At 42.6% G+C, this 71,149-nt stretch overlaps 5 protein-coding genes across 5 annotated transcripts in view; 3 read left to right on the forward strand and 2 right to left on the reverse strand.

Moving 5' to 3' along the window:
- The window catches only part of LOC145877530 (C-type lectin lectoxin-Thr1-like), a 4,366-nt gene extending 2,400 nt beyond the window's left edge, over positions 1-1,966 (forward strand). The window contains exons 4-6 of the mRNA XM_082973237.1: positions 1-20; positions 1,112-1,220; positions 1,465-1,966. The exon at positions 1-20 is cut by the window's left edge and continues 130 nt beyond it. Of these exons, the coding sequence (XP_082829363.1) occupies positions 1-20; positions 1,112-1,220; positions 1,465-1,610 (275 nt within the window). The 3' untranslated portion in view covers positions 1,611-1,966. The remainder of the gene's footprint in view (positions 21-1,111; positions 1,221-1,464) is intronic.
- An 8,260-nt stretch (positions 1,967-10,226) lies between these two features.
- LOC145877466 (E3 ubiquitin-protein ligase rnf213-alpha-like) lies at positions 10,227-17,393 on the reverse strand. The gene is made up of 14 exons (XM_082973041.1): positions 17,299-17,393; positions 16,988-17,167; positions 16,713-16,879; positions 16,446-16,548; positions 14,961-15,069; positions 14,608-14,815; positions 14,228-14,427; positions 13,892-14,014; positions 13,635-13,745; positions 11,506-11,748; positions 11,317-11,410; positions 11,040-11,074; positions 10,857-10,960; positions 10,227-10,461 (listed from the first exon to the last, which is right to left on the reverse strand). Exons 2-14 carry the CDS (start codon positions 17,140-17,142, stop codon positions 10,227-10,229), a joined length of 1,887 nt encoding a protein of 628 aa, XP_082829167.1. The 5' UTR covers positions 17,143-17,167; positions 17,299-17,393.
- A 12,823-nt stretch (positions 17,394-30,216) lies between these two features.
- On the forward strand, positions 30,217-34,583 carry LOC145877531 (C-type lectin lectoxin-Thr1-like). The gene is made up of 6 exons (XM_082973238.1): positions 30,217-30,280; positions 30,390-30,490; positions 31,887-32,014; positions 32,487-32,636; positions 33,729-33,837; positions 34,082-34,583. The coding sequence occupies exons 2-6, from the start codon at positions 30,418-30,420 to the stop codon at positions 34,225-34,227; spliced, it is 606 nt and encodes a 201-aa protein (XP_082829364.1). The 5' UTR covers positions 30,217-30,280; positions 30,390-30,417; the 3' UTR covers positions 34,228-34,583.
- An 8,268-nt stretch (positions 34,584-42,851) lies between these two features.
- LOC145877467 (E3 ubiquitin-protein ligase rnf213-alpha-like) lies at positions 42,852-50,099 on the reverse strand. The gene is made up of 14 exons (XM_082973042.1): positions 50,005-50,099; positions 49,694-49,873; positions 49,419-49,585; positions 49,152-49,254; positions 47,666-47,774; positions 47,313-47,520; positions 46,933-47,132; positions 46,597-46,719; positions 46,340-46,450; positions 44,146-44,388; positions 43,957-44,050; positions 43,680-43,714; positions 43,482-43,585; positions 42,852-43,086 (listed from the first exon to the last, which is right to left on the reverse strand). Exons 2-14 carry the CDS (start codon positions 49,846-49,848, stop codon positions 42,852-42,854), a joined length of 1,887 nt encoding a protein of 628 aa, XP_082829168.1. The 5' UTR covers positions 49,849-49,873; positions 50,005-50,099.
- Positions 50,100-62,778: 12,679 nt separating this feature from the next.
- LOC145877532 (C-type lectin lectoxin-Thr1-like) lies at positions 62,779-67,145 on the forward strand. The gene is made up of 6 exons (XM_082973239.1): positions 62,779-62,842; positions 62,952-63,052; positions 64,449-64,576; positions 65,049-65,198; positions 66,291-66,399; positions 66,644-67,145. Exons 2-6 carry the CDS (start codon positions 62,980-62,982, stop codon positions 66,787-66,789), a joined length of 606 nt encoding a protein of 201 aa, XP_082829365.1. The 5' UTR covers positions 62,779-62,842; positions 62,952-62,979; the 3' UTR covers positions 66,790-67,145.
- The last annotated feature ends 4,004 nt before the right edge of the window (positions 67,146-71,149 follow it).

Genomic DNA, 71,149 nt, shown 5'->3' on the forward strand with positions numbered 1-71,149 from the left:
CACTAACTGACCCTTCACAGGTGTTAATAATCATAAGAACTAGTGGTGGGCACCAAAATCCATGATATCGATATTGCTTGATGTATCAATATGAGCAAGGCATATCGTGATATTGGTTTATCCCTTCCTGTTAACATACACTTTTATGTAAAAGGGTATACATGATTGTGCCTCTTACAGACCTTCTCACAGGCTCTCAACTGAGCATACATAATTGCCTGCTATTGGGCCATCGACAATGGATGGAAACTGGTTGGGTGGGTTTAGGCTTCTAGAACATTCACACCTGGTCCAATGGGCAATCAGCAAGCCGTTGTCTAGACTTCATAGAACCGTGGAAGTCAACAGAAAAGTGAACATTCATGTGGTTGCAAGGTTGTCATGAAGCCAGTACATACACTGAGTGTATAAACATTAGGAACACCTTCCTAATATTGGTTTTGAAAGCATTCCACAGGGATGCTGGCAAGGGAAATGTTGACTCCAATGCTTCCCACAGTTGTGTCAAGTTGGCTGGATGTCCTTTGGGTGGTGGACCATTCTTGATACACACGGGAAACTGTTGAGCATGAAAAACCAAGCAGTGTTACTTTTATTCACACACTCAAACCAGTGCGCCTGCCACCTACTACCATACCTCGTTCAAAGGCACCTAAATATTTTGTCTTGTCCATTCACCCTCTGAATGGCACATATACACAATCCATGACTCAATTGTCTCAAGGCTTAAAAATCCTTCTTTAGCCTGTCTCCCTTCCTTCATCTATACAAATGTAAGTATATTTAACAAGTGACATCGATAAGGGATCATAGCTTTAACCTGGATTCACCTGGTCAGTCTATGTCATGGGAAGAGCAGGTGTTCCTAATGTTGTTTACACTCATTGTATATCAATATTGTTTGGGGAAAAAATGCAACTGTATTGACATCAACTTTTTGATATCGGTGCCCATCACTAATATGAACTGACTAAAATGAATCTCAAAACAAGTAGTGTTCACTGTTCAAATTGGCCATCATTAGCAAAAGCAGGTGGGCAACACCAGTTATACCCCCTTGCTTGCCCCTATGTTTTGGTCAGTTATATGTCCTGCTCTCTCTCTCTCACAGGCTAGCAACTTCCTCTGGGCCGATGGGTCTAATATGGATTTCTTTGCCTGGATTCAGGAACCCAAGCAACCATCCGGTGATGGACGTTGCATGGAGATGAACTGGCTCGGTAAGCAAGGGATAACTGGCTGTGGTTGGAATTGTGCTGGTGAAACCTTTACATTTCTACTGCTTGAGTACTGGCACTTCTTCTAGAATATTCTGGGACCTTTTTTTTTATTCCAAAAGGTGTTGTGGGGGTGGGAGGCAAGAAAATGTTTCATTTTATTTTTGTTTCTGACATATCATGACATATTCTAAGAATACTATACATTTCTTTCATTTAACGTCTCCATCTCTATTCATCTTCTCAGAAACCGGCAAATGGAATGATAAACCATGTAGCCAGAAGAACTTCTTTGTGTGTGCCTTTAAACCTGACGGAGGCTGCCCAAGAGTGGAAGATACCGATAGATTGGAGCCTGAGGTGTCTCAGTTGAATCCGATGACAGATGAGTAGTATATACCTGTCAGATATGCTTTGCCTTATATAGCTTTAGTCTCAGACATCACAACGACACCAGGACCCTGTAAAACGTTAGAGAAAACCCATGGCTCAAAGACAAAGCTTTTGTTGGATTAAAGATTTCCACATCACAGTCAGTTTCAATCCACCCAAAGTATGAATTTCTGATACTGGTTGTATTTGAATATTCTAAACACATTGCATTTGAGAATACTATATTTTGTCAGAAAACAATGTAACCCAATCTATTTTCTGGATGAATGGTGTTGATATTGCTTCAGTTGTTTGGAAGATGAGACATTACGCATTGCTTGGTTAGCAAATAAAAATGAATATTTTCATCCATCTTATCCATGACCTCCCTCTCTTTTCTAAACTGGCGATTCAACAAGTGTCTCCACAATTCCCTCTTGTGATTCCTCATGCAGCTGTAGGCCTATACATTTACCACAACTATTCACTTACTATGTAGACAGACAGTAAGTAATGCACTTCAAATGAGATGAACCCAATTCAATTCCCTAAATGGATATGTGCTGGTTGGGACAACATGCCACGAATAGATGATACTTTAGTTAACATCCACTATAAGATTAAAGGATGCTGCATCAGAGTGAGGGGCTGAAGCAGCCTTGACAGGTTAGAGATGGACAATAGGTTGAACCCATAGATTTAGAATGAAATCCCATACCTTCCCATTCATTGCCCTGTTGGAGTAGTGCACCCAAACAGAGAGCATGAGTGATTGGACTTCAATACATTTTCACGCAAGGCCACTTATTTTAAAAACAAGTAGACGCTATTGTAGCGTCGTTAGCTTAGCTCTGCTTTAGAAAGATTATACTCAAATCAGTCACATCGTTGGTTTAGAGCGCAGCTGTGCATTAGGTTAAACGTGATTGCTCTGTCCAAACAAGAATGAGTTCAGCTGAATTGCTGCAAAACTGTTAACAAGTCAAGTGTCTGTCCAATCAGCAACCTCTGATAAATAATGGGAAGGGGGCCGGTGCGGTTTTAGACACATGAACCAATGTGGCGTGCTTCTTTACATATGGCCAAAATATGTTTATCTTGTTATTAGAATTGCAGACTTCGCCCTCATTACAGGTAAACTGTCAAATTGTACAAATGCTGTGATTCCTTATAAACACGAGGGTTTCTCATGTGGAATTGCAAGGATTAATGTAGCCTAAATAAAGATGAGATTGTAGTTACATGAAAACATTTGTATTATTTGCCTTCCAGGTTTCTATTTTATGGAGCTCGATTGGTGAAATTAGGCTACAGAAATGATTGTAAATGAAGATGTTTCCATAATTGAATGATTTCTAATGAATAGCCTTGTTTTACATGGAAATGCTAAAGAAATATTGGACTTCCACTGTAGCCTAGGCTAACCTAGTCTTGTTTTCGATGGTGAGAGTTAATATATTACCCTGTTCAATTTAGAGTTGATCATTTAGGACATCTGTCTACAAAATTGCCCTGCATGGCACAGCCTAGTATTATAAGGGTGTACGACTTTCAAAATTGCTCAGTTGGTAGAGCAGGGTGCTTGTAACACCAGGGTAGTGGGTTTGATTCCTGGGACCACCCACATGTAAAATGTATTCACGCATGACTGTAAGACGCTTTGGATAAAAGTGTCTGCTAAATGGCACATTATATTATTATTATTATTATGTCAATGTGAAATAAATTGTAGTAAGATAATGTGTAGAGAATGAGTTTTACATTCCTTGATAAATGATGGTTTATTTGTCCTAAAACATGTTCATGAGGTTAGTTCAGCCACAAACCGCAGCTGAAACACAACTTGCTCTTCCACTAATGGTACAAGAGTAATTTTTGACTGTGCAATTGAAATCAAGGTGAGAGTGAGGTTGGCTCTAAAATGCAGGTGCTGGGGAATGCAGTGCAATCAGGTTTAGGCAACTGCCTTATCTAGCCTTATCTCCTAAAATGTGGGTCTGAACCACTTTTGAAGGCTAAAACGCAGCTAAACTAAAGACACTATAACAGCTGCTTGTGTTCACTATTCAAATTGATCATCATGATAAAATCCAGAAGAGTTGTCATGGCCCCCCAACTGCTTCTGTCCTCATGCTTGGTCTCTGTCTGTCTGTTCTCCCATAGCCTCACCAGTACCTCTGCACTGTCAGATACCTTTCACCTTATAGCTTAGTCTCAGACATCACAACCACACCAAAACTCTACAAAATGTTAGAGAAAGCCCATGGTTCAAAGACAAAGCCTTTGTCAGTTCAAGATTTCCATCACAGTCAAGATTTTACAAAAAGGACTGTGATTAAAAAGGCTAAACACAGTGTACTTGAGACTTCTGTACATCGATTTCTTGCTCTTTGTGAATCTATTTTCATAATGAATGATGTTGATATTGCTTCAGTTATTTTAATTTGAGACATCATGCATTGCTACAAATATCTTCATTCACCAATAATCTTTGCCTGACATTTTTTGGACCTGGCATCATACCAATATTTAGCAGGCTGATGGGGACAAATACCAATACACCCTAATGTCTATTGGTGTAATGTGTGGGAGGAGTAGCCGACCAGGAGGATGAAGATAATGATTACAGTATATTATGAAGGGGCTGAAATCGGAGGACATAACGTTTCAGAATGTTCAGATAGAAGTGCAACATGTAGAACAGATATGATTGACACGCACGACTCAGCCCGTACTCTACACAGACTGGTGAGGCATAACCAATCAGAGCTGCAGTAGGCCTATATGCAAATAGACCATTGCCATATATGGATTTGTGCCATTTACTTTGATCTGGACTGTGTTTACAGCTGTGGTCGTGAGTAGATGTGCTTGTTTAGAGATCACAGTGAGAGCTGCATGTAGCCACATGTGCACATTTTGTTCATATCCTTTGCCAGTTAGTGAGTTATTAGCCAAGTTATAGATCATTTGTAGTCAGCAATATGGGAGGGATTGCTTCCTACAAGAGCTCAAAACGTTTACATTTCTTTTCATCTTTGAAAAGCAAGTCAAGTAAAGAGCATTTTTATGTCTTAAAGGGGCAGTGTTGTATTTTGAGACAGGCTTGAATAAGTTAAGTAGCCAATAGGCAGAGTGTAGCATAATTTGTCTGACTCTCTGTAATAATGCATTCTATTTTGTAAAGTGGTTTCTTGCATCAAACAACAACACAATTTTCAGTCACCTCCTTGTCTGAAGGACAAGTGGTTAAACAGGTTAATGTCAACAACTGGGGTACTGATCTCCCTCCATCTGATGGTTTCACCACTATTATGGTTGTTGTGGACAGATTGTCTAAATCCTGTTGTTTTATCCCTCTCTGTGGTCTCCCTACCACTCTCCAGGTCGCTGAGGTACTGTTCCAGCAGGTCTTCCGGAACTATGGCCTTCCGGAGGACATCGTCTCTGACCGTGGTGCCCAATTCACATCACGGGTATGGAAAGCCTTCATGGAGAAGCTGGGGGTCACGGTCAGCCTCACTTCCGGGTACCGGCCTCAGTCTGACGGGCAGGTGGAGAGGATGAACCAGGAGCTGGGGAGGTTCCTGAAGAGTCACTGCTAGGAGAGGCAGGGGGAGCGGGCACGATTCCTTCGGAGTACGCCCAGAATTCATTGCGTCACTCCTCCACCGGGCTGACTCCCTTCCAGTGTGTTCTGGGTTATCAGCCAGCCATGGCTAAATAGACCCCGAGCCAGACCGAAGCTCCTGCGGTTGACGAGTGGTTCAGGCACGCAGAAAATGTTTGGAACGATGCCCAAGTGAGGCTCCAGCGCATCGTCCGCCGCCAGAAGGAGCAGGTGGATCGCCACCGTAGTGAGGCTCCCGTGTTCCATCCTGGTGATCGCGTCTGGCTCTCCACCAGGAACCTCCCACTCCGCCTGTCCTGTATGAAGCTGAGCCCCCGGTTTATGGGGCCGTTCAAGGTCCTCCAGAGGGTCAACAAGGTGACATATAGATTACAGCTCCCCACCAACTACCGGATCTTACCCTTTTTTCATGTTTCCCTCCTCAGGCCGGTGGTTCCTGGACCCCTGGCTGATGCCATCCCCACGACACCCCTCCGGAGGCCTCCCCTGGACATCGAGGGAAGCCCCGCCTATGCCGTCACATCCCTCTTGGATGTTGTGGGGGTCGGCTTCAGTATGTGGTGGACTGGGAGGGGTAAGGTTCAGAGGAGCAGTGTTGGATTCCGATGGATGACATTCTAGATCCCAACGTCATCTGAGATTTCCAACTTCGCAATCCACACTGGCCCGCTCCTCACCCTCGAGCTGTCCCCCTGACCGGTGTCAATCTTCAGCTGGAGCTGGGCGTCAATGGGGGGGGTATCGTCACGTCTACTCCCGCTTTGGCGCTTGATGTCGCCGGTTTACTAACCACCGGTCCTGGTAACCGATCATTATGCACACCTGTGCCCCATCATTAGTCTCACCTGGACTTCATCACTACCCTGATTACTTACCCTTTATCTAGCCCACTGTAGCATTACTCATCAGGCAGTATTGGTTTTGGTTACATTCAGTACGCTTCTCCTGTTTTGTATATTATTCATGTTTATTATTATTAAACTCACCTTCTGCACTTGTTTCCTGACTCCCTGCGTATACATTACAGTTATGATCAAATAGCTACAGTAACCTACTTGGCTGTAACTTAAAGCAGATACAGCCTCAGTGTTCACAGTAAACGTGCACTGGAAGTTACTGAATATTCAATTTTGTGCTCAGCAGAGCTGAAATTTGCTCAGTGCCGGAAAAAAATTGAGGGAACATTGGTGGCCACGCATGACGCCAACTCCATCAAGTTTGCTGACAACACAACAATGGTAGGCCTGGTCACCAACGGCAATGAGACAGCCTACAGGAAGAAGGTCAGAGAACTGGCAGTGTAGTTCCAGGACACCAGAGGTTTGGAGAGGGTCAAGAGCTGAAAGTTCCTCGGTATCCACATCACTGAGGACTTAACATGGTCCTCTCACACCAGAACAGTCGTGAAGAAGGCACGGCAATGCCTCTTTTCCCTCAGGAGGCTGAAACAATAAATGTGAGGAGCTCTAAATTAAAACAACTTAACTTCCTGATGAGCCAGGTCACATGACAGAGGTCAAGGTAACATTAACTGGGCATATCTAAAACAACCAGCAGGGGGAGACAAACACACCCAAATGGTAAATGAATACTCACGTAACAGAACGACTATTGATTTGATGCATTACTCCATTACGCTGCTGTGTACTGATTATTGGTTGCCATTACCATTAGAATGTTATCTATTTCTAATCTATTTATCCTGCTACTGGTCACTATTACTCCTGTTTACATGTATATATTACCATCAGTATATTACCATAAGTATTTACACTGAGTATACCAAACAGGAACAATTTCCTAATATTCAGTTGTGTCAAGTTGGCTGGATGTCCTTGGTGGACCATCCTTGATACACATGGGAGACTGTTGAGTGTGAAAAACCCAGCAGAGTTGTAGTTCTTGATACAAACAGGTGTGCCTGGCACCTACTACCATACCCCGTTCAAAGGCCCTTAAATCAGTTGTCTTGTCCATTCACCCACTGAATGGCACACATACACAATCCATGTCTCATTTGTCTCAAGGCTTAAAAATCCTTCTTTTACCTGTCTCCCTTCCTTCATCTATATGGATTAAAGTGGATTCAACAAGTGACATCAACAAGAGATCATAGCTTTAACCTGGATTCCCCTGGTCAGTTGATGTCACGGAAAGAGCAGGTGGTCCTAATGATATGTGCACTCACTGTATATCAATAGTGTGTGTATAGTCCCATGTGGCTCAGTTGGTAGAGCATGGTGTTTGCAACGCCAGGGTTGTGGGTTCGATTCCCACAGGGGACCAGTACAAAGAAAAAAAAAGAAATGAAATGTATGCATTCACTACCGTAAGTCGCTCTGGATAAGAGCGTCTGCTAAATGACAAAAATGTATGGGGAAAGAATGCAACTGTATTAATTGACTAAAATGAATCTCAAAACAAGTAGTGTTCACTGTTCAAATTGGCCAGCAAAAGCAGGTGGGCAAAACCAGTTATACCCCCTCGCTTGCCCCTATGTTTTGGTCAGTTATATGTCCTGCTCTCTCTCTCTCACAGGCTAGCAACTTCCTCTGGGCCGATGGGTCTAATATGGATTTCTCTGCCTGGATTCAGGAACCCAAGCAACCATCCGGTGATGGACGTTGCATGGAGATGAACTGGCTCAATAAGCAAGAGAGGGGAGGGATAACTGGCTGTGGTTTGAATTGTGCTGGTGAAACCCCTACATTTCTACTGCTTGAGTACTGGCACTTCTTCTAGAATATTCTGGGACCTTTTTTTTTATTCCAGGTGGTGTTGTGGGGATGAGAGGAAAGAAAATGTTTCATTTTATTTTTGTTGATGACATATCATGACATATTCTAAGAATACTAATCATTTCTTTCATTTAATATCTCCATCTCTATTCATCTTCTCAAAAACCGGCAAATGGAATGATAAACCATGTAGCCAGAAGAACTTCTTTGTGTGTGCCTTTAAACCTGACGGAGGCTGCCCAAGAGTGGAAGATACCGATAGATTGGAGCCTGAGGTGTCTCAGTTGAATCTGATGACAGATGAGTAGTACAGTGGGGGGAAAAAGTATATGATCCCCTGCTGATTTTGTACGTTTGCTCACTTACAAAGAAATGATCATTCTATAATTTTAATAGTAGGTTTATTTGAACAGTGAGAGACAGAATAACAACAAAATAATCCAGAAAAACGCATGTCAAAAATGTTATAAAATGATTTGCATTTTAATGAGGGAAATAAGTATTTGACCCCTCTGCAAAACATGACTTAGTACTTGGTGGCAAAACACTTCTTGGCAATCACAGAGGGCAGACGTTTTTTGTAGTTGGCCACCAGGTTTGCACACATCTCAGGAGGGATTTTGTCCCACTCCTCTTTGCAGATCTTCGCCAAGTCATTAAGGTTTCGAGGCTGACATTTGGCAACTCGAACCTTCAGCTCCCTCCACAGATTTTCTATGGGATTAAGATCTGGAGACTCCCTTGGCCACTCCAGGACCTTAATGTGCTTCTTCTTGAGCCACTCCTTTGTTGCCTTGGCCGTGTGTTTTGGGTCATTGTCATGCTGGAATACCCAGCCACGACCCATTTTCAATGCCCTGGCTGAGGGAAGGAGGTTCTCACCCAAGATTTGACGGTACATGGCCCCGTCCATCGTCCCTTTGATGCGGTGAAGTTGTCCTGTCCCCTTAGATGAAAAACACCCCCAAAGCATAATGTTTCCACCTCCATGTTTGACAGTGGAGATGGTGTTCTTGGGGTCATAGGCAGCATTCCTTCTCCTCCAAACACAGCGAGTTGAGTTGATGTCAAAGAGCTCCATTTTGGTCTCATCTGACCACAACACTTTCACCAGTTGTCCTCTGAGTCATTCAGATGTTCATTGGCAAACTTCAGACGGGCATGTATATGTATTCTTGAGCAGGGGGACCTTGCGGGCGCTGCAGGATTTCAGTCCTTCACGGCGTAGTGTGTTACCAATTGTTTTCTTGGTGACTATGGTCCCAGCTGCCTTGAGATCATTGACAAGATCCTCCCGTGTAGTTCTGGGCTGATTCCTCACCGTTCTCATGATCATTGCAACTCCACGAGGTGAGATCTTGCATGGAGCCCCAGGCCAAGGGATATTGGCAGTTCTTTTGTGTTTCTTCCATTTGAGAATAATCGCACCAAATGCTGACACCCTCTCACCAAGTTGCTTGGCGATGGTCTTATAGCCCATTCCAGCCTTGTGTAGGTCTACAATCTTGTCCCTGACATCCTTGGAGAGCTCTTTGGTCTTGGCCATGGTGGAGAGTTTGGAATCTGATTGATTGCTTCTGTGGACAGGTGTCTTTTTTACAGGTAACAAGCTGCGGTTAGGAGCACTCCCTTTAAGAGTGAGCTCCTAATCTCAGCTCGTTACCTGTATAAAAGACACCTGGGAGCAGGAAATCTTTCTGATTGAGAGGGGGTCGAATACTTATTTCCCTCATTAAAATGCAAATCAATTTATAACGTTTTTTACATGCGTTTTTCTGGGTATTTTTTTGTTATTCTGTCTCTCACTGTTCAAATAAACCTACCATTAAAATTATAGACTGATCCTTTCTTTGTCAGTGGGCAAACGTACAAAATCAGCAGGGGATCAAATACTTTTTCCCCCACTGTATACCAAGCTTTTTATATACAAAGCCTTTTACATTTAAATTTAGCTCGTCATGCATATTTTGCTTTTAGCGACCCGCAGAAATAACTTTGAAGGTGAATAACCCCAAAATATAAAATCCTCAAAAATTGTTACTAGAAACCTGCACCTCTGTCAATAGAGCTCGATGCTTATGAATCAGATTTATAATGTTATGTAATCCGACTTTAATGTTGATGATATGTTCAAGAAAGAACCCACTGAACAATTAATAACATGAATTATCATATTTCTATTGGTAAAATGTATTTTATAATACAAGGAAGTGGAACTTCATCACCAAAGCAATCCCTCTTGGCAGCGTGGGTGGACTCCCTACTTAATTAAGGCACTGTTCTTTCACACACCGGACCCATAAAGCCAGAAAGAGTTGGCAGCCTTTGGCAGACAAGATGGCCTACCTGTGGCTGCTCTGAGGCCCCTCTCAGCATGGCCAGGTGGGTGAGCAGTCTGACCAGGATGAAGGGGGTGAGGGACATGTTTTTGGTGTCCAGGGTGTCTGGGTTGTCCCTCCTCTGAGGGTCTCCCAGGATGTGGCCAGTCCTTGTGAGATCTCCCCTAAGAGGACACGTTCAGTTATTGGTCATGACATGAGATCTGGAGCCATGTATAAAACGGATCAGAAAACACTCTAAGAAAAAAAGGGTTCCAAAAGGGTTCTTGTCTTCGTAGGAACCCTTTTTGGTTCCAGGTTGGACCCTTTGGGGTTCCATGTAGAACCCTCTGTGGAAAGAGTTGTACATGGAACCAAAAGGGTTCTTCAAAGACTTATCCTATGGGGATAGATGAAGAACCCTTTTTCTAAGAGTGGTGGGAGTGCTGGTCTAGGATCAGGTCCCTCCTGTCCATATACTTTAGTATTATTTTAAAGGCCAAACTGATCTTACATCAGCACTCCTACTCTGATGCTTTGGCAGTAATATCACTGTTGGGCCCTTAGAGAGCTGACTTACTGCTGTAGCTCCATCTTCTGGAAACCAGTCAAGGGAACATGGTTCTCCCCTCCAATCTCCACCCTACACTCTAGACATTGTGCCTTATGGGTGGGTTGACCACACTGCAATAGAGTGAGTAAATCAGTTGGCTGTTTGCTTAGCTAATGAACATAAAATATTTACATGAAGAACTTTGCTTACCTTATCCACAACACAGGGGTGACCATTCGGACAAGCTGTTGAGATTTGAGTCAAAACTGAGCTTATTATTACAGAAATGTCATTGTTTTTAACCCAAAATTGTATTAGCTGAATCTGAAAATAACAATTAATTTATATGTCTATACTGTCTATATGCTTCCTGTAGCACGATGTTAACAAATACAATTTCACAGAGGTGTAACTCGGATGATTTACTCAAAGTTCAAGTTACAGTACATGCATTTATCAGGTTAGGATTCAAAATGTCTGTACTTACAGTACCAGGAGAGTCCATAATCCACTTCACTCTGTGTTATAAGCCTTTGAGCGACAGCCAGCATGTCCTCAGGCATTGTGGGTAGAAAGGCACTCTGTTGGGATAGACATAAGCAGATAAAGACAACTCTCACAGTCAACAAGGAGAAAGTCAATGTAAGATATTGACAGGTGCTGATGAGAATCATACCAGCATATTGTTGGGAGACAGGCCAAGCTGCTGAAGAGGTGTGAGCAGCCCTTCTGTCCCAGTGAGCAGCACAGCAGACATGTGGACAACCAGCTCTATAAGGGTGTGCTCCACACTGGACCGGTCTGCCAGGACACTCAGTCCTCCCATCCTGTTGTGAACCAATTCTTTGGCAAAGTCCCTCACTTCCCTGCAATTTAGGTACCTTGATCCCTCGATGAAGTCCTCAAGTGCTTTGCATTGCTGGAGGAATAAAACAAAGTCAGCCATTTTGGATAAATGTAATTGGGATTTTCTGAAGTCTACAAAAAGTCAATATAATTCAAAGTATAACTATTATAACATAAAAATCAGAATAGTTTGCCAACTCTATCGTTAGTTGTGGGCTAACAGTTTTCCCTCTGATGTGGAGTTGAAGGAGATGGTCTAACGTGTATAGCTTAGGGGTGGGGTAGAGGCCTGTCTTCCTACCTTAGGGGAAGGGGTAGAGGCCTGTGTTCCTACATTAGGGGTGGGGTGGAGGCCTGTCTTCCTACCTTAGGGGTGGGGTGGAGGCCTGTATTCCTACCTTAGGGGCGGGGTAGAGTCCGGTCTTCCTACCTTAGGGGCGGGGTAGAGCCCTGTCTTCCTACCTTAGGGGCGGGGTGGAGGCCTGTCTTCCTACCTTAGGGGCGGGGTGGAGGCCTGTCTTCCTACCTTAGGGGCGGGGTGGAGGCCTGTCTTCCTACCTTAGGGGCGGGGTGGAGGCCTGTCTTCCTACCTTAGGGGCGGGGTGGAGGCCTGTCTTCCTACCTTAGGGGTGGGGTGGAGGCCTGTCTTCCTACCTTAGGGGCGGGGTGGAGGCCTGTCTTCCTATCTTAGGGGTGGGGTAGAGCCCTGTCTTCCTACCTTAGGGGTGGGGTAGAGGCCTGTGTTCCTACCTTAGGGGTGGGGTAGAGCCCTGTCTTCCTACCTTAGGGGTGGGGTGGAGGCCTGTGTTCCTACCTTAGGGGAAGGGGTGGAGGCCTGTCTTCCTACCTTAGGGGTGGAGGCCTGTCTTCCTACCTTAGGGGTGGGGTGGAGGCCTGTGTTCCTACCTTAGGGGTGGGGTAGAGGCCTGTATTCCTACCTTAGGGGTGGGGTAGAGGCCTGTGTTCCTACCTTAGGGGTGGAGGCCTGTCTTCCTACCTTAGGGGCGGGGTAGAGGCCTGTGTTCCTACCTTAGGGGCGGGGTAGAGGCCTGTCTTCCTATCTTAGGGGTGGGGTAGGGGCCTGTCTTCCTACCTTAGGGGTAGAGGCCTGTCTTCCTACCTTAGGGGTAGAGGCCTGTCTTCCTATCTTAGGGGTGGGGTGGAGGCCTGTCTTCCTACCTTAGGGGCGGGGTAGAGGCCTGTATTACTACCTTATGGGCGGGGTAGAGGCCTGTCTTCCTACCTTAGGGGTAGAGGCCTGTCTTCCTACCTTAGGGGCGGGGTAGAGGCCTGTATTCCTACCTTAGGGGCGGGGTAGAGGCCTGTATTACTACCTTATGGGCGGGGTAGAGGCCTGTCTTCCTACCTTAGGGGTAGAGGCCTGTCTTCCTATCTTAGGGGTGGGGTAGGGGCCTGTCTTCCTATCTTAGGGGCGGGGTAGAGGCCTGTCTTCCTATCTTAGGGGTGGGGTAGGGGCCTGTCTTCCTACCTTAGGGGCGGGGTAGAGGCCTGTATTACTACCTTATGGGCGGGGTAGAGGCCTGTCTTCCTACCTTAGGGGTAGAGGCCTGTCTTCCTACCTTAGGGGCGGGGTAGAGGCCTGTATTCCTACCTTAGGGGCGGGGTAGAGGCCTGTATTACTACCTTATGGGCGGGGTAGAGGCCTGTCTTCCTACCTTAGGGGTAGAGGCCTGTCTTCCTATCTTAGGGGTGGGGTAGGGGCCTGTCTTCCTATCTTAGGGGCGGGGTAGAGGCCTGTCTTCCTATCTTAGGGGTGGGGTAGGGGCCTGTCTTCCTACCTTAGGTGCGGGGTAGAGGCCTGTATTACTACCTTAGGGGTGGGGTAGAGGCCTGTATTCCTACCTTAGGGGTGGGGTGGAGGCCTGTATTACTACCTTAGGGGTGGGGTAGAGGCCTGTGTTCCTACCTTAGGGGTGGGGTAGAGGCCTGTATTACTACCTTAGGGGTGGGGTGGAGGCCTGTGTTGGCTGCTCGGTACAGACTGGTGACTTCTCTGAAAAGAGACAGCAGGACATACAAGGTCCGCCTCCTTGCAGGTGCAGTACATCTCTACAACAAAACAACACACAAAGATGAGGACAAATTCACCAAACATCCATAAACTCTTAGGTTAGAAATAGTTTTAATAAAACTAATACACACACACACACACATTACATACAGTGGTATTGAGTTTAGTGGAGTTAAACTAATACCTGACAGGTATCCTCAATCTCCTGCACACTGTCCTCTAGTACTGCTTTGGCAACAGCCTCGCGGATATCCTGGTAGTCGTCTCCATAGACGAGATACTGGTCCATCTGGCCAACATCTTCATTCTGCATACAAGACGATGGAAGACCCTGATATCTAGAACATCGTCCTTCACAGTACTAGCTAGGAAATACACATCATTGTATCTAACCCGCTCAGGTCCTCTTTAGAAACATGTTTGTAAACAATAGAGAACAGGAAACAGGACCGATGGGTAATTTCAACAGTTTAAAACAAATGGAGTTGTATGAAACGTTTCATGAAACCCTGTGATGTACCTGCTGCTGCAACTCTTCAGGAAAAAGCCACCTGTACTTCTCTGTATCCTTCAGCATTCTCTGGACATACTCTACACCGTGCTGGCTGCTGACGTTGCGGATCAGGTAAACCCGGTACCAGTCGTTCTTACTCTCCTTACACAGGCTCCTAACAGCACACAGGAACTCCTCGACAACATCCTGAGGATTTTCACATTCCCCTGCACACAATGTGAGGAACCGAGGACAGATCTTGGATCAGTCAGTCAAAGTGATTGCAAGCATTCTTTATAAAACATTCCGTATAAAAAAACAACTATAATTCATTTACACCAACATGCACAATTTTTAAAGCAACAAGGATCAGAATTCATGACGCCATATTGACTGAGTGTTTTTACCAGACTGTATGCTATGGAGCAGGTGTGCAGCCATGTCCAGGCATAGACGGACCCTCGCGATCTGTTGCAGGTACTCTATTGTGACGGTCTCAGCCGACGCAGTGACAAAGTCCAGGAAGTGACGCAAGAACTCAGTCTCATTCTGCAGGTAGGCCTGCTGATCTGCAGGCTTCTGGCATTCATGTGGCTTTCTGTCGAACATGGAGTCCTGCAGAAAAACAGTTATAAACATCTATTCTATTTATTTAACCTTTATTTATCCATAAAGTCCCGTTGAGGTTAGAAGACCTCTTTTACAAATAGAATAGTGATAGCACTCCATTGATTTAGGGTGAAATCCTGTCAGATCCTACCTCAAGGCAGTTGATGTAGAGCGCATAAAGTTCATTTTTATCCTCTAGAATGTTGCTCTCTTCTATCAATGTCAAATACTGCTGCAGATATTCTTTGACGTCATCAAAGCTAAAAAAAAAATTAAAAATTAAAAAAGAGTTAATTTTCAGTCAAATGTTTGATAACATCTGAAACCAACTGAATTGCGTTGCTGGTTACAGCAGCATTGCAGTGATACACTACATGACGAAAAGTATGTGGACACCAGCTCGTCAAACATCTCATTCCAAAATCATGGGCATTAATATGGAGTTGGTCCCCCCCCCCCCTTGCTGCTATAACAGCCTCCACTCTTCTGGGAAGGCTTTCCACTAGATGTTGGAACATTGCTGCGAAACTTGCTTCCATTCAGCCACAAGAGCATTAGTGAGATTGGGTACTAATGTTGGGCGATTAGGCCTGGCTTGCAGTTGGCATTCAAATTCATCCCAAAGGTGTTCGATGGGGTTGAGGTCAGGTCTCTGTGTAGGCCAATCAAGTTCTTCCACACCGATCTTGACAAACCATTTCTGTATGGACCTCGCTTTGTGCACGGGGGGCATTGTCATGCTGAAACAGGAAAGGGCCTTCCCCAAACTGTTGCCACAAAGTTGGAAGCACAGAATCGTCTATAATGTCATTGTATGCTGTAGCGTTACGATTTCCCTTCACTGGAACTAAGGGGCCGAGCCCGAACCATGAAAAACAGCCCCAGACCATTATTCCGCTTCCACCAAACTTTACAGTTGGCACTAAACATTGGGGCAGGTAGCATTCTCCTGGCATCCGCCAAACCCAGATTCGTCCGTCAGACTGCCAGATGGTGAAGCGTGAGTCATCACGCCAGAGAACACGTTTCCACTGCTCCAGAGTCCAATGGCGGCAAGCTTTACACCACTCCAGCCGACGCTTGGCATTGCGCATGGTGATCTTAGGCTTGTGTACGGCTGCTCGGCCATGGAAACCCATTTCATGAAGCTCCCGACAAACAGTCCTTGTGCTGACGTTGCTTCCAGAGGCAGTTTGGAACTCGGTAGTGGAGTGTTGCAAACAAGGAAAGACAGTTTTTACGCAGTAAACGCTTCAGCACTCAATGGTCCCGTTCTGTGAGCTTTTGTGGCCTACCACTTCGCAGCTGAGCCATTGTTGCTCCTAGACGTTTCCACTTCACAATAACAGCACTTACAGTTGACCGGGGCAGGTCCAGCAAGGCAAACATTTTACGAACTGACTTTCTGGAAAGGTGGCATCCTATGACGGTGCCATGTTGAAAGTCACAGAGCTCTTCAGTAAGGCCATTCTACAGCCAATGTTTGTCTATGGAGATCGCATTGCTGTGTGCTCGATTTTATACACCTGTCAGCAACGGGTGTGGCTGAAATAGCTGAATCCACTCATTTGAAGGGGTGTCCACATACTTTTGTATATATAGTGTATAAACAACATTTATTTCCTGGTTCACTCACGTGTACTTGAGCAGAAGCTTGAGTATCACTGATCGCACCACAGGATTCTTGTCCATAGACTCATCAAATGGTGAGAAATCTTTGGTGTGTATCTGACTTTGTGCTGGTACAAATATAATACATATCAGAACACAGATAAAAACATTTTACTGAGCCACAATCTTCCCTCTGGTCTGTTTAATGCTTAAAATGTCAAAAAGAATACAGGAACAAATGGAATCTAAACTCTATAATTTTGGCTAGTGTGTGTGTGTGTGTTGAGGGTACCTCTGATGAGTGGGATGGGTTCTGTCTCAACCATGAGGAAGGACAACAGGTGCAGGATGACACCTTTTGATGGGGGGATGTTGTCCTTGAAGCACACAGTAGTGACCAGGTCTATGAAAAACGCATTGCAACTCTGCCTGAACTGAGCGTTTAGTGTGATGCAAGCTCTGCAAAACCATAGTAGACAGATTAGACAGATAAGACGGTTAACAGGGAAAGACATGTCCTTTATCATTGGTTATCCAGATTTAAAAAAAAGGGTAAAACACACCCACCTTATGTCCTCAGTCACTTTGACCTCGAAGTCATCTGGGAGTTCGTGTTTGCACGTGGGGCAGTACATTTGGCCTGTGTTGAGACATCCTCTGACACAGGTCAGACAGAACATGTGGTGGCAGGGCAGGTCCACGGGGTCTTGTGGTTCCCCCATGCACACACGGCACTGGAAACCAAACCTAAAGAGAAAAAAATAGCTGCCGTTATTAAACATCAAATTCTGTATACAGCTTATCAACCACAGCGAATAATGTAGACATATAATATGAATAGACTTTTACACTAAATAAATTATATCATATAGACTTACTTGCAAATCAGATCACTTGCTTTTTGCTTGCAAGTCTTCAGTACTGTAATGATGGCCGCAAATGGTTCCTCCGATTTTACGTCTGAGTTTTTTGCCAGAATCTGCCACACGAGATAATTAGCAGTCACATAGATTAGTTAAAATGACATCCAACCAATTGAGTTGATTTCAGTTGAATGTTTTTTTTTTAAATGACATAGTTGTCGCCCATTACTCCCATTGGTTTTTAGCTAGTGGTGTCAAAAGTTAGCTGAAGTTCCAGGGTTAGGAACCGTTTAAACATTCACTTGTAAAATACTGAATTTATCCTTTACGCACAAAGTTCAATGCAATGAGAAAATTGCAATACGTTAACATAGTTCAAGAGCTCAGGTTGACATTTACATTCATTTCCATCCCATATTTCAGGTTTAGCAACCATCAGACTTAAACTATGTAGAAGTATAAACAAAGCACAAATGTAATTGGTGGCATGTTGACTTAAAGAACAAAAATATATGATATAAACTCACTTTGCCTATGGTACGAGTGTGATCAAGGACCAGAGACTTGAGCTCCCTCTCCTCAGACTCAAAGCCTATCAGCATGTGTTCCACAAACAGAAAGACGATGCAGATACGGTTCCAATGATTACTAAAAACACAAAACAAACAAGGACAAATCTTTACTTATTCTGGAAGAATTAACCATATCTGGGAGAAAGTTAATTCAGACAAACAATTACTTAGCTTTTATTTATTTATATATAAGTTTTACTATGTTCTACATTGTATCAAAACACAAACACAGACATCAAAACTATGAAATAACACATATGGAATCATGTAGTAACCAAAAAAAGTGTTAATTCAAAATATATTTGATATTTGATATTCTTCAAAGTAGCCACCCTTTGCCTTGATGACAGCTTCGCACACACTTGGCATTCTCTCAACCAGCTTCATGAGGTAGTCACCTTGAATACATTTCAATTAACAGGTGTGCCTTGTTCAAAGTTAATTTGTGGAATTTCTTTCTGTCGTAACGCGTTTGAGCCAACCAGTTGTGTTGTGACGAGGTTGGGGTGGTATACAGAAGATAGGGCTATTTGGTAAAAGACCAAGTCCATATTATGGAAAGAACAGCTCAAAGAAGCAAAGAGAAGCGAGAGTCCAGCATTAGTTTTAGACATTAAGGTTTCTTCAAGTGCAGTCGCAAAAACCATCAAGCGCTATGATGAAACTGGCTCTCGTGAGGACCGCCACAGGAAAGGAAGACCCAGAGTTACCTCGCTACAGAGGATACGTTCATTAGAGTTAGCGGCACTTCAGATTGCAGCCCAAATAAATGCTTCACAGAGTTCAAGAGACACATCTCAACATCAACTGTTCAGAGGAGACTGCGTGAATCAGGCCTTTATGGTCGAATTGCTGCAAAGAAACCACGACTAGAGGACACCAACAAGAAGAAGAGACTTTCTTGGATCAAGAAACATGAGCAATGTTCATTAGACCGGTGGAAATCTGTCCTTGTCTTTGTTTGACGCAGAGTAGGTGAACAGATGATCTCCGGGTGTATGGTTCCCACCGTGAAGCATGGAGGAGGAGGTGTGAAGGTGTGGGGGTGCATTGATGGTAACACTGTCAGTGATTTATTTAGAATTCAAGGCACACTTAACCAGCATGGCTACCATAGCATTCTGCAGCAATATGCCATCCCATCTGGTTTGTGCTTAGTGGGACTATCCTTTGTTTTTCAACATGACAATGAACCAACACACCTCCAGGCTGTGTAAAGGTTATTTGACCAAGAATGAGAGTGACGGAGTACTGCATCAAATGACCTGGCCTCCACAATCACCCGACCTCAACCCAATTGAGATGGTTTGGGATGAGTTGGACCGCAGAATGAAGGAAAAGCAGCCAACAAGTGCTCAGCATATATCGGAACTCATTCAAGACTATCGGAAAAGCATTCCAGGTGAAGCTGGTTGAGGGAATGCCAAGAGTGTACAAAGCTGTCATCAAGGCAAAGGGTGGCTACTTTCAAGAATCTAAAATATATTTTGATTTGTTTAACACTCATTTGGTTACTACATGATTCCTTATGTGTTATTTCATAGTTTTTATTCTACAATGTAGAAAATAGTAAAAATAAAGAAAAACCCTTCAATGAGTAAGTGTCTAGATTTTTGACTGATACTATATATTTTTGTTCTTGCTTTTTGAATATCATGGATATGCTTGCTTTATTACTTCATTCCAACATGTGTGGATGGACTAGCACCTTGAATTCAGAACTTTATACAGTGAAGGTCTTCACCTCTTTCACAACGCATATTGACTTTCTTAAAAAATAAAATGAATAAAGAAAGTCAAATGGCCCTCTGTAGTCTTTCAAAGGGACATTTCCCTCACCAGATGTAGTCAAACAGTTCCCGGCTCCTCTCTCCATACTGCTTCAGGCTTCTCTGGGAGCAGACCAGCTCCATAGACCCCTTCAGTCTTTTCACCTGCTTCAGCCAGTCCTGGCACTGGGCATCAGAGTCCAATGCATGGGGTTCCAGGAGCTCAACACAGGAAACAGATGCATAGACATCCAGAACCTGGCAGAGGAGTGAGACAGAAACATAGTATAGTTACTGGCATGTTTACTATGACATTTCTATCAGCATGTTGGCAGCCTCATTTCAATACAGTATATACTGTACATAACCTGGTAAAAGTTCAACTACCATATATACTGATGTGATACTACTATCATACATTCATATATACTGTATCTTCAACTACTATCATACATTCATATATACTCTATACAAACATTTGGCACATAAAAAAACTGATTTCTCATAACTAAATGCGTCAGTGTGTGGAAAATATATGCACTTAACATCTCTGGGCTGTTCTTCACTAGTGTGATTCTTACCATCTCTGGGCTGTCCTTCACTAGTGTGATTCTTACCATCTCTGGGCTGTCCTTCACTAGTGTGATTCTTACCATCTCTGGGCTGTGCTTCACTAGTGTGATTCTTACCATCTCTGGGCTGTCCTTCACTAGTGTGATTCTTACCATCTCTGGGCTGTCCTTCACTAGTGTGATTCTTACCATCTCTGGGCTGTCCTTCACTAGTGTGATTCTTACCATCTATGGGCTGGCCTTCACTAGTGTGATTCTTACCATCTCTGGGCTGTCCTTCACTAGTGTGATTCTTACCATCTCTGGGCTGTTCTTCACTAGTGTGATTCTTACCATCTATGGGCTGGCCTTCACTAGTGTGATTCTTACCATCTCTGGGCTGTCCTTCACTAGTGTGATTCTTACCATCTCTGGGCTGTCCTTCACTAGTGTGATTCTTACAATCTATGGGCTGTCCTTCACTAGTTTGATTCTTACCATTCTTACCAGGTAAACTGTCAAATTGTACAAATGCTGTGATTCCTTATAAACACGAGGGTTTCTCATGTGGAATTGCAAGGATTAATGTAGCCTAAATAAATATGAGATTGTAGTTACATGAAAACATTTGTATTATTTGCCTTCCAGGTTTCTATTTTATGGAGCTCGATTGGTGAAATTAGGCTACAGAAATGATTGTAAATGAAGATGTTTCCATAATTGAATGATTTCTAATGAATAGCCTTGTTTTACATGGAAATGCTAAAGAAATATTGGACTTCCACTGTAGCCTAGGCTAACCTAGCCTAGTTTTCGATAGGTTAGAATTAACATATTACCCTATTTAATTTAGAGTTGATCATTTAGGACATCTGTCTACAAAATTGCCCTGCATGGCACAGCCTAGTATCATAAGGGTGTACGACTTTCAAAATTGCTCAGTTGGTAGAGCAGGGTGCTTGTAACGCCAGGGTAGTGGGTTTGATTCCTGGGACCACCCACATGTAAAATGTATTCACGCATGACTGTAAGGCGCTTTGGATAAAAGTGTCTGCTAAATGGCACATTATTATATGCAGAGCATGTGTTGTGTATCTATTGACCTAGTGATTGCAAACTAGAGGAACTGATAGTGAACTCCTACTGATGTCTCTATTTGCTGAATTGAGAGGATGGAGTGGGTGCAGGGACAAAACAAGGTCAAGTAAAGTAAACAGACAATGTTTGGAATGGGAGAAGGCTGGCACAGGAGACAGGCTTTACTGGCAGAGTCATTGGGTTGATGACGTGTCCATTTGATATCTAAGATTAAGACAGAGTTGAGTTGGCATATTAATGAATAGTTTCACAGACCAAATCAATCTGTAATATTGTGCATTTATCCCTGTTCTTTTCAAACCCCACACACATCTGTTGTGAACTACTCAGGTCAAGGCCTAGGGTTACCAGGTGCCATAGGCCTATGCAGAGCATAAAGATAAAAACCAAAAAAACAGGACAGTCCAATGATGCCATGAGTGAGTAAATATCCCAACTCAACTCTGTCTTAATGGGATAGTTCACTCAAATCACAAAATGTAATATTGGTTTCCTTACCCTGTAAGCAGTCTAAGACTGCAATCCATGCTTTTGTTGACCTGCCCACTGTCTCCAAACGCTAACGTTGGTGTAAATAAAGTTTGATTTGAAAATGTCATTCAAAATAGCAATGCAAAACAATTAGCTTATTTGTCAAATCCTTCAGAATCTATGTGTTCTATTTGGCCTACAATGTGGTTAATAAAATCCGATTTGGATATATTTGGCTGTTTTCACAAAACAGTGTGAAATATACACATAAACATCCTGAATGTAGGCTAAACTTATTGTGCTGTAAAAAGATGAACTAATTGATTAATCTGTTCTACAGCACATGTCATGTTTCTATTGGCCACAGACAACGATTGTGTAGAATCTCCCTTGTAGAGGTATTCACACAGCACGAAATGTGCAGATCTATGACAGATAATTCTGACATGCTAGTCTTTTGTTCGGGACGATTTTGTGTTGTCCGGAGCTCGCAAGTGCAGTAAATTGCGACACGTGAATGGTATCATTATCATTCCAAACTCGCACATTGAGAGCTTGACATTAGGAAAGCAATATATAATGTTGTAATTTGGGTGAACTATCCCTTTAATCGTAGGTTTAAAAATGGGAACGTGCTAATTAAAACACTTGTATGTGACAAATAAAATGTTGATTTGATTATGTTGTTGTTTTTGCGCTGTTGCCAGTGTCGTCTGTCTGTGTTGTCCGTTTTGTCTTATATTGTGTTTTCATTTTTAATTCTAGCCCTTGTCCACACAGGCGACGTTTTGTCTCTTCCAAGGTCGTCATTGCACAATTCAGTTGCCTGGTTAAATGAAGGTTACATAAAAAATACATTAAATGTTGACATGATCCCAGTTAAAGCCAGTGAACCTGTCTTCTACTGTCGGTCAACAACCTAACATCAAGCAAATACACTGGTTCAAAAGTTTGGGGTCACTTTGAAAGAAAAACAATTTTTTGGGCCATTAAAATAACATCAAATCGATCAGAAATACAGTGTAGACATTGTTAATGTTGTAAATGACTATTGTAGCTGGAAACTGCAGATTTTTTATGGAATATCTACATAGGCGTACAGAGGCCCATTATCAGCAACCATCACTCCTGTGTTCCAATGGCACGTTGTGTTAGCTAATCCAAGTTTATCATTTTAAAAGGATAATTGATCATTAGAAAACCCTTTTCCAATTACGTTAGCATAGCTGAAAACTGTTGTTCTGATTAAAGAAGCAATACAACTGGCCTTCTTTAGACTAGTTGAGTATCTGGAGCATCAAACACATGGTTAGCAGATGTTAATGCGAGTGTAGCGAAATGCTTGTGCTTCTAGTTCCGACCGTGCAGTAATATCTAACAAGTAATCTAACAATTTCACAACATCTACCTTATACACACACAAGTGTAAAGGAATGAATAAGAATATGTACATATAAATATATAGATGAGCGATGGCCGTGCTGCGTTGGCAAGATGCAGCAGATGGTATAGAGTACAGTATATACATATGAGATGAGTAATGTAGGGTATGTAAACATTATATAAAGTGGCATTGTTTAAGTGACTAGTGAAACATTTATTACATCCAATTTTTTATTATTAAAGTGGCTAGAGATTGAGTCAGTATGTTGGCAGCAGCTACTCAATGTTAGTCATGGTTGTTTAACAGTCTGATGTCCTTGAGATAGAAGCTGTTTTTCAGTCTCTCGGTCCCAGCTTTGATGCACCTGTACTGACCTCGCCTTCTGGATGATAGCGGGGTGAACAGGCAGTGGCTCAGGTGGTTGTTGTCCTTGGTGATCTTTTTGGCCTTCCTGTGACATCGGGTGGTGTAAGTGTCCTGGAGGGCAGGTAGTTTGCCCCCGGTGATGCGTTGTGCAGACCTCACTACCCTCTGGAAAGCCTTACGGTTGTGGGCGGAGCAGTTGCCATACCAGGCGGTGATACAGCCCGACAGGATGCTCTCGATTGTGCATCTGTAAAAGTTTGTGAGTGTTTTCGGTGACAGGACAGGTTTGTGAGTGTTTTCGGTGACAGGCGCTGTTGCGCCTTCTTCACTACACTGTCTATGTGGGTTGACCATTTCAGTTTGTCCGTGATGTGTATGCCGAGGAACTTAAACAACTTCCCACCTTCTCCACTACTGTCCCGTCGATGTGGATGGGGGGTGCTCCCTCTGCTGTTTCCTGAAGTTTCCAGTGTGATTGCAATTGCATCGTCTGTGGACCTATTGGGGCGGTAAGCAAATTGGAGTGGGTCTAGGGTGTCAGGTAGGGTGGAGGTAGGGTGGATTTGTGGGTTCGATTACAGGCTCAAAATGGCCAGAAACAAATAACCTCTCTGGGAAAGACAACATCCGGTGAAATTGCAGAGCGCCAAATTCAAATGACAGAAATAGTAATAATAAACATTCATAATGATACAAGTGTTATACATCGGCTTAAAGATTTACTTCTTGTTAATCCAGCCGCTGTGTCAGATTTCAAAAAGGCTTTACGGCGAAAGCATACCATGCGATTATCTTTGGACAGTGCCCCGCTTACAAAAGCATACAAACATTTTCCAGCCAAGTAGAGGAGTCAGAAAGTCAGAAATATCGATAAAATGAATCACTTACCTTTGATAATCTTCATCTGGTTGCCCTCACAAGACTCCCTGTTACACAATAAATGTTTGTTTTGTTCGATAAAGTCCCTCTTTATATCCAAAAAACTCAGTTTTGTTGGTGCGTTTTGTTCAGTAATCCACTGGCTCAAAGGCGGTCACAACAGGCAGACGAATACATCCTAATAGTACCGGTAAAGTTCGTCGAAAGATGTCAAACAATGTTTATAATTAATCCTCAGGTTGTCTATTGTCTAAATAATCAATAATATTTCAACCAGACAATATCATTTTCAATAGAAAGGAAAAACAACGAACGGCGCGCCCACAGTCACGCGCCCAATCCAGCTCTGCCTACTTCCCCTGTCCACTGACCAAAAGGTCTTTTTACTCATCGTTTTTCAAAATAAAAGCCTGAAAGCATGTCTAAAGACTGTTGACATCTAGTGGAAGCCATAGGAACTGCAATCTGGGTCCTAACCCATTACATTCTGTATAGGCATTGAATTGAAAAACAGCCACATCAAAATATTTCCACTTCCTGGATGGATTTGTCTCAGGTTTTCGCCTGCCATATCAGTTCTGTTGTACTCACAGACATTATTTTAACTGTTTTGGAAACGTTAGAGTGTTTTCTATCCAATACTACCAATTATATGCATATCTTAGCTTCTGGGCCTGAGTAACAGGCAGTTTACATTGGGCACCTCCTTCATCCAAGCTTCCCAATGCTGCCCCCTGTCCCTAACAAGATAACTTTCTTCTGAAAGTCGTCAGTCTATTCTTGTTCGGAGAAATTATGTCTATTCCATGCAAAAAATTGCCAAGAAACTGAAGATCTGGTACAACGCTGTGAACCTCTCCCTTCACAGAACAGCGCAAACTGGCTCTAATCAGAATAGAAAGAGGAGTGGGAGGCCTCGGTACACAACTGAGCAAGAGGACAAGTACATTAGAGTGTCTAGTTTGAGAAACAGATGCCTCACAAGTCCTCAACTGGCAGCTTCATTAAATAGTACCTGTAAAACACCAGTCTCAACATCAACAGTGAAGAGGCGACTCCGGGATGCTGGCCTTCTAGGCAGAGTTCCTCTGTCCAGTGTCTGTGTTATTTTGCCCATCTTAATCTTATATTTTTATTGGCCAGTCTGAGATATGGCTTTTCACTTTAATGTTGAGCTATTTTTTACATTCAGCATCACTATGTCAGGGGAAATATAGTATTCTTTCTAACAAAAATATCTACATATATCTCAAGATGTTGTGTATCCCTGGAAATAATCAGAATTCATGTAAACATAACAGTTTTGAAAACATAGCTTGTCCAAAAAAAGAGGTCTCAGGGTATGGGGTAATAGAGAATGGGTAAGTTGAGCCGCCAGTTGTCTTGAACGGGGATGTTGTGCCAATTCATAGGCAAGTTCTCTACATTTGAGTCTACTAAGCCCATGAAAATGTCTGCCGGATTCTTGATATGTTTAATAAGATCAGACTCCATGTCATGACTCTATCAGACTCTATCAAAGCCTCTCTTTCTCACAGGAACATGTTTGTTTTCTTGTTTGTTAATGTACTGAGCTATTTATTGGCTTAACTTGCCCCTGGCCAAATCACACAATTACCCCAAAGCAACCATTTTGACTGTATTAGCTCGCACAGCTACAGGGATGCACTTTTATGCTAGGTTCAGGTCCTCATATTGTAGCTTATAGAGACCCCAACTAATGTATGAAACAGTCTTTAAATTATCTACTTTGGTTTGGATACAAGCACCATGAAACCTACAACACAATACATTTATTTGACTTTGTGAAAATCTGTTTTTTGGAACTAACAACACTTTTTCCATGTGGTTTCTTCCTTCACAGACTCCATGAAATGATGACCTCTTCCTAAATATCACTTATTTTCTTTCTCCTATCTCCCTTGTTCTCACTCTTTTAGATCAGGCAACAGTTGACCCAAGCAAAGATTTTGTATTTGAGCAATGCCCTGGCCATGTTACTTGGTACAAACTGGGGTCCTACTGTGCTGAGCTACAAGCCTTCCCTGTAGCTCAGTTGGTAGAGCATGGTGTTTGCAACGTCAGGGTTGTGGGTTCGATTCCCACGGGGGGCCAGTACGAAAAAAAAAAATGTATGAAATGTATGCATTCACTACTGTAAGTCGCTCTGGATAAGAGCGTCTGCTAAATGACTAAAATGTAAATGTAAAATGTTAAGCACTTCAACCAGAGGTTGGACTATACGTCAGCTGAGGTAAATTCAGACTTATTTCAGGTTTTATCCCACATACCCATGATGTCTCAGTTAAAGGTAGACATACAGTAGCGTACCTCACCACTGGGCACAGACGTCAGTTCAACATCTAGTTTTGATTTAACATTTGACTGAGTTGTCAAATAACATCACCGACAACGATGAGATAGCCTACAGGGACGAGGTCAGAGACCTGGCAGGGTGGTGCCAGGACAACAACCTCTCCCTCAACGTGAGCAAGACAAAGGAGACGATCGTGGACTACAGGAAAAGGAGGACCGAACACGCCCCCATTCACATCGACAGGGCTGTAGTGGAGCAGCTGGAGAGTTTCAAGTTCCTTGGTGTCCACATCACCAACAAACTATCATGTTCTAAACACACCAAGACAGTCTTGAAGAGGGCACGACAACACCTTTTCCCCCTCAGGAGACTGAAAAGATTTAGCATGGGTCCCTAGATCCTCAAAAAAATCTACAGCTGCACCATCGAGAGCATCCTGACCGGTTGCATCAACGCCTGGTACTGCAACTGCTCGACATTCGACCGTAATGCGCTGCAGAGGGTATGCGTAAAGCCCAGTACATCACTGGGACCAAGCTTCCTGCCATCCAGGACCTATATACTAAGCGGTGTCAAAGGAAAGCCCAAAAAATTGTCAAAGACTCCAGTCACCCAAGTCATAGACTGTTCTCTCTGCTACCGCACGGCAAGCGGTACCGGAGCGCCAAGTCTAGGTCCAAAAGGCTCCTTAACAGCTTCTACCCCTAAGCCATAAGACTGCTGAACAATTAATCAAATGGCCACCCGAACGATTTGTTTTTACACTGCTGCTACTCGTTGTTATTATCTATGCATAGCCAATTTACCCCTACCTACGTGTACAAATGACCTCAACTAACCTGAACCCCCGCACATTGACTGGGTACCGGTACCCCCTGTATATAGCCTCTATATTGTTATTTTATTGTGTTACTTTTTATTGTATTTTTTAATTGAGTTTATTTAGTAAATATTTTCTTAACTCTATTTCTTGAACTGCATTGTTGGCTTAGTAAGCAAGCATTTCACGCTAAGGTCTACCTACACCTGTTGTATTCGGCGCATGTGACAAATCAATTTTGATTTGATTTGATATGTGCTGGTTGGGACAACATGCCACGAATAGATGATACTTTAGTTAACATCCACTATAAGATTAAAGGATGCTGCATCAGAGTGAGGGGCTGAAGCAGCCTTGACAGGTTAGAGATGGACAATAGGTTGAACCCATAGATTTAGAATGAAATCCCATACCTTCCCATTCATTGCCCTGTTGGAGTAGTGCACCCAAACAGAGACTGGCATGGCACAGCCTAGTATTATAAGGGTGCACGTCTTTCAAAATTGCTCGGTTGGTAGATCAGGGCGCTTGTAATGCCAGGGTAGTGGGTTTGATTCCTGGGACCACCATTACTTAAAATGTATTCACGCATGACTGGGAAATGCTTTGGATAAAAATGTCTGCTAAATGGCACATTATATTATATTATTATTACGTCAAGGTGAAATGAATAAATGTTGAATCTAAATAACATAATGTGTAGAGAATGAGTCTTACATTCCTTGATAAAATATATTTATCGTTCCAAAACCTGCTCATGACAATAGTTCAGGCACAAACCGCAGCTGAAACACAAATTGCTCAAAAACGAATGGTACGTAAGTGGTTTCTGACTGTGCAATTGAAATCAAGGTGAGAGTGAGGTTGGCTCTAAAATGCAGGTGCTGGGGAATGCAGTGCAATCAGGTTTAGGCAACTGCCTTATCTAGCCTTATCTCCTAAAATGTGGGTCTGAACCACTTTTGAAGGCTAAAACACAGCTAAACTAAAGACACTATAACAGCTGCTTGTCTTCACTATTCAAATTGATCATCATGATAAAATCCAGAAGAGTTGTCATGGCCCCCCAACTGCTTCTGTCCTCATGCTTGGTCTCTGTCTGTCTGTTCTCCCATAGCCTCACCAGTACCTCTGCACTGTCAGATACCTTTCGCCTTATAGCTTAGTCTCAGACATCACAACCACACCAAAACTCTACAAAATGTTAGAGAAAGCCCATGGTTCAAAGACAAAGCCTTTGTCAGTTCAAGATTTCCATCACAGTCAAGATTTTACAAAAAGGACTGTGTTTAAAAAGGCTAAACACAGTGTACTTGAGACTTCTGTACATCGATTTCTTGCTCTTTGTGAATCTATTTTCATAATGAATGATGTTGATATTGCTTCAGTTATTTTAATTTGAGACATCATGCATTGCTACAAATATCTTCATTCATCAATAATCTTTGCCCGACTTTTTTGGACCTGGCCTTATACCAATATTTAGGAATCCGATGGGGACAAATACCAATACACCCTAATGTCTATTGGTGTAATGTGTGGGAGGAGTAGCTGACCAGGAGGGTGAAGTTAATGATTACAGTATATTATGAAATGTTCAGATAGAAATGCGTTGTGTAGAACAGATTATTATTAATATTTTTGTTATTTTTATTTAACTAGGCAAGTCAGTTTTAAGAACAAATTCTTATGTACAATGATGGCCTACCCCAGCCAAACTCGGACGATGCTGGGCCAATTGTGCACCGCCCTATGGGACTCCCAACCACGGCCGGATGTGATGCAGCCACAAACGTGTCCATTTGATATCTAAGATTAAAACAGAGTTGAGTTTGCATATTAATGAATAGTTTCACAGACCAAATCAATCTGTAATATTGTGCATTTATCCCTGTTCTTTTCAAACCCCACACACATCTGTTGTGAACTACTCAGGTCAAGGCCTAGGGTTACCAGGTGCCATAGGCCTATGCAGAGCATAAAGATAAAAACCAAAAAAACAGGACAGTCCAATGATGCCATGAGTGAGTAAATATCCCAACTCAACTCTGTCTTAATGGGATAGTTCACTCAAATCACAAAATGTAATATTGGTTTCCTTACCTTGTAAGCAGTCTAAGACTGCGATCCATGCTTTTGTTGACCTGCCCATTGTCTCCAAATGCTAACGTTGTGTAAATAAAGTTTGATTTGAAAATGTCATTCAAAATAGCAATGCAAAACACTTTGCTTATTTGTCAAATCCTTCAGAATCTATGTGTTCTATTTGGCCTGGTTAAATGAAGGTTACATAAAAAATACATTAAATGTTGACATGAACCCAGTTAAAGCCAGTGAACATGTCTTCTATTCAACAATCTAACGTCAAATAAATATACCAACATAAAATTATAATTGACACATCTCTTCTCTCTAGCGGGCCAATATTGTGTTGGAATGCACAACTCCACTTCATGATAAGCCTAACTTCAAATATGCTCAATAGGCTACTACATTTTAAGATGATAAAATATGATGAACTTTCTTCGTTGTTATGACATTTTGTCATATCTTCTGAAATGCTTTTAAATGGTTAATTGTACTCATAAGGTACTGAATTAAAAACAAACCAAAACAACAGACCTTATAAGGATAGAGACAAACAAGGAAGCATGCAGAGGTGAAGAGGAGATAGAGGAGGGGTATGAGACAGATACACTATAAAAGCAGAGAGCGGTGAGTGAAAGAATTAGAAAGTCAAAAGAATAGAAAAGAAAGAGTTCACACTTTGGTAAGACAATTGTTTTACTTCTTGTATCCATTTTTTGCATCAATCTTTTATTTTTCTCCTTTAGCTAACTTATGCTCTTTTACCTGTGTTAATCAATACAAACAAACAGATAGAGAGACAGACAGACAGAAGACAAGATGAAGGTCCTACTCGTTCTGGCGATGATGTTCCTCGGGGCCTCTGCCCACCCCTGCCCCCATACCTTTGCAGGTGAGCATCAATGCTATCATGATCATGTCAAACCCAGAGTGGCTACTGTATACTTTGAGTTTGGAAGTGGTGTTGTTTTCAGTTTTAATTGTCTTTAGGGGTAAAATAACCAAATTATGAAAGAGGTTGGTTAAACATTTCCAGTTAAGATAGTCTGTTTATAAGGAATTGACTTAAGTCACAGAGTAACATATTTCTAATGTAAACTACTCAGAAGTGGTAGGGGGTATGTTGAGTCATTTTTTACATTCAGCATCACTACATCATAGTATTATTTCTAACAAATATATCTACATATATCTCAAGATGTTGTGTATCCCTGGAAATAATCAGAATTCATGTAAACATAACAGTTTTGAAAACATAGCTTGTCCAAAAAAAGAGGTCTCAGGGTATGGGGTAATAGAGAATGGGTAAGTTGAGCCGCCAGCTGTCTTGAACGGGGATGTTGTGCCAATTCATAGGCAAGTTCTCTACATTTGAGTCTACTAAGCTCATGAAAATGTCTGCCGGATTCTTGATATGTTTAATAAGATCAGACTCCATGTCATGACTCTATCAGACTCTATCAAAGCCTCTCTTTCTCACAGGAACATGTTTGTTTTCTTGTTTGTCAATGTTCCTCTTCAGTGTCACTCTGTCAATTTTTCCTCCCTAACTGCTGCTTGAATGGACTTTTTCCCTTCTCTCACTTCCTTGGCTGCTCTTTCAAGAACCTCAAGGGAGGCTAGACCCCTGCTTGTTTTGCATTTGTATACACGGGGCATGATCGTGCATTTTTATTGCTACAGAGCAGACACTACCTTGAGTTCATATGCATGACAAATGGAAAAAATACTATGCATATTATGTATAAAACTGACTAAATGTAATTAGCATTTGTATGGGGTGTGTTGAGCTATTGGCTTAACTTGTCCCTGGCCAAATGACACAATTTACCCCAAAGCAACCATTTTGACTGTATTAGCTCATGCAGCTACAGGGATGCACTTTCATGCTAGGTTTAGGACCTCATTTTGTTGCTTATAGAGACCCCAACTGATATATGAAAGAGTCTTAAAACAACCTATTTTGTTTTAGATACAAGCACCATGAAATCTATAACACAATACATTTATTTGACTTTGTGGAATTCCGTTTTTTGGAACTAGCAACACTTTCTCCATGTTTCTTCCTTCATGAAATGATGACCACTTCCTAAATGTTTGGTCACATTCATTTAATTAATGTCGTGTATGGTTTCCTAGAAACAAGGGGTTGCTCAACTAACCCGTTGGCACAACGTACCCCACTCTCCCCTACAGCCTTACCTCTGTTTTACTTGCTATATTATTAGCTCTGTCTGTTTGTATCACTTGTTTTCTCTCTCCTATCTCTCTTGTTCTCCCTCTTTTAGATAATTCAACAGTTAAACTACTAGAGAATTATGTCATTGAGCAATGCACTGGTCATGCTGCTTGGTACAAACTGGGGTCCTACTGTATTAAGCACTTCAACCAGATGTTGGACTATACGTCAGCTGAGGTAAATTCAGACTTCTCTCAGGTTTTATCCCACGTATCCATGATGTCTCAGTTAAAGGTAGACATACAGTAGTGTACCTCACCACTGGGCACAGATGTCACATCTAGTTTTGATGGATTGAGTTGTCAAGTATCGTGAATTCAAAGTGAAATAAACAACAATTTGAACCATGTCATTGGATTTAGGTTAAACTTTGGGTGAAAAAAAATCCTAAATTCCTGTACTGTACGCTAATGACTTTTTCCTAATCCAACCAGTTTTCCACATTGATTCAATGTCATCAGAAGGAAAAACATAGATTTTTTGATTGAAACGACATGGTAACAACTTTGATTTGATTTAACAAGTTTGTGCCCACTGGGTCTATATCTGCTGTGTGATTTTACCTCCATAAGTAACTCTCAAAGCATCATCAATATTAATCCAACTCTAAATATGTTTTCTCTGTTTCCTTAATGTCTACATCACACAGAATCACTGCAAATCTGTGAAGACTGGTGCTCATCTGGTATCAACCCACAATGCTGAGGAAAACAATGCCCTGGATGAATTCACTCAGTGGAGCAGCCGACCAAACCCTCGCATCTGGCTCGGTGGTTATGCACTAACTGACCCTTCACAGGTGTTAATAATCATAAGAACTAGTGGTGGGCACCAAAATCCATGATATCGATATTGCTTGATGTATCAATATGAGCAAGGCATATCGTGATATTGGTTTATCCCTTCCTGTTAACATACACTTTTATGTAAAAGGGTATACATGATTGTGCCTCTTACAGACCTTCTCACAGGCTCTCAACTGAGCATACATAATTGCCTGCTATTGGGCCATCGACAATGGATGGAAACTGGTTGGGTGGGTTTAGGCTTCTAGAACATTCACACCTGGTCCAATGGGCAATCAGCAAGCCGTTGTCTAGACTTCATAGAACCGTGGAAGTCAACAGAAAAGTGAACATTCATGTGGTTGCAAGGTTGTCATGAAGCCAGTACATACACTGAGCGTATAAAACATTAGGAACACCTTCCTAATATTGGTTTTGAAAGCATTCCACAGGGATGCTGGCAAGGGAAATGTTGACTCCAATGCTTCCCACAGTTGTGTCAAGTTGGCTGGATGTCCTTTGGGTGGTGGACCATTCTTGATACACACGGGAAACTGTTGAGCATGAAAAACCAAGCAGTGTTACTTTTATTCACACACTCAAACCAGTGCGCCTGCCACCTACTACCATACCTCGTTCAAAGGCACCTAAATATTTTGTCTTGTCCATTCACCCTCTGAATGGCACATATACACAATCCATGACTCAATTGTCTCAAGGCTTAAAAATCCTTCTTTAGCCTGTCTCCCTTCCTTCATCTATACAAATGTAAGTATATTTAACAAGTGACATCGATAAGGGATCATAGCTTTAACCTGGATTCACCTGGTCAGTCTATGTCATGGGAAGAGCAGGTGTTCCTAATGTTGTTTACACTCATTGTATATCAATATTGTTTGGGGAAAAAATGCAACTGTATTGACATCAACTTTTTGATATCGGTGCCCATCACTAATATGAACTGACTAAAATGAATCTCAAAACAAGTAGTGTTCACTGTTCAAATTGGCCATCATTAGCAAAAGCAGGTGGGCAACACCAGTTATACCCCCTTGCTTGCCCCTATGTTTTGGTCAGTTATATGTCCTGCTCTCTCTCTCTCACAGGCTAGCAACTTCCTCTGGGCCGATGGGTCTAATATGGATTTCTTTGCCTGGATTCAGGAACCCAAGCAACCATCCGGTGATGGACGTTGCATGGAGATGAACTGGCTCGGTAAGCAAGGGATAACTGGCTGTGGTTGGAATTGTGCTGGTGAAACCTTTACATTTCTACTGCTTGAGTACTGGCACTTCTTCTAGAATATTCTGGGACCTTTTTTTTTATTCCAAAAGGTGTTGTGGGGGTGGGAGGCAAGAAAATGTTTCATTTTATTTTTGTTTCTGACATATCATGACATATTCTAAGAATACTATACATTTCTTTCATTTAACGTCTCCATCTCTATTCATCTTCTCAGAAACCGGCAAATGGAATGATAAACCATGTACCCAGAAGAACTTCTTTGTGTGTGCCTTTAAACCTGACGGAGTCTGCCCAAGAGTGGAAGATACCGATAGATTGGAGCCTGAGGTGTCTCAGTTGAATCCGATGACAGATGAGTAGTATATACCTGTCAGATATGCTTTGCCTTATATAGCTTTAGTCTCAGACATCACAACGACACCAGGACCCTGTAAAACGTTAGAGAAAACCCATGGCTCAAAGACAAAGCTTTTGTTGGATTAAAGATTTCCACATCACAGTCAGTTTCAATCCACCCAAAGTATGAATTTCTGATACTGGTTGTATTTGAATATTCTAAACACATTGCATTTGAGAATACTATATTTTGTCAGAAAACAATGTAACCCAATCTATTTTCTGGATGAATGGTGTTGATATTGCTTCAGTTGTTTGGAAGATGAGACATTACGCATTGCTTGGTTAGCAAATAAAAATGAATATTTTCATCCATCTTATCCATGACCTCCCTCTCTTTTCTAAACTGGCGATTCAACAAGTGTCTCCACAATTCCCTCTTGTGATTCCTCATGCAGCTGTAGGCCTATACATTTACCACAACTATTCACTTACTATGTAGACAGACAGTAAGTAATGCACTTCAAATGAGATGAACCCAATTCAATTCCCTAAATGGATATGTGCTGGTTGGGACAACATGCCACGAATAGATGATACTTTAGTTAACATCCACTATAAGATTAAAGGATGCTGCATCAGAGTGAGGGGCTGAAGCAGCCTTGACAGGTTAGAGATGGACAATAGGTTGAACCCATAGATTTAGAATGAAATCCCATACCTTCCCATTCATTGCCCTGTTGGAGTAGTGCACCCAAACAGAGAGCATGAGTGATTGGACTTCAATACATTTTCACGCAAGGCCACTTATTTTAAAAACAAGTAGACGCTATTGTAGCGTCGTTAGCTTAGCTCTGCTTTAGAAAGATTATACTCAAATCAGTCACATCGTTGGTTTAGAGCGCAGCTGTGCATTAGGTTAAACGTGATTGCTCTGTCCAAACAAGAATGAGTTCAGCTGAATTGCTGCAAAACTGTTAACAAGTCAAGTGTCTGTCCAATCAGCAACCTCTGATAAATAATGGGAAGGGGGCCGGTGCGGTTTTAGACACATGAACCAATGTGGCGTGCTTCTTTACATATGGCCAAAATATGTTTATCTTGTTATTAGAATTGCAGACTTCGCCCTCATTACAGGTAAACTGTCAAATTGTACAAATGCTGTGATTCCTTATAAACACGAGGGTTTCTCATGTGGAATTGCAAGGATTAATGTAGCCTAAATAAAGATGAGATTGTAGTTACATGAAAACATTTGTATTATTTGCCTTCCAGGTTTCTATTTTATGGAGCTCGATTGGTGAAATTAGGCTACAGAAATGATTGTAAATGAAGATGTTTCCATAATTGAATGATTTCTAATGAATAGCCTTGTTTTACATGGAAATGCTAAAGAAATATTGGACTTCCACTGTAGCCTAGGCTAACCTAGTCTTGTTTTCGATGGTGAGAGTTAATATATTACCCTGTTCAATTTAGAGTTGATCATTTAGGACATCTGTCTACAAAATTGCCCTGCATGGCACAGCCTAGTATTATAAGGGTGTACGACTTTCAAAATTGCTCAGTTGGTAGAGCAGGGTGCTTGTAACACCAGGGTAGTGGGTTTGATTCCTGGGACCACCCACATGTAAAATGTATTCACGCATGACTGTAAGACGCTTTGGATAAAAGTGTCTGCTAAATGGCACATTATATTATTATTATTATTATGTCAATGTGAAATAAATTGTAGTAAGATAATGTGTAGAGAATGAGTTTTACATTCCTTGATAAATGATGGTTTATTTGTCCTAAAACATGTTCATGAGGTTAGTTCAGCCACAAACCGCAGCTGAAACACAACTTGCTCTTCCACTAATGGTACAAGAGTAATTTTTGACTGTGCAATTGAAATCAAGGTGAGAGTGAGGTTGGCTCTAAAATGCAGGTGCTGGGGAATGCAGTGCAATCAGGTTTAGGCAACTGCCTTATCTAGCCTTATCTCCTAAAATGTGGGTCTGAACCACTTTTGAAGGCTAAAACACAGCTAAACTAAAGACACTATAACAGCTGCTTGTGTTCACTATTCAAATTGATCATCATGATAAAATCCAGAAGAGTTGTCATGGCCCCCCAACTGCTTCTGTCCTCATGCTTGGTCTCTGTCTGTCTGTTCTCCCATAGCCTCACCAGTACCTCTGCACTGTCAGATACCTTTCGCCTTATAGCTTAGTCTCAGACATCACAACCACACCAAAACTCTACAAAATGTTAGAGAAAGCCCATGGTTCAAAGACAAAGCCTTTGTCAGTTCAAGATTTCCATCACAGTCAAGATTTTACAAAAAGGACTGTGATTAAAAAGGCTAAACACAGTGTACTTGAGACTTCTGTACATCGATTTCTTGCTCTTTGTGAATCTATTTTCATAATGAATGATGTTGATATTGCTTCAGTTATTTTAATTTGAGACATCATGCATTGCTACAAATATCTTCATTCACCAATAATCTTTGCCTGACATTTTTTGGACCTGGCCTCATACCAATATTTAGCAGGCTGATGGGGACAAATACCAATACACCCTAATGTCTATTGGTGTAATGTGTGGGAGGAGTAGCCGACCAGGAGGATGAAGATAATGATTACAGTATATTATGAAGGGGCTGAAATCGGAGGACATAACGTTTCAGAATGTTCAGATAGAAGTGCAACATGTAGAACAGATATGATTGACACGCACGACTCAGCCCGTACTCTACACAGACTGGTGAGGCATAACCAATCAGAGCTGCAGTAGGCCTATATGCAAATAGACCATTGCCATATATGGATTTGTGCCATTTACTTTGATCTGGACTGTGTTTACAGCTGTGGTCGTGAGTAGATGTGCTTGTTTAGAGATCACAGTGAGAGCTGCATGTAGCCACATGTGCACATTTTGTTCATATCCTTTGCCAGTTAGTGAGTTATTAGCCAAGTTATAGATCATTTGTAGTCAGCAATATGGGAGGGATTGCTTCCTACAAGAGCTCAAAACGTTTACATTTCTTTTCATCTTTGAAAAGCAAGTCAAGTAAAGAGCATTTTTATGTCTTAAAGGGGCAGTGTTGTATTTTGAGACAGGCTTGAATAAGTTAAGTAGCCAATAGGCAGAGTGTAGCATAATTTGTCTGACTCTCTGTAATAATGCATTCTATTTTGTAAAGTGGTTTCTTGCATCAAACAACAACACAATTTTCAGTCACCTCCTTGTCTGAAGGACAAGTGGTTAAACAGGTTAATGTCAACAACTGGGGTACTGATCTCCCTCCATCTGATGGTTTCACCACTATTATGGTTGTTGTGGACAGATTGTCTAAATCCTGTTGTTTTATCCCTCTCTGTGGTCTCCCTACCACTCTCCAGGTCGCTGAGGTACTGTTCCAGCAGGTCTTCCGGAACTATGGCCTTCCGGAGGACATCGTCTCTGACCGTGGTGCCCAATTCACATCACGGGTATGGAAAGCCTTCATGGAGAAGCTGGGGGTCACGGTCAGCCTCACTTCCGGGTACCGGCCTCAGTCTGACGGGCAGGTGGAGAGGATGAACCAGGAGCTGGGGAGGTTCCTGAAGAGTCACTGCTAGGAGAGGCAGGGGGAGCGGGCACGATTCCTTCGGAGTACGCCCAGAATTCATTGCGTCACTCCTCCACCGGGCTGACTCCCTTCCAGTGTGTTCTGGGTTATCAGCCAGCCATGGCTAAATAGACCCCGAGCCAGACCGAAGCTCCTGCGGTGGACGAGTGGTTCAGGCACGCAGAAAATGTTTGGAACGATGCCCAAGTGAGGCTCCAGCGCATCGTCCGCCGCCAGAAGGAGCAGGTGGATCGCCACCGTAGTGAGGCTCCCGTGTTCCATCCTGGTGATCGCGTCTGGCTCTCCACCAGGAACCTCCCACTCCGCCTGTCCTGTATGAAGCTGAGCCCCCGGTTTATGGGGCCGTTCAAGGTCCTCCAGAGGGTCAACAAGGTGACATATAGATTACAGCTCCCCACCAACTACCGGATCTTACCCTTTTTTCATGTTTCCCTCCTCAGGCCGGTGGTTCCTGGACCCCTGGCTGATGCCATCCCCACGACACCCCTCCGGAGGCCTCCCCTGGACATCGAGGGAAGCCCCGCCTATGCCGTCAGATCCCTCTTGGATGTTGTGGGGGTCGGCTTCAGTATGTGGTGGACTGGGAGGGGTAAGGTTCAGAGGAGCAGTGTTGGATTCCGATGGATGACATTCTAGATCCCAACGTCATCTGAGATTTCCAACTTCGCAATCCACACTGGCCCGCTCCTCACCCTCGAGCTGTCCCCCTGACCGGTGTCAATCTTCAGCTGGAGCTGGGCGTCAATGGGGGGGGTATCGTCACGTCTACTCCCGCTTTGGCGCTTGATGTCGCCGGTTTACTAACCACCGGTCCTGGTAACCGATCATTATGCACACCTGTGCCCCATCATTAGTCTCACCTGGACTTCATCACTACCCTGATTACTTACCCTTTATCTAGCCCACTGTAGCATTACTCATCAGGCAGTATTGGTTTTGGTTACATTCAGTACGCTTCTCCTGTTTTGTATATTATTCATGTTTATTATTATTAAACTCACCTTCTGCACTTGTTTCCTGACTCCCTGCGTATACATTACAGTTATGATCAAATAGCTACAGTAACCTACTTGGCTGTAACTTAAAGCAGATACAGCCTCAGTGTTCACAGTAAACGTGCACTGGAAGTTACTGAATATTCAATTTTGTGCTCAGCAGAGCTGAAATTTGCTCAGTGCCGGAAAAAAATTGAGGGAACATTGGTGGCCACGCATGACGCCAACTCCATCAAGTTTGCTGACAACACAACAATGGTAGGCCTGGTCACCAACGGCAATGAGACAGCCTACAGGAAGAAGGTCAGAGAACTGGCAGTGTAGTTCCAGGACACCAGAGGTTTGGAGAGGGTCAAGAGCTGAAAGTTCCTCGGTATCCACATCACTGAGGACTTAACATGGTCCTCTCACACCAGAACAGTCGTGAAGAAGGCACGGCAATGCCTCTTTTCCCTCAGGAGGCTGAAACAATAAATGTGAGGAGCTCTAAATTAAAACAACTTAACTTCCTGATGAGCCAGGTCACATGACAGAGGTCAAGGTAACATTAACTGGGCATATCTAAAACAACCAGCAGGGGGAGACAAACACACCCAAATGGTAAATGAATACTCACGTAACAGAACGACTATTGATTTGATGCATTACTCCATTACGCTGCTGTGTACTGATTATTGGTTGCCATTACCATTAGAATGTTATCTATTTCTAATCTATTTATCCTGCTACTGGTCACTATTACTCCTGTTTACATGTATATATTACCATCAGTATATTACCATAAGTATTTACACTGAGTATACCAAACAGGAACAATTTCCTAATATTCAGTTGTGTCAAGTTGGCTGGATGTCCTTGGTGGACCATCCTTGATACACATGGGAGACTGTTGAGTGTGAAAAACCCAGCAGAGTTGTAGTTCTTGATACAAACAGGTGTGCCTGGCACCTACTACCATACCCCGTTCAAAGGCCCTTAAATCAGTTGTCTTGTCCATTCACCCACTGAATGGCACACATACACAATCCATGTCTCATTTGTCTCAAGGCTTAAAAATCCTTCTTTTACCTGTCTCCCTTCCTTCATCTATATGGATTAAAGTGGATTCAACAAGTGACATCAACAAGAGATCATAGCTTTAACCTGGATTCCCCTGGTCAGTTGATGTCACGGAAAGAGCAGGTGGTCCTAATGATATGTGCACTCACTGTATATCAATAGTGTGTGTATAGTCCCATGTGGCTCAGTTGGTAGAGCATGGTGTTTGCAACGCCAGGGTTGTGGGTTCGATTCCCACAGGGGACCAGTACAAAGAAAAAAAAGAAATAAAATGTATGAAATGTATGCATTCACTACCGTAAGTCGCTCTGGATAAGAGCGTCTGCTAAATGACAAAAATGTATGGGGAAAGAATGCAACTGTATTAATTGACTAAAATGAATCTCAAAACAAGTAGTGTTCACTGTTCAAATTGGCCAGCAAAAGCAGGTGGGCAAAACCAGTTATACCCCCTCGCTTGCCCCTATGTTTTGGTCAGTTATATGTCCTGCTCTCTCTCTCTCACAGGCTAGCAACTTCCTCTGGGCCGATGGGTCTAATATGGATTTCTCTGCCTGGATTCAGGAACCCAAGCAACCATCCGGTGATGGACGTTGCATGGAGATGAACTGGCTCAATAAGCAAGAGAGGGGAGGGATAACTGGCTGTGGTTTGAATTGTGCTGGTGAAACCCCTACATTTCTACTGCTTGAGTACTGGCACTTCTTCTAGAATATTCTGGGACCTTTTTTTTTATTCCAGGTGGTGTTGTGGGGATGAGAGGAAAGAAAATGTTTCATTTTATTTTTGTTGATGACATATCATGACATATTCTAAGAATACTAATCATTTCTTTCATTTAATATCTCCATCTCTATTCATCTTCTCAAAAACCGGCAAATGGAATGATAAACCATGTAGCCAGAAGAACTTCTTTGTGTGTGCCTTTAAACCTGACGGAGGCTGCCCAAGAGTGGAAGATACCGATAGATTGGAGCCTGAGGTGTCTCAGTTGAATCTGATGACAGATGAGTAGTACAGTGGGGGGAAAAAGTATATGATCCCCTGCTGATTTTGTACGTTTGCTCACTTACAAAGAAATGATCATTCTATAATTTTAATAGTAGGTTTATTTGAACAGTGAGAGACAGAATAACAACAAAATAATCCAGAAAAACGCATGTCAAAAATGTTATAAAATGATTTGCATTTTAATGAGGGAAATAAGTATTTGACCCCTCTGCAAAACATGACTTAGTACTTGGTGGCAAAACACTTCTTGGCAATCACAGAGGGCAGACGTTTTTTGTAGTTGGCCACCAGGTTTGCACACATCTCAGGAGGGATTTTGTCCCACTCCTCTTTGCAGATCTTCGCCAAGTCATTAAGGTTTCGAGGCTGACATTTGGCAACTCGAACCTTCAGCTCCCTCCACAGATTTTCTATGGGATTAAGATCTGGAGACTCCCTTGGCCACTCCAGGACCTTAATGTGCTTCTTCTTGAGCCACTCCTTTGTTGCCTTGGCCGTGTGTTTTGGGTCATTGTCATGCTGGAATACCCAGCCACGACCCATTTTCAATGCCCTGGCTGAGGGAAGGAGGTTCTCACCCAAGATTTGACGGTACATGGCCCCGTCCATCGTCCCTTTGATGCGGTGAAGTTGTCCTGTCCCCTTAGATGAAAAACACCCCCAAAGCATAATGTTTCCACCTCCATGTTTGACAGTGGAGATGGTGTTCTTGGGGTCATAGGCAGCATTCCTTCTCCTCCAAACACAGCGAGTTGAGTTGATGTCAAAGAGCTCCATTTTGGTCTCATCTGACCACAACACTTTCACCAGTTGTCCTCTGAGTCATTCAGATGTTCATTGGCAAACTTCAGACGGGCATGTATATGTATTCTTGAGCAGGGGGACCTTGCGGGCGCTGCAGGATTTCAGTCCTTCACGGCGTAGTGTGTTACCAATTGTTTTCTTGGTGACTATGGTCCCAGCTGCCTTGAGATCATTGACAAGATCCTCCCGTGTAGTTCTGGGCTGATTCCTCACCGTTCTCATGATCATTGCAACTCCACGAGGTGAGATCTTGCATGGAGCCCCAGGCCAAGGGATATTGACAGTTCTTTTGTGTTTCTTCCATTTGAGAATAATCGCACCAAATGCTGACACCCTCTCACCAAGTTGCTTGGCGATGGTCTTATAGCCCATTCCAGCCTTGTGTAGGTCTACAATCTTGTCCCTGACATCCTTGGAGAGCTCTTTGGTCTTGGCCATGGTGGAGAGTTTGGAATCTGATTGATTGCTTCTGTGGACAGGTGTCTTTTTTACAGGTAACAAGCTGCGGTTAGGAGCACTCCCTTTAAGAGTGAGCTCCTAATCTCAGCTCGTTACCTGTATAAAAGACACCTGGGAGCAGGAAATCTTTCTGATTGAGAGGGGGTCGAATACTTATTTCCCTCATTAAAATGCAAATCAATTTATAACGTTTTTTACATGCGTTTTTCTGGGTATTTTTTTGTTATTCTGTCTCTCACTGTTCAAATAAACCTACCATTAAAATTATAGACTGATCCTTTCTTTGTCAGTGGGCAAACGTACAAAATCAGCAGGGGATCAAATACTTTTTCCCCCACTGTATACCAAGCTTTTTATATACAAAGCCTTTTACATTTAAATTTAGCTCGTCATGCATATTTTGCTTTTAGCGACCCGCAGAAATAACTTTGAAGGTGAATAACCCCAAAATATAAAATCCTCAAAAATTGTTACTAGAAACCTGCACCTCTGTCAATAGAGCTCGATGCTTATGAATCAGATTTATAATGTTATGTAATCCGACTTTAATGTTGATGATATGTTCAAGAAAGAACCCACTGAACAATTAATAACATGAATTATCATATTTCTATTGGTAAAATGTATTTTATAATACAAGGAAGTGGAACTTCATCACCAAAGCAATCCCTCTTGGCAGCGTGGGTGGACTCCCTACTTAATTAAGGCACTGTTCTTTCACACACCGGACCCATAAAGCCAGAAAGAGTTGGCAGCCTTTGGCAGACAAGATGGCCTACCTGTGGCTGCTCTGAGGCCCCTCTCAGCATGGCCAGGTGGGTGAGCAGTCTGACCAGGATGAAGGGGGTGAGGGACATGTTTTTGGTGTCCAGGGTGTCTGGGTTGTCCCTCCTCTGAGGGTCTCCCAGGATGTGGCCAGTCCTTGTGAGATCTCCCCTAAGAGGACACGTTCAGTTATTGGTCATGACATGAGATCTGGAGCCATGTATAAAACGGATCAGAAAACACTCTAAGAAAAAAAGGGTTCCAAAAGGGTTCTTGTCTTCGTAGGAACCCTTTTTGGTTCCAGGTTGGACCCTTTGGGGTTCCATGTAGAACCCTCTGTGGAAAGAGTTGTACATGGAACCAAAAGGGTTCTTCAAAGACTTATCCTATGGGGATAGATGAAGAACCCTTTTTCTAAGAGCGGTGGGAGTGCTGGTCTAGGATCAGGTCCCTCCTGTCCATATACTTTAGTATTATTTTAAAGGCCAAACTGATCTTACATCAGCACTCCTACTCTGATGCTTTGGCAGTAATATCACTGTTGGGCCCTTAGAGAGCTGACTTACTGCTGTAGCTCCATCTTCTGGAAACCAGTCAAGGGAACATGGTTCTCCCCTCCAATCTCCACCCTACACTCTAGACATTGTGCCTTATGGGTGGGTTGACCACACTGCAATAGAGTGAGTAAATCAGTTGGCTGTTTGCTTAGCTAATGAACATAAAATATGAAACTAACGCAATTTTACATGAAGAACTTTGCTTACCTTATCCACAACACAGGGGTGACCATTCGGACAAGCTGTTGAGATTTGAGTCAAAACTGAGCTTATTATTACAGAAATGTCATTGTTTTTAACCCAAAATTGTATTAGCTGAATCTGAAAATAACAATTAATTTATATGTCTATACTGTCTATATGCTTCCTGTAGCACGATGTTAACAAATACAATTTCACAGAGGTGTAACTCGGATGATTTACTCAAAGTTCAAGTTACAGTACATGCATTTATCAGGTTAGGATTCAAAATGTCTGTACTTACAGTACCAGGAGAGTCCATAATCCACTTCACTCTGTGTTATAAGCCTTTGAGCGACAGCCAGCATGTCCTCAGGCATTGTGGGTAGAAAGGCACTCTGTTGGGATAGACATAAGCAGATAAAGACAACTCTCACAGTCAACAAGGAGAAAGTCAATGTAAGATATTGACAGGTGCTGATGAGAATCATACCAGCATATTGTTGGGAGACAGGCCAAGCTGCTGAAGAGGTGTGAGCAGCCCTTCTGTCCCAGTGAGCAGCACAGCAGACATGTGGACAACCAGCTCTATAAGGGTGTGCTCCACACTGGACCGGTCTGCCAGGACACTCAGTCCTCCCATCCTGTTGTGAACCAATTCTTTGGCAAAGTCCCTCACTTCCCTGCAATTTAGGTACCTTGATCCCTCGATGAAGTCCTCAAGTGCTTTGCATTGCTGGAGGAATAAAACAAAGTCAGCCATTTTGGATAAATGTAATTGGGATTTTCTGAAGTCTACAAAAAGTCAATATAATTCAAAGTATAACTATTATAACATAAAAATCAGAATAGTTTGCCAACTCTATCGTTAGTTGTGGGCTAACAGTTTTCCCTCTGATGTGGAGTTGAAGGAGATGGTCTAACGTGTATAGCTTAGGGGTGGGGTAGAGGCCTGTCTTCCTACCTTAGGGGAAGGGGTAGAGGCCTGTGTTCCTACATTAGGGGTGGGGTGGAGGCCTGTCTTCCTACCTTAGGGGTGGGGTGGAGGCCTGTATTCCTACCTTAGGGGCGGGGTAGAGTCCGGTCTTCCTACCTTAGGGGCGGGGTAGAGCCCTGTCTTCCTACCTTAGGGGCGGGGTGGAGGCCTGTCTTCCTACCTTAGGGGCGGGGTGGAGGCCTGTCTTCCTACCTTAGGGGCGGGGTGGAGGCCTGTCTTCCTACCTTAGGGGTGGGGTGGAGGCCTGTCTTCCTACCTTAGGGGCGGGGTGGAGGCCTGTCTTCCTATCTTAGGGGTGGGGTAGAGCCCTGTCTTCCTACCTTAGGGGTGGGGTGGAGGCCTGTGTTCCTACCTTAGGGGAAGGGGTGGAGGCCTGTCTTCCTACCTTAGGGGCGGGGTAGGGGCCTGTGTTCCTACCTTAGGGGCGGGGTGGAGGCCTGTCTTCCTACCTTAGGGGTGGGGTAGAGGCCTGTCTTCCTACCTTAGGGGTGGGGTAGAGCCCTGTCTTCCTACCTTAGGGGTGGGGTGGAGGCCTGTGTTCCTACCTTAGGGGAAGGGGTGGAGGCCTGTCTTCCTACCTTAGGGGTGGAGGCCTGTCTTCCTACCTTAGGGGTGGGGTGGAGGCCTGTGTTCCTACCTTAGGGGTGGGGTAGAGGCCTGTATTCCTACCTTAGGGGTGGGGTAGAGGCCTGTGTTCCTACCTTAGGGGTGGAGGCCTGTCTTCCTACCTTAGGGGCGGGGTAGAGGCCTGTGTTCCTACCTTAGGGGCGGGGTAGAGGCCTGTCTTCCTATCTTAGGGGTGGGGTAGGGGCCTGTCTTCCTACCTTAGGGGTAGAGGCCTGTCTTCCTACCTTAGGGGTAGAGGCCTGTCTTCCTATCTTAGGGGTGGGGTGGAGGCCTGTCTTCCTACCTTAGGGGCGGGGTAGAGGCCTGTATTACTACCTTATGGGCGGGGTAGAGGCCTGTCTTCCTACCTTAGGGGTAGAGGCCTGTCTTCCTACCTTAGGGGCGGGGTAGAGGCCTGTATTCCTACCTTAGGGGCGGGGTAGAGGCCTGTATTACTACCTTATGGGCGGGGTAGAGGCCTGTCTTCCTACCTTAGGGGTAGAGGCCTGTCTTCCTATCTTAGGGGTGGGGTAGGGGCCTGTCTTCCTATCTTAGGGGCGGGGTAGAGGCCTGTCTTCCTATCTTAGGGGTGGGGTAGGGGCCTGTCTTCCTACCTTAGGGGCGGGGTAGAGGCCTGTATTACTACCTTATGGGCGGGGTAGAGGCCTGTCTTCCTACCTTAGGGGTAGAGGCCTGTCTTCCTACCTTAGGTGCGGGGTAGAGGCCTGTATTCCTACCTTAGGGGCGGGGTAGAGGCCTGTATTACTACCTTATGGGCGGGGTAGAGGCCTGTCTTCCTACCTTAGGGGTAGAGGCCTGTCTTCCTATCTTAGGGGTGGGGTAGGGGCCTGTCTTCCTATCTTAGGGGCGGGGTAGAGGCCTGTCTTCCTATCTTAGGGGTGGGGTAGGGGCCTGTCTTCCTACCTTAGGGGCGGGGTAGAGGCCTGTATTACTACCTTAGGGGTGGGGTAGAGGCCTGTATTCCTACCTTAGGGGTGGGGTGGAGGCCTGTATTACTACCTTAGGGGTGGGGTAGAGGCCTGTGTTCCTACCTTAGGGGTGGGGTAGAGGCCTGTATTACTACCTTAGGGGTGGGGTGGAGGCCTGTGTTGGCTGCTCGGTACAGACTGGTGACTTCTCTGAAAAGAGACAGCAGGACATACAAGGTCCGCCTCCTTGCAGGTGCAGTACATCTCTACAACAAAACAACACACAAAGATGAGGACAAATTCACCAAACATCCATAAACTCTTAGGTTAGAAATAGTTTTAATAAAACTAATACACACACACACACACATTACATACAGTGGTATTGAGTTTAGTGGAGTTAAACTAATACCTGACAGGTATCCTCAATCTCCTGCACACTGTCCTCTAGTACTGCTTTGGCAACAGCCTCGCGGATATCCTGGTAGTCGTCTCCATAGACGAGATACTGGTCCATCTGGCCAACATCTTCATTCTGCATACAAGACGATGGAAGACCCTGATATCTAGAACATCGTCCTTCACAGTACTAGCTAGGAAATACACATCATTGTATCTAACCCGCTCAGGTCCTCTTTAGAAACATGTTTGTAAACAATAGAGAACAGGAAACAGGACCGATGGGTAATTTCAACAGTTTAAAACAAATGGAGTTGTATGAAACGTTTCATGAAACCCTGTGATGTACCTGCTGCTGCAACTCTTCAGGAAAAAGCCACCTGTACTTCTCTGTATCCTTCAGCATTCTCTGGACATACTCTACACCGTGCTGGCTGCTGACGTTGCGGATCAGGTAAACCCGGTACCAGTCGTTCTTACTCTCCTTACACAGGCTCCTAACAGCACACAGGAACTCCTCGACAACATCCTGAGGATTTTCACATTCCCCTGCACACAATGTGAGGAACCGAGGACAGATCTTGGATCAGTCAGTCAAAGTGATTGCAAGCATTCTTTATAAAACATTCCGTATAAAAAAACAACTATAATTCATTTACACCAACATGCACAATTTTTAAAGCAACAAGGATCAGAATTCATGACGCCATATTGACTGAGTGTTTTTACCAGACTGTATGCTATGGAGCAGGTGTGCAGCCATGTCCAGGCATAGACGGACCCTCGCGATCTGTTGCAGGTACTCTATTGTGACGGTCTCAGCCGACGCAGTGACAAAGTCCAGGAAGTGACGCAAGAACTCAGTCTCATTCTGCAGGTAGGCCTGCTGATCTGCAGGCTTCTGGCATTCATGTGGCTTTCTGTCGAACATGGAGTCCTGCAGAAAAACAGTTATAAACATCTATTCTATTTATTTAACCTTTATTTATCCATAAAGTCCCGTTGAGGTTAGAAGACCTCTTTTACAAATAGAATAGTGATAGCACTCCATTGATTTAGGGTGAAATCCTGTCAGATCCTACCTCAAGGCAGTTGATGTAGAGCGCATAAAGTTCATTTTTATCCTCTAGAATGTTGCTCTCTTCTATCAATGTCAAATACTGCTGCAGATATTCTTTGACGTCATCAAAGCTAAAAAAAAATATTAAAAATTAAAAAAGAGTTAATTTTCAGTCAAATGTTTGATAACATCTGAAACCAACTGAATTGCATTGCTGGTTACAGCAGCATTGCAGTGATACACTACATGACGAAAAGTATGTGGACACCAGCTCGTCAAACATCTCATTCCAAAATCATGGGCATTAATATGGAGTTGGTCCCCCCCCCCCCTTGCTGCTATAACAGCCTCCACTCTTCTGGGAAGGCTTTCCACTAGATGTTGGAACATTGCTGCGAAACTTGCTTCCATTCAGCCACAAGAGCATTAGTGAGATTGGGTACTAATGTTGGGCGATTAGGCCTGGCTTGCAGTTGGCATTCAAATTCATCCCAAAGGTGTTCGATGGGGTTGAGGTCAGGTCTCTGTGTAGGCCAATCAAGTTCTTCCACACCGATCTTGACAAACCATTTCTGTATGGACCTCGCTTTGTGCACGGGGGGCATTGTCATGCTGAAACAGGAAAGGGCCTTCCCCAAACTGTTGCCACAAAGTTGGAAGCACAGAATCGTCTATAATGTCATTGTATGCTGTAGCGTTACGATTTCCCTTCACTGGAACTAAGGGGCCGAGCCCGAACCATGAAAAACAGCCCCAGACCATTATTCCGCTTCCACCAAACTTTACAGTTGGCACTAAACATTGGGGCAGGTAGCATTCTCCTGGCATCCGCCAAACCCAGATTCGTCCGTCAGACTGCCAGATGGTGAAGCGTGAGTCATCACGCCAGAGAACACGTTTCCACTGCTCCAGAGTCCAATGGCGGCAAGCTTTACACCACTCCAGCCGACGCTTGGCATTGCGCATGGTGATCTTAGGCTTGTGTACGGCTGCTCGGCCATGGAAACCCATTTCATGAAGCTCCCGACAAACAGTCCTTGTGCTGACGTTGCTTCCAGAGGCAGTTTGGAACTCGGTAGTGGAGTGTTGCAAACAAGGAAAGACAGTTTTTACGCAGTAAACGCTTCAGCACTCAATGGTCCCGTTCTGTGAGCTTTTGTGGCCTACCACTTCGCAGCTGAGCCATTGTTGCTCCTAGACGTTTCCACTTCACAATAACAGCACTTACAGTTGACCGGGGCAGGTCCAGCAAGGCAAACATTTTACGAACTGACTTTCTGGAAAGGTGGCATCCTATGACGGTGCCATGTTGAAAGTCACAGAGCTCTTCAGTAAGGCCATTCTACTGCCAATGTTTGTCTATGGAGATCGCATTGCTGTGTGCTCGATTTTATACACCTGTCAGCAACGGGTGTGGCTGAAATAGCTGAATCCACTCATTTGAAGGGGTGTCCACATACTTTTGTATATATAGTGTATAAACAACATTTATTTCCTGGTTCACTCACGTGTACTTGAGCAGAAGCTTGAGTATCACTGATCGCACCACAGGATTCTTGTCCATAGACTCATCAAATGGTGAGAAATCTTTGGTGTGTATCTGACTTTGTGCTGGTACAAATATAATACATATCAGAACACAGATAAAAACATTTTACTGAGCCACAATCTTCCCTCTGGTCTGTTTAATGCTTAAAATGTCAAAAAGAATACAGGAACAAATGGAATCTAAACTCTATAATTTTGGCTAGTGTGTGTGTGTGTGTTGAGGGTACCTCTGATGAGTGGGATGGGTTCTGTCTCAACCATGAGGAAGGACAACAGGTGCAGGATGACACCTTTTGATGGGGGGATGTTGTCCTTGAAGCACACAGTAGTGACCAGGTCTATGAAAAACGCATTGCAACTCTGCCTGAACTGAGCGTTTAGTGTGATGCAAGCTCTGCAAAACCATAGTAGACAGATTAGACAGATAAGACGGTTAACAGGGAAAGACATGTCCTTTATCATTGGTTATCCAGATTTTAAAAAAAGGGTAAAACACACCCACCTTATGTCCTCAGTCACTTTGACCTCGAAGTCATCTGGGAGTTCGTGTTTGCACGTGGGGCAGTACATTTGGCCTGTGTTGAGACATCCTCTGACACAGGTCAGACAGAACATGTGGTGGCAGGGCAGGTCCACGGGGTCTTGTGGTTCCCCCATGCACACACGGCACTGGAAACCAAACCTAAAGAGAAAAAAATAGCTGCCGTTATTAAACATCAAATTCTGTATACAGCTTATCAACCACAGCGAATAATGTAGACATATAATATGAATAGACTTTTACACTAAATAAATTATATCATATAGACTTACTTGCAAATCAGATCACTTGCTTTTTGCTTGCAAGTCTTCAGTACTGTAATGATGGCCGCAAATGGTTCCTCCGATTTTACGTCTGAGTTTTTTGCCAGAATCTGCCACACGAGATAATTAGCAGTCACATAGATTAGTTAAAATGACATCCAACCAATTGAGTTGATTTCAGTTGAATGTTTTTTTTTTAAATGACATAGTTGTCGCCCATTACTCCCATTGGTTTTTAGCTAGTGGTGTCAAAAGTTAGCTGAAGTTCCAGGGTTAGGAACCGTTTAAACATTCACTTGTAAAATACTGAATTTATCCTTTACGCACAAAGTTCAATGCAATGAGAAAATTGCAATACGTTAACATAGTTCAAGAGCTCAGGTTGACATTTACATTCATTTCCATCCCATATTTCAGGTTTAGCAACCATCAGACTTAAACTATGTAGAAGTATAAACAAAGCACAAATGTAATTGGTGGCATGTTGACTTAAAGAACAAAAATATATGATATAAACTCACTTTGCCTATGGTACGAGTGTGATCAAGGACCAGAGACTTGAGCTCCCTCTCCTCAGACTCAAAGCCTATCAGCATGTGTTCCACAAACAGAAAGACGATGCAGATACGGTTCCAATGATTACTAAAAACACAAAACAAACAAGGACAAATCTTTACTTATTCTGGAAGAATTAACCATATCTGGGAGAAAGTTAATTCAGACAAACAATTACTTAGCTTTTATTTATTTATATATAAGTTTTACTATGTTCTACATTGTATCAAAACACAAACACAGACATCAAAACTATGAAATAACACATATGGAATCATGTAGTAACCAAAAAAAGTGTTAATTCAAAATATATTTGATATTTGATATTCTTCAAAGTAGCCACCCTTTGCCTTGATGACAGCTTCGCACACACTTGGCATTCTCTCAACCAGCTTCATGAGGTAGTCACCTTGAATACATTTCAATTAACAGGTGTGCCTTGTTCAAAGTTAATTTGTGGAATTTCTTTCTGTCGTAACGCGTTTGAGCCAACCAGTTGTGTTGTGACGAGGTTGGGGTGGTATACAGAAGATAGGGCTATTTGGTAAAAGACCAAGTCCATATTATGGAAAGAACAGCTCAAAGAACCAAAGAGAAGCGAGAGTCCAGCATTAGTTTTAGACATTAAGGTTTCTTCAAGTGCAGTCGCAAAAACCATCAAGCGCTATGATGAAACTGGCTCTCGTGAGGACCGCCACAGGAAAGGAAGACCCAGAGTTACCTCGCTACAGAGGATACGTTCATTAGAGTTAGCGGCACTTCAGATTGCAGCCCAAATAAATGCTTCACAGAGTTCAAGAGACACATCTCAACATCAACTGTTCAGAGGAGACTGCATGAATCAGGCCTTTATGGTCGAATTGCTGCAAAGAAACCACGACTAGAGGACACCAACAAGAAGAAGAGACTTTCTTGGATCAAGAAACATGAGCAATGTTCATTAGACCGGTGGAAATCTGTCCTTGTCTTTGTTTGACGCAGAGTAGGTGAACAGATGATCTCCGGGTGTATGGTTCCCACCGTGAAGCATGGAGGAGGAGGTGTGAAGGTGTGGGGGTGCATTGATGGTAACACTGTCAGTGATTTATTTAGAATTCAAGGCACACTTAACCAGCATGGCTACCATAGCATTCTGCAGCAATATGCCATCCCATCTGGTTTGTGCTTAGTGGGACTATCCTTTGTTTTTCAACATGACAATGAACCAACACACCTCCAGGCTGTGTAAAGGTTATTTGACCAAGAATGAGAGTGACGGAGTACTGCATCAAATGACCTGGCCTCCACAATCACCCGACCTCAACCCAATTGAGATGGTTTGGGATGAGTTGGACCGCAGAATGAAGGAAAAGCAGCCAACAAGTGCTCAGCATATATCGGAACTCATTCAAGACTATCGGAAAAGCATTCCAGGTGAAGCTGGTTGAGGGAATGCCAAGAGTGTACAAAGCTGTCATCAAGGCAAAGGGTGGCTACTTTCAAGAATCTAAAATATATTTTGATTTGTTTAACACTCATTTGGTTACTACATGATTCCTTATGTGTTATTTCATAGTTTTTATTCTACAATGTAGAAAATAGTAAAAATAAAGAAAAACCCTTCAATGAGTAAGTGTCTAGATTTTTGACTGATACTATATATTTTTGTTCTTGCTTTTTGAATATCATGGATATGCTTGCTTTATTACTTCATTCCAACATGTGTGGATGGACTAGCACCTTGAATTCAGAACTTTATACAGTGAAGGTCTTCACCTCTTTCACAACGCATATTGACTTTCTTAAAAAATAAAATGAATAAAGAAAGTCAAATGGCCCTCTGTAGTCTTTCAAAGGGACATTTCCCTCACCAGATGTAGTCAAACAGTTCCCGGCTCCTCTCTCCATACTGCTTCAGGCTTCTCTGGGAGCAGACCAGCTCCATAGACCCCTTCAGTCTTTTCACCTGCTTCAGCCAGTCCTGGCACTGGGCATCAGAGTCCAATGCATGGGGTTCCAGGAGCTCAACACAGGAAACAGATGCATAGACATCCAGAACCTGGCAGAGGAGTGAGACAGAAACATAGTATAGTTACTGGCATGTTTACTATGACATTTCTATCAGCATGTTGGCAGCCTCATTTCAATACAGTATATACTGTACATAACCTGGTAAAAGTTCAACTACCATATATACTGATGTGATACTACTATCATACATTCATATATACTGTATCTTCAACTACTATCATACATTCATATATACTCTATACAAACATTTGGCACATAAAAAAACTGATTTCTCATAACTAAATGCGGCAGTGTGTGGAAAATATATGCACTTAACATCTCTGGGCTGTTCTTCACTAGTGTGATTCTTACCATCTCTGGGCTGTCCTTCACTAGTGTGATTCTTACCATCTCTGGGCTGTGCTTCACTAGTGTGATTCTTACCATCTCTGGGCTGTCCTTCACTAGTGTGATTCTTACCATCTCTGGGCTGTCCTTCACTAGTGTGATTCTTACCATCTATGGGCTGTCCTTCACTAGTGTGATTCTTACCATCTATGGGCTGTCCTTCACTAGTGTGATTCTTACCATCTCTGGGCTGTCCTTCACTAGTGTGATTCTTACCATCTCTGGGCTGTCCTTCACTAGTGTGATTCTTACAATCTATGGGCTGTCCTTCACTAGTTTGATTCTTACCATTCTTACCAGGTAAACTGTCAAATTGTACAAATGCTGTGATTCCTTATAAACACGAGGGTTTCTCATGTGGAATTGCAAGGATTAATGTAGCCTAAATAAAGATGAGATTGTAGTTACATGAAAACATTTGTATTATTTGCCTTCCAGGTTTCTATTTTATGGAGCTCGATTGGTGAAATTAGGCTACAGAAATGATTGTAAATGAAGATGTTTCCATAATTGAATGATTTCTAATGAATAGCCTTGTTTTACATGGAAATGCTAAAGAAATATTGGACTTCCACTTTAGCCTAGGCTAACCTAGCCTAGTTTTCGATTGGTTAGAATTAACATATTACCCTATTTAATTTAGAGTTGATCATTTAGGACATCTGTCTACAAAATTGCCCTGCATGGCACAGCCTAGTATCATAAGGGTGTACGACTTTCAAAATTGCTCAGTTGGTAGAGCAGGGTGCTTGTAACGCCAGGGTAGTGGGTTTGATTCCTGGGACCACCCACATGTAAAATGTATTCACGCATGACTGTAAGGCGCTTTGGATAAAAGTGTCTGCTAAATGGCACATTATTATATGCAGAGCATGTGTTGTGTATCTATTGACATAGTGATTGCAAACTAGAGGAACTGATAGTGAACTCCTACTGATGTCTCTATTTGCTGAATTGAGAGGATGGAGTGGGTGCAGGGACAAAACAAGGTCAAGTAAAGTAAACAGACAATGTTTGGAATGGGAGAAGGCTGGCACAGGAGACAGGCTTTACTGGCAGAGTCATTGGGTTGATGACGTGTCCATTTGATATCTAAGATTAAGACAGAGTTGAGTTTGCATATTAATGAATAGTTTCACAGACCAAATCAATCTGTAATATTGTGCATTTATCCCTGTTCTTTTCAAACCCCACAGACATCTGTTGTGAACTACTCAGGTCAAGGCCTAGGGTTACCAGGTGCCATAGGCCTATGCAGAGCATAAAGATAAAAACCAAAAAAACAGGACGGTCCAATGATGCCATGAGTGAGTAAATATCCCAACTCAACTCCGTCTTAATGGGATAGTTCACTCAAATCACAAAATGTAATATTGGTTTCCTTACCCTGTAAGCAGTCTAAGACTGCAATCCATGCTTTTGTTGACCTGCCCACTGTCTCCAAACGCTAACGTTGGTGTAAATAAAGTTTGATTTGAAAATGTCATTCAAAATAGCAATGCAAAACAATTAGCTTATTTGTCAAATCCTTCAGAATCTATGTGTTCTATTTGGCCTACAATGTGGTTAATAAAATCCGATTTGGATATATTTGGCTGTTTTCACAAAACAGTGTGAAATATACACATAAACATCCTGAATGTAGGCTAAACTTATTGTGCTGTAAAAAGATGAACTAATTGATTAATCTGTTCTACAGCACATGTCATGTTTCTATTGGCCACAGACAACGATTGTGTAGAATCTCCCTTGTAGAGGTATTCACACAGCACGAAATGTGCAGATCTATGACAGATAATTCTGACATGCTAGTCTTTTGTTCGGGACGATTTTGTGTTGTCCGGAGCTCGCAAGTGCAGTAAATTGCGACACGTGAATGGTATCATTATCATTCCAAACTCGCACATTGAGAGCTTGACATTAGGAAAGCAATATATAATGTTGTAATTTGGGTGAACTATCCCTTTAATCGTAGGTTTAAAAATGGGAACGTGCTAATTAAAACACTTGTATGTGACAAATAAAATGTTGATTTGATTATGTTGTTGTTTTTGCGCTGTTGCCAGTGTCGTCTGTCTGTGTTGTCCGTTTTGTCTTATATTGTGTTTTCATTTTTAATTCTAGCCCTTGTCCACACAGGCGACGTTTTGTCTCTTCCAAGGTCGTCATTGCACAATTCAGTTGCCTGGTTAAATGAAGGTTACATAAAAAATACATTAAATGTTGACATGATCCCAGTTAAAGCCAGTGAACCTGTCTTCTACTGTCGGTCAACAACCTAACATCAAGCAAATACACTGGTTCAAAAGTTTGGGGTCACTTTGAAAGAAAAACAATTTTTTGGGCCATTAAAATAACATCAAATCGATCAGAAATACAGTGTAGACATTGTTAATGTTGTAAATGACTATTGTAGCTGGAAACTGCAGATTTTTTATGGAATATCTACATAGGCGTACAGAGGCCCATTATCAGCAACCATCACTCCTGTGTTCCAATGGCACGTTGTGTTAGCTAATCCAAGTTTATCATTTTAAAAGGATAATTGATCATTAGAAAACCCTTTTCCAATTACGTTAGCATAGCTGAAAACTGTTGTTCTGATTAAAGAAGCAATACAACTGGCCTTCTTTAGACTAGTTGAGTATCTGGAGCATCAAACACATGGTTAGCAGATGTTAATGCGAGTGTAGCGAAATGCTTGTGCTTCTAGTTCCGACCGTGCAGTAATATCTAACAAGTAATCTAACAATTTCACAACATCTACCTTATACACACACAAGTGTAAAGGAATGAATAAGAATATGTACATATAAATATATAGATGAGCGATGGCCGTGCTGCGTTGGCAAGATGCAGCAGATGGTATAGAGTACAGTATATACATATGAGATGAGTAATGTAGGGTATGTAAACATTATATAAAGTGGCATTGTTTAAGTGACTAGTGAAACATTTATTACATCCAATTTTTTATTATTAAAGTGGCTAGAGATTGAGTCAGTATGTTGGCAGCAGCTACTCAATGTTAGTCATGGTTGTTTAACAGTCTGATGTCCTTGAGATAGAAGCTGTTTTTCAGTCTCTCGGTCCCAGCTTTGATGCACCTGTACTGACCTCGCCTTCTGGATGATAGCGGGGTGAACAGGCAGTGGCTCAGGTGGTTGTTGTCCTTGGTGATCTTTTTGGCCTTCCTGTGACATCGGGTGGTGTAAGTGTCCTGGAGGGCAGGTAGTTTGCCCCCGGTGATGCGTTGTGCAGACCTCACTACCCTCTGGAAAGCCTTACGGTTGTGGGCGGAGCAGTTGCCATACCAGGCGGTGATACAGCCCGACAGGATGCTCTCGATTGTGCATCTGTAAAAGTTTGTGAGTGTTTTCGGTGACAGGACAGGTTTGTGAGTGTTTTCGGTGACAGGCGCTGTTGCGCCTTCTTCACTACACTGTCTATGTGGGTTGACCATTTCAGTTTGTCCGTGATGTGTATGCCGAGGAACTTAAACAACTTCCCACCTTCTCCACTACTGTCCCGTCGATGTGGATGGGGGGTGCTCCCTCTGCTGTTTCCTGAAGTTTCCAGTGTGATTGCAATTGCATCGTCTGTGGACCTATTGGGGCGGTAAGCAAATTGGAGTGGGTCTAGGGTGTCAGGTAGGGTGGAGGTAGGGTGGATTTGTGGGTTCGATTACAGGCTCAAAATGGCCAGAAACAAATAACCTCTCTGGGAAAGACAACATCCGGTGAAATTGCAGAGCGCCAAATTCAAATGACAGAAATAGTAATAATAAACATTCATAATGATACAAGTGTTATACATCGGCTTAAAGATTTACTTCTTGTTAATCCAGCCGCTGTGTCAGATTTCAAAAAGGCTTTACGGCGAAAGCATACCATGCGATTATCTTTGGACAGTGCCCCGCTTACAAAAGCATACAAACATTTTCCAGCCAAGTAGAGGAGTCAGAAAGTCAGAAATATCGATAAAATGAATCACTTACCTTTGATAATCTTCATCTGGTTGCCCTCACAAGACTCCCTGTTACACAATAAATGTTTGTTTTGTTCGATAAAGTCCCTCTTTATATCCAAAAAACTCAGTTTTGTTGGTGCGTTTTGTTCAGTAATCCACTGGCTCAAAGGCGGTCACAACAGGCAGACGAATACATCCTAATAGTACCGGTAAAGTTCGTCGAAAGATGTCAAACAATGTTTATAATTAATCCTCAGGTTGTCTATTGTCTAAATAATCAATAATATTTCAACCAGACAATATCATTTTCAATAGAAAGGAAAAACAACGAACGGCGCGCCCACAGTCACGCGCCCAATCCAGCTCTGCCTACTTCCCCTGTCCACTGACCAAAAGGTCTTTTTACTCATCGTTTTTCAAAATAAAAGCCTGAAAGCATGTCTAAAGACTGTTGACATCTAGTGGAAGCCATAGGAACTGCAATCTGGGTCCTAACCCATTACATTCTGTATAGGCATTGAATTGAAAAACAGCCACATCAAAATATTTCCACTTCCTGGATGGATTTGTCTCAGGTTTTCGCCTGCTATATCAGTTCTGTTATACTCACAGACATTATTTTAACCGTTTTGGAAACGTTAGAGTGTTTTCTATCCAATACTACCAATTATATGCATATCTTAGCTTCTGGGCCTGAGTAACAGGCAGTTTACATTGGGCACCTCCTTCATCCAAGCTTCCCAATGCTGCCCCCTGTCCCTAACAAGATAACTTTCTTCTGAAAGTCGTCAGTCTATTCTTGTTTGAGGAAAATATGTCTATTCCATGCAAAAAATTGCCAAGAAACTGAAGATCTGGTACAACGCTGTGAACCTCTCCCTTCACAGAACAGCGCAAACTGGCTCTAATCAGAATAGAAAGAGGAGTGGGAGGCCTCGGTACACAACTGAGCAAGAGGACAAGTACATTAGAGTGTCTAGTTTGAGAAACAGATGCCTCACAAGTCCTCAACTGGCAGCTTCATTAAATAGTACCCGCAAAACACCAGTCTCAACATCAACAGTGAAGAGGCGACTCCGGGATGCTGGCCTTCTAGGCAGAGTTCCTCTGTCCAGTGTCTGTGTTATTTTGCCCATCTTAATCTTATATTTTTATTGGCCAGTCTGAGATATGGCTTTTCACTTTAATGTTGAGCTATTTTTTACATTCAGCATCACTATGTCAGGGGAAATATAGTATTCTTTCTAACAAAAATATCTACATATATCTCAAGATGTTGTGTATCCCTGGAAATAATCAGAATTCATGTAAACATAACAGTTTTGAAAACATAGCTTGTCCAAAAAAAGAGGTCTCAGGGTATGGGGTAATAGAGAATGGGTAAGTTGAGCCGCCAGTTGTCTTGAACGGGGATGTTGTGCCAATTCATAGGCAAGTTCTCTACATTTGAGTCTACTAAGCTCATGAAAATGTCTGCCGGATTCTTGATATGTTTAATAAGATCAGACTCCATGTCATGACTCTATCAGACTCTATCAAAGCCTCTCTTTCTCACAGGAACATGTTTGTTTTCTTGTTTGTTAATGTACTGAGCTATTTATTGGCTTAACTTGCCCCTGGCCAAATCACACAATTACCCCAAAGCAACCATTTTGACTGTATTAGCTCGCACAGCTACAGGGATGCACTTTTATGCTAGGTTCAGGTCCTCATATTGTAGCTTATAGAGACCCCAACTAATGTATGAAACAGTCTTTAAATTATCTACTTTGGTTTGGATACAAGCACCATGAAACCTACAACACAATACATTTATTTGACTTTGTGAAAATCTGTTTTTTGGAACTAACAACACTTTTTCCATGTGGTTTCTTCCTTCACAGACTCCATGAAATGATGACCTCTTCCTAAATATCACTTATTTTCTTTCTCCTATCTCCCTTGTTCTCACTCTTTTAGATCAGGCAACAGTTGACCCAAGCAAAGATTTTGTATTTGAGCAATGCCCTGGCCATGTTACTTGGTACAAACTGGGGTCCTACTGTGCTGAGCTACAAGCCTTCCCTGTAGCTCAGTTGGTAGAGCATGGTGTTTGCAACGTCAGGGTTGTGGGTTCGATTCCCACGGGGGGCCAGTACGAAAAAAAAAAATGTATGAAATGTATGCATTCACTACTGTAAGTCGCTCTGGATAAGAGCGTCTGCTAAATGACTAAAATGTAAATGTAAAATGTTAAGCACTTCAACCAGAGGTTGGACTATACGTCAGCTGAGGTAAATTCAGACTTATTTCAGGTTTTATCCCACATACCCATGATGTCTCAGTTAAAGGTAGACATACAGTAGCGTACCTCACCACTGGGCACAGACGTCAGTTCAACATCTAGTTTTGATTTAACATTTGACTGAGTTGTCAAATAACATCACCGACAACGATGAGATAGCCTACAGGGACGAGGTCAGAGACCTGGCAGGGTGGTGCCAGGACAACAACCTCTCCCTCAACGTGAGCAAGACAAAGGAGACGATCGTGGACTACAGGAAAAGGAGGACCGAACACGCCCCCATTCACATCGACAGGGCTGTAGTGGAGCAGCTGGAGAGTTTCAAGTTCCTTGGTGTCCACATCACCAACAAACTATCATGTTCTAAACACACCAAGACAGTCTTGAAGAGGGCACGACAACACCTTTTCCCCCTCAGGAGACTGAAAAGATTTAGCATGGGTCCCTAGATCCTCAAAAAAATCTACAGCTGCACCATCGAGAGCATCCTGACCGGTTGCATCAACGCCTGGTACTGCAACTGCTCGACATTCGACCGTAATGCGCTGCAGAGGGTATGCGTAAAGCCCAGTACATCACTGGGACCAAGCTTCCTGCCATCCAGGACCTATATACTAAGCGGTGTCAAAGGAAAGCCCAAAAAATTGTCAAAGACTCCAGTCACCCAAGTCATAGACTGTTCTCTCTGCTACCGCACGGCAAGCGGTACCGGAGCGCCAAGTCTAGGTCCAAAAGGCTCCTTAACAGCTTCTACCCCTAAGCCATAAGACTGCTGAACAATTAATCAAATGGCCACCCGAACGATTTGTTTTTACACTGCTGCTACTCGTTGTTATTATCTATGCATAGCCAATTTACCCCTACCTACGTGTACAAATGACCTCAACTAACCTGAACCCCCGCACATTGACTGGGTACCGGTACCCCCTGTATATAGCCTCTATATTGTTATTTTATTGTGTTACTTTTTATTGTATTTTTTAATTGAGTTTATTTAGTAAATATTTTCTTAACTCTATTTCTTGAACTGCATTGTTGGCTTAGTAAGCAAGCATTTCACGCTAAGGTCTACCTACACCTGTTGTATTCGGCGCATGTGACAAATCAATTTTGATTTGATTTGATATGTGCTGGTTGGGACAACATGCCACGAATAGATGATACTTTAGTTAACATCCACTATAAGATTAAAGGATGCTGCATCAGAGTGAGGGGCTGAAGCAGCCTTGACAGGTTAGAGATGGACAATAGGTTGAACCCATAGATTTAGAATGAAATCCCATACCTTCCCATTCATTGCCCTGTTGGAGTAGTGCACCCAAACAGAGACTGGCATGGCACAGCCTAGTATTATAAGGGTGCACGTCTTTCAAAATTGCTCGGTTGGTAGATCAGGGCGCTTGTAATGCCAGGGTAGTGGGTTTGATTCCTGGGACCACCATTACTTAAAATGTATTCACGCATGACTGGGAAATGCTTTGGATAAAAATGTCTGCTAAATGGCACATTATATTATATTATTATTACGTCAAGGTGAAATGAATAAATGTTGAATCTAAATAACATAATGTGTAGAGAATGAGTCTTACATTCCTTGATAAAATATATTTATCGTTCCAAAACCTGCTCATGACAATAGTTCAGGCACAAACCGCAGCTGAAACACAAATTGCTCAAAAACGAATGGTACGTAAGTGGTTTCTGACTGTGCAATTGAAATCAAGGTGAGAGTGAGGTTGGCTCTAAAATGCAGGTGCTGGGGAATGCAGTGCAATCAGGTTTAGGCAACTGCCTTATCTAGCCTTATCTCCTAAAATGTGGGTCTGAACCACTTTTGAAGGCTAAAACACAGCTAAACTAAAGACACTATAACAGCTGCTTGTCTTCACTATTCAAATTGATCATCATGATAAAATCCAGAAGAGTTGTCATGGCCCCCCAACTGCTTCTGTCCTCATGCTTGGTCTCTGTCTGTCTGTTCTCCCATAGCCTCACCAGTACCTCTGCACTGTCAGATACCTTTCGCCTTATAGCTTAGTCTCAGACATCACAACCACACCAAAACTCTACAAAATGTTAGAGAAAGCCCATGGTTCAAAGACAAAGCCTTTGTCAGTTCAAGATTTCCATCACAGTCAAGATTTTACAAAAAGGACTGTGTTTAAAAAGGCTAAACACAGTGTACTTGAGACTTCTGTACATCGATTTCTTGCTCTTTGTGAATCTATTTTCATAATGAATGATGTTGATATTGCTTCAGTTATTTTAATTTGAGACATCATGCATTGCTACAAATATCTTCATTCATCAATAATCTTTGCCCGACTTTTTTGGACCTGGCCTTATACCAATATTTAGGAATCCGATGGGGACAAATACCAATACACCCTAATGTCTATTGGTGTAATGTGTGGGAGGAGTAGCTGACCAGGAGGGTGAAGTTAATGATTACAGTATATTATGAAATGTTCAGATAGAAATGCGTTGTGTAGAACAGATTATTATTAATATTTTTGTTATTTTTATTTAACTAGGCAAGTCAGTTTTAAGAACAAATTCTTATGTACAATGATGGCCTACCCCAGCCAAACTCGGACGATGCTGGGCCAATTGTGCACCGCCCTATGGGACTCCCAACCACGGCCGGATGTGATGCAGCCACAAACGTGTCCATTTGATATCTAAGATTAAAACAGAGTTGAGTTTGCATATTAATGAATAGTTTCACAGACCAAATCAATCTGTAATATTGTGCATTTATCCCTGTTCTTTTCAAACCCCACACACATCTGTTGTGAACTACTCAGGTCAAGGCCTAGGGTTACCAGGTGCCATAGGCCTATGCAGAGCATAAAGATAAAAACCAAAAAAACAGGACAGTCCAATGATGCCATGAGTGAGTAAATATCCCAACTCAACTCTGTCTTAATGGGATAGTTCACTCAAATCACAAAATGTAATATTGGTTTCCTTACCTTGTAAGCAGTCTAAGACTGCGATCCATGCTTTTGTTGACCTGCCCATTGTCTCCAAATGCTAACGTTGTGTAAATAAAGTTTGATTTGAAAATGTCATTCAAAATAGCAATGCAAAACACTTTGCTTATTTGTCAAATCCTTCAGAATCTATGTGTTCTATTTGGCCTGGTTAAATGAAGGTTACATAAAAAATACATTAAATGTTGACATGAACCCAGTTAAAGCCAGTGAACATGTCTTCTATTCAACAATCTAACGTCAAATAAATATACCAACATAAAATTATAATTGACACATCTCTTCTCTCTAGCGGGCCAATATTGTGTTGGAATGCACAACTCCACTTCATGATAAGCCTAACTTCAAATATGCTCAATAGGCTACTACATTTTAAGATGATAAAATATGATGAACTTTCTTCGTTGTTATGACATTTTGTCATATCTTCTGAAATGCTTTTAAATGGTTAATTGTACTCATAAGGTACTGAATTAAAAACAAACCAAAACAACAGACCTTATAAGGATAGAGACAAACAAGGAAGCATGCAGAGGTGAAGAGGAGATAGAGGAGGGGTATGAGACAGATACACTATAAAAGCAGAGAGCGGTGAGTGAAAGAATTAGAAAGTCAAAAGAATAGAAAAGAAAGAGTTCACACTTTGGTAAGACAATTGTTTTACTTCTTGTATCCATTTTTTGCATCAATCTTTTATTTTTCTCCTTTAGCTAACTTATGCTCTTTTACCTGTGTTAATCAATACAAACAAACAGATAGAGAGACAGACAGACAGAAGACAAGATGAAGGTCCTACTCGTTCTGGCGATGATGTTCCTCGGGGCCTCTGCCCACCCCTGCCCCCATACCTTTGCAGGTGAGCATCAATGCTATCATGATCATGTCAAACCCAGAGTGGCTACTGTATACTTTGAGTTTGGAAGTGGTGTTGTTTTCAGTTTTAATTGTCTTTAGGGGTAAAATAACCAAATTATGAAAGAGGTTGGTTAAACATTTCCAGTTAAGATAGTCTGTTTATAAGGAATTGACTTAAGTCACAGAGTAACATATTTCTAATGTAAACTACTCAGAAGTGGTAGGGGGTATGTTGAGTCATTTTTTACATTCAGCATCACTACATCATAGTATTATTTCTAACAAATATATCTACATATATCTCAAGATGTTGTGTATCCCTGGAAATAATCAGAATTCATGTAAACATAACAGTTTTGAAAACATAGCTTGTCCAAAAAAAGAGGTCTCAGGGTATGGGGTAATAGAGAATGGGTAAGTTGAGCCGCCAGCTGTCTTGAACGGGGATGTTGTGCCAATTCATAGGCAAGTTCTCTACATTTGAGTCTACTAAGCTCATGAAAATGTCTGCCGGATTCTTGATATGTTTAATAAGATCAGACTCCATGTCATGACTCTATCAGACTCTATCAAAGCCTCTCTTTCTCACAGGAACATGTTTGTTTTCTTGTTTGTCAATGTTCCTCTTCAGTGTCACTCTGTCAATTTTTCCTCCCTAACTGCTGCTTGAATGGACTTTTTCCCTTCTCTCACTTCCTTGGCTGCTCTTTCAAGAACCTCAAGGGAGGCTAGACCCCTGCTTGTTTTGCATTTGTATACACGGGGCATGATCGTGCATTTTTATTGCTACAGAGCAGACACTACCTTGAGTTCATATGCATGACAAATGGAAAAAATACTATGCATATTATGTATAAAACTGACTAAATGTAATTAGCATTTGTATGGGGTGTGTTGAGCTATTGGCTTAACTTGTCCCTGGCCAAATGACACAATTTACCCCAAAGCAACCATTTTGACTGTATTAGCTCATGCAGCTACAGGGATGCACTTTCATGCTAGGTTTAGGACCTCATTTTGTTGCTTATAGAGACCCCAACTGATATATGAAAGAGTCTTAAAACAACCTATTTTGTTTTAGATACAAGCACCATGAAATCTATAACACAATACATTTATTTGACTTTGTGGAATTCAGTTTTTTGGAACTAGCAACACTTTCTCCATGTTTCTTCCTTCATGAAATGATGACCACTTCCTAAATGTTTGGTCACATTCATTTAATTAATGTCGTGTATGGTTTCCTAGAAACAAGGGGTTGCTCAACTAACCCGTTGGCACAACGTACCCCACTCTCCCCTACAGCCTTACCTCTGTTTTACTTGCTATATTATTAGCTCTGTCTGTTTGTATCACTTGTTTTCTCTCTCCTATCTCTCTTGTTCTCCCTCTTTTAGATAATTCAACAGTTAAACTACTAGAGAATTATGTCATTGAGCAATGCACTGGTCATGCTGCTTGGTACAAACTGGGGTCCTACTGTATTAAGCACTTCAACCAGATGTTGGACTATACGTCAGCTGAGGTAAATTCAGACTTCTCTCAGGTTTTATCCCACGTATCCATGATGTCTCAGTTAAAGGTAGACATACAGTAGTGTACCTCACCACTGGGCACAGATGTCACATCTAGTTTTGATGGATTGAGTTGTCAAGTATCGTGAATTCAAAGTGAAATAAACAACAATTTGAACCATGTCATTGGATTTAGGTTAAACTTTGGGTGAAAAAAAATCCTAAATTCCTGTACTGTACGCTAATGACTTTTTCCTAATCCAACCAGTTTTCCACATTGATTCAATGTCATCAGAAGGAAAAACATAGATTTTTTGATTGAAACGACATGGTAACAACTTTGATTTGATTTAACAAGTTTGTGCCCACTGGGTCTATATCTGCTGTGTGATTTTACCTCCATAAGTAACTCTCAAAGCATCATCAATATTAATCCAACTCTAAATATGTTTTCTCTGTTTCCTTAATGTCTACATCACACAGAATCACTGCAAATCTGTGAAGACTGGTGCTCATCTGGTATCAACCCACAATGCTGAGGAAAACAATGCCCTGGATGAATTCACTCAGTGGAGCAGCCGACCAAACCCTCGCATCTGGCTCGGTGGTTATGCACTAACTGACCCTTCACAGGTGTTAATAATCATAAGAACTAGTGGTGGGCACCAAAATCCATGATATCGATATTGCTTGATGTATCAATATGAGCAAGGCATATCGTGATATTGGTTTATCCCTTCCTGTTAACATACACTTTTATGTAAAAGGGTATACATGATTGTGCCTCTTACAGACCTTCTCACAGGCTCTCAACTGAGCATACATAATTGCCTGCTATTGGGCCATCGACAATGGATGGAAACTGGTTGGGTGGGTTTAGGCTTCTAGAACATTCACACCTGGTCCAATGGGCAATCAGCAAGCCGTTGTCTAGACTTCATAGAACCGTGGAAGTCAACAGAAAAGTGAACATTCATGTGGTTGCAAGGTTGTCATGAAGCCAGTACATACACTGAGCGTATAAAACATTAGGAACACCTTCCTAATATTGGTTTTGAAAGCATTCCACAGGGATGCTGGCAAGGGAAATGTTGACTCCAATGCTTCCCACAGTTGTGTCAAGTTGGCTGGATGTCCTTTGGGTGGTGGACCATTCTTGATACACACGGGAAACTGTTGAGCATGAAAAACCAAGCAGTGTTACTTTTATTCACACACTCAAACCAGTGCGCCTGCCACCTACTACCATACCTCGTTCAAAGGCACCTAAATATTTTGTCTTGTCCATTCACCCTCTGAATGGCACATATACACAATCCATGACTCAATTGTCTCAAGGCTTAAAAATCCTTCTTTAGCCTGTCTCCCTTCCTTCATCTATACAAATGTAAGTATATTTAACAAGTGACATCGATAAGGGATCATAGCTTTAACCTGGATTCACCTGGTCAGTCTATGTCATGGGAAGAGCAGGTGTTCCTAATGTTGTTTACACTCATTGTATATCAATATTGTTTGGGGAAAAAATGCAACTGTATTGACATCAACTTTTTGATATCGGTGCCCATCACTAATATGAACTGACTAAAATGAATCTCAAAACAAGTAGTGTTCACTGTTCAAATTGGCCATCATTAGCAAAAGCAGGTGGGCAACACCAGTTATACCCCCTTGCTTGCCCCTATGTTTTGGTCAGTTATATGTCCTGCTCTCTCTCTCTCACAGGCTAGCAACTTCCTCTGGGCCGATGGGTCTAATATGGATTTCTTTGCCTGGATTCAGGAACCCAAGCAACCATCCGGTGATGGACGTTGCATGGAGATGAACTGGCTCGGTAAGCAAGGGATAACTGGCTGTGGTTGGAATTGTGCTGGTGAAACCTTTACATTTCTACTGCTTGAGTACTGGCACTTCTTCTAGAATATTCTGGGACCTTTTTTTTTATTCCAAAAGGTGTTGTGGGGGTGGGAGGCAAGAAAATGTTTCATTTTATTTTTGTTTCTGACATATCATGACATATTCTAAGAATACTATACATTTCTTTCATTTAACGTCTCCATCTCTATTCATCTTCTCAGAAACCGGCAAATGGAATGATAAACCATGTACCCAGAAGAACTTCTTTGTGTGTGCCTTTAAACCTGACGGAGTCTGCCCAAGAGTGGAAGATACCGATAGATTGGAGCCTGAGGTGTCTCAGTTGAATCCGATGACAGATGAGTAGTATATACCTGTCAGATATGCTTTGCCTTATATAGCTTTAGTCTCAGACATCACAACGACACCAGGACCCTGTAAAACGTTAGAGAAAACCCATGGCTCAAAGACAAAGCTTTTGTTGGATTAAAGATTTCCACATCACAGTCAGTTTCAATCCACCCAAAGTATGAATTTCTGATACTGGTTGTATTTGAATATTCTAAACACATTGCATTTGAGAATACTATATTTTGTCAGAAAACAATGTAACCCAATCTATTTTCTGGATGAATGGTGTTGATATTGCTTCAGTTGTTTGGAAGATGAGACATTACGCATTGCTTGGTTAGCAAATAAAAATGAATATTTTCATCCATCTTATCCATGACCTCCCTCTCTTTTCTAAACTGGCGATTCAACAAGTGTCTCCACAATTCCCTCTTGTGATTCCTCATGCAGCTGTAGGCCTATACATTTACCACAACTATTCACTTACTATGTAGACAGACAGTAAGTAATGCACTTCAAATGAGATGAACCCAATTCAATTCCCTAAATGGATATGTGCTGGTTGGGACAACATGCCACGAATAGATGATACTTTAGTTAACATCCACTATAAGATTAAAGGATGCTGCATCAGAGTGAGGGGCTGAAGCAGCCTTGACAGGTTAGAGATGGACAATAGGTTGAACCCATAGATTTAGAATGAAATCCCATACCTTCCCATTCATTGCCCTGTTGGAGTAGTGCACCCAAACAGAGAGCATGAGTGATTGGACTTCAATACATTTTCACGCAAGGCCACTTATTTTAAAAACAAGTAGACGCTATTGTAGCGTCGTTAGCTTAGCTCTGCTTTAGAAAGATTATACTCAAATCAGTCACATCGTTGGTTTAGAGCGCAGCTGTGCATTAGGTTAAACGTGATTGCTCTGTCCAAACAAGAATGAGTTCAGCTGAATTGCTGCAAAACTGTTAACAAGTCAAGTGTCTGTCCAATCAGCAACCTCTGATAAATAATGGGAAGGGGGCCGGTGCGGTTTTAGACACATGAACCAATGTGGCGTGCTTCTTTACATATGGCCAAAATATGTTTATCTTGTTATTAGAATTGCAGACTTCGCCCTCATTACAGGTAAACTGTCAAATTGTACAAATGCTGTGATTCCTTATAAACACGAGGGTTTCTCATGTGGAATTGCAAGGATTAATGTAGCCTAAATAAAGATGAGATTGTAGTTACATGAAAACATTTGTATTATTTGCCTTCCAGGTTTCTATTTTATGGAGCTCGATTGGTGAAATTAGGCTACAGAAATGATTGTAAATGAAGATGTTTCCATAATTGAATGATTTCTAATGAATAGCCTTGTTTTACATGGAAATGCTAAAGAAATATTGGACTTCCACTGTAGCCTAGGCTAACCTAGTCTTGTTTTCGATGGTGAGAGTTAATATATTACCCTGTTCAATTTAGAGTTGATCATTTAGGACATCTGTCTACAAAATTGCCCTGCATGGCACAGCCTAGTATTATAAGGGTGTACGACTTTCAAAATTGCTCAGTTGGTAGAGCAGGGTGCTTGTAACACCAGGGTAGTGGGTTTGATTCCTGGGACCACCCACATGTAAAATGTATTCACGCATGACTGTAAGACGCTTTGGATAAAAGTGTCTGCTAAATGGCACATTATATTATTATTATTATTATGTCAATGTGAAATAAATTGTAGTAAGATAATGTGTAGAGAATGAGTTTTACATTCCTTGATAAATGATGGTTTATTTGTCCTAAAACATGTTCATGAGGTTAGTTCAGCCACAAACCGCAGCTGAAACACAACTTGCTCTTCCACTAATGGTACAAGAGTAATTTTTGACTGTGCAATTGAAATCAAGGTGAGAGTGAGGTTGGCTCTAAAATGCAGGTGCTGGGGAATGCAGTGCAATCAGGTTTAGGCAACTGCCTTATCTAGCCTTATCTCCTAAAATGTGGGTCTGAACCACTTTTGAAGGCTAAAACACAGCTAAACTAAAGACACTATAACAGCTGCTTGTGTTCACTATTCAAATTGATCATCATGATAAAATCCAGAAGAGTTGTCATGGCCCCCCAACTGCTTCTGTCCTCATGCTTGGTCTCTGTCTGTCTGTTCTCCCATAGCCTCACCAGTACCTCTGCACTGTCAGATACCTTTCGCCTTATAGCTTAGTCTCAGACATCACAACCACACCAAAACTCTACAAAATGTTAGAGAAAGCCCATGGTTCAAAGACAAAGCCTTTGTCAGTTCAAGATTTCCATCACAGTCAAGATTTTACAAAAAGGACTGTGATTAAAAAGGCTAAACACAGTGTACTTGAGACTTCTGTACATCGATTTCTTGCTCTTTGTGAATCTATTTTCATAATGAATGATGTTGATATTGCTTCAGTTATTTTAATTTGAGACATCATGCATTGCTACAAATATCTTCATTCACCAATAATCTTTGCCTGACATTTTTTGGACCTGGCCTCATACCAATATTTAGCAGGCTGATGGGGACAAATACCAATACACCCTAATGTCTATTGGTGTAATGTGTGGGAGGAGTAGCCGACCAGGAGGATGAAGATAATGATTACAGTATATTATGAAGGGGCTGAAATCGGAGGACATAACGTTTCAGAATGTTCAGATAGAAGTGCAACATGTAGAACAGATATGATTGACACGCACGACTCAGCCCGTACTCTACACAGACTGGTGAGGCATAACCAATCAGAGCTGCAGTAGGCCTATATGCAAATAGACCATTGCCATATATGGATTTGTGCCATTTACTTTGATCTGGACTGTGTTTACAGCTGTGGTCGTGAGTAGATGTGCTTGTTTAGAGATCACAGTGAGAGCTGCATGTAGCCACATGTGCACATTTTGTTCATATCCTTTGCCAGTTAGTGAGTTATTAGCCAAGTTATAGATCATTTGTAGTCAGCAATATGGGAGGGATTGCTTCCTACAAGAGCTCAAAACGTTTACATTTCTTTTCATCTTTGAAAAGCAAGTCAAGTAAAGAGCATTTTTATGTCTTAAAGGGGCAGTGTTGTATTTTGAGACAGGCTTGAATAAGTTAAGTAGCCAATAGGCAGAGTGTAGCATAATTTGTCTGACTCTCTGTAATAATGCATTCTATTTTGTAAAGTGGTTTCTTGCATCAAACAACAACACAATTTTCAGTCACCTCCTTGTCTGAAGGACAAGTGGTTAAACAGGTTAATGTCAACAACTGGGGTACTGATCTCCCTCCATCTGATGGTTTCACCACTATTATGGTTGTTGTGGACAGATTGTCTAAATCCTGTTGTTTTATCCCTCTCTGTGGTCTCCCTACCACTCTCCAGGTCGCTGAGGTACTGTTCCAGCAGGTCTTCCGGAACTATGGCCTTCCGGAGGACATCGTCTCTGACCGTGGTGCCCAATTCACATCACGGGTATGGAAAGCCTTCATGGAGAAGCTGGGGGTCACGGTCAGCCTCACTTCCGGGTACCGGCCTCAGTCTGACGGGCAGGTGGAGAGGATGAACCAGGAGCTGGGGAGGTTCCTGAAGAGTCACTGCTAGGAGAGGCAGGGGGAGCGGGCACGATTCCTTCGGAGTACGCCCAGAATTCATTGCGTCACTCCTCCACCGGGCTGACTCCCTTCCAGTGTGTTCTGGGTTATCAGCCAGCCATGGCTAAATAGACCCCGAGCCAGACCGAAGCTCCTGCGGTTGACGAGTGGTTCAGGCACGCAGAAAATGTTTGGAACGATGCCCAAGTGAGGCTCCAGCGCATCGTCCGCCGCCAGAAGGAGCAGGTGGATCGCCACCGTAGTGAGGCTCCCGTGTTCCATCCTGGTGATCGCGTCTGGCTCTCCACCAGGAACCTCCCACTCCGCCTGTCCTGTATGAAGCTGAGCCCCCGGTTTATGGGGCCGTTCAAGGTCCTCCAGAGGGTCAACAAGGTGACATATAGATTACAGCTCCCCACCAACTACCGGATCTTACCCTTTTTTCATGTTTCCCTCCTCAGGCCGGTGGTTCCTGGACCCCTGGCTGATGCCATCCCCACGACACCCCTCCGGAGGCCTCCCCTGGACATCGAGGGAAGCCCCGCCTATGCCGTCAGATCCCTCTTGGATGTTGTGGGGGTCGGCTTCAGTATGTGGTGGACTGGGAGGGGTAAGGTTCAGAGGAGCAGTGTTGGATTCCGATGGATGACATTCTAGATCCCAACGTCATCTGAGATTTCCAACTTCGCAATCCACACTGGCCCGCTCCTCACCCTCGAGCTGTCCCCCTGACCGGTGTCAATCTTCAGCTGGAGCTGGGCGTCAATGGGGGGGGTATCGTCACGT

This window comes from Salmo salar, chromosome 03 (genome assembly GCF_965601325.2).
Source record: "Salmo salar chromosome 03, fSalSal1, whole genome shotgun sequence".
Classification (NCBI taxonomy): domain Eukaryota; kingdom Metazoa; phylum Chordata; class Actinopteri; order Salmoniformes; family Salmonidae; genus Salmo; species Salmo salar.

Coding starts and splice junctions, on each gene's coding strand:
- LOC145877466 (XM_082973041.1), bottom strand. CDS start 17,142: ATGGGGGAACCACAAGACCCCGTGGACCTGCCCTGCCACCACATGTTC. Junction 15,070..16,445: donor AAGCTTCTGCTCAAGTACAC/GTGAGTGAACCA, acceptor TTTTTTTTTTAG/CTTTGATGACGTCAAAGAAT. Junction 11,749..13,634: donor GCCTCCACCCCACCCCTAAG/GTAGTAATACAG, acceptor TTATTCCTCCAG/CAATGCAAAGCACTTGAGGA.
- LOC145877531 (XM_082973238.1), top strand. CDS start 30,418: ATGAAGGTCCTACTCGTTCTGGCGATGATGTTCCTCGGGGCCTCTGCC. Junction 32,637..33,728: donor CACTAACTGACCCTTCACAG/GTGTTAATAATC, acceptor TCTCTCTCACAG/GCTAGCAACTTCCTCTGGGC. Junction 33,838..34,081: donor CATGGAGATGAACTGGCTCG/GTAAGCAAGGGA, acceptor TCATCTTCTCAG/AAACCGGCAAATGGAATGAT.
- LOC145877467 (XM_082973042.1), bottom strand. CDS start 49,848: ATGGGGGAACCACAAGACCCCGTGGACCTGCCCTGCCACCACATGTTC. Junction 49,255..49,418: donor ACCCATCCCACTCATCAGAG/GTACCCTCAACA, acceptor TATTTGTACCAG/CACAAAGTCAGATACACACC. Junction 43,586..43,679: donor ACCCCTGTGTTGTGGATAAG/GTAAGCAAAGTT, acceptor ACTCTATTGCAG/TGTGGTCAACCCACCCATAA.
- LOC145877532 (XM_082973239.1), top strand. CDS start 62,980: ATGAAGGTCCTACTCGTTCTGGCGATGATGTTCCTCGGGGCCTCTGCC. Junction 63,053..64,448: donor CTGCCCCCATACCTTTGCAG/GTGAGCATCAAT, acceptor TCCCTCTTTTAG/ATAATTCAACAGTTAAACTA. Junction 64,577..65,048: donor TGGACTATACGTCAGCTGAG/GTAAATTCAGAC, acceptor TACATCACACAG/AATCACTGCAAATCTGTGAA.